The sequence below is a fragment of the Lissotriton helveticus genome, chromosome 4_1 (assembly GCF_964261635.1).
Source record: "Lissotriton helveticus chromosome 4_1, aLisHel1.1, whole genome shotgun sequence".
Classification (NCBI taxonomy): Eukaryota; Metazoa; Chordata; class Amphibia; order Caudata; family Salamandridae; genus Lissotriton; species Lissotriton helveticus.
The window spans coordinates 2,094,147,496-2,094,219,584 of NC_136063.1; positions in this window are offsets into that span (position 1 = coordinate 2,094,147,496).

Sequence of the window (72,089 nt, forward strand, 5' to 3'; positions counted from 1 at the left end):
CCCATGCATCCACCCATGGATTTTGCTCCAAACGCAGGTTTAAATACAGTAAAAGTGGGTTTGCACCAAAATGGTGCACCTACCAGAGTCTAGCATAACGAGAAAAATTCTCTTAATTTGTCCTTGTTATTTCCTCCTTCAACCTGTGCTGCATTTTGCAGAATGATGTGCCTCCAAGGATTGCTTTTGTGCAGGATGTAATCCCTTTGGGCACAAGAACAATCCTACTTATAACTCAAAAATAATGGCAGCCGAAAACAAATCTAGAGAAATATTCAGTATAGTGAATGATCTGGCCTACTCCGATAGAGCTTCACTCCAAATCCCTCCATCCCAGTCACTATGCGACCAACTCAACACTTACTTCTTAGAGAAAATCGCTACAATTAAGGCTAATATCCCCCTTCCCTCACCTGTCTTTGTGGATCCCTCCTTTCCCACTATCTGTGGTCATCTTACCTCTATCCCTCCCCTTACTGAGGCCAGATTCCGCGAGATACTCCCCAAAGTAAAGTCGGGTTCCCCGGCAGACATCTGTCCGGCTCGAATCCTGCAACATATCTACTCCTCCTGTCCTGAAGCCCCCATCACCTTCCTCAACAACTCCTTTGCGCAGGGAGTAGTGACCCCGGCGCTTAAAACAGCCACTATAGTGCCCATCCTAAAAAAGCCCGGCACTGACCCGTCCATCTCAGCCAACTACCGCCCAATTTCCCTGCTGCCCTACCTGGGCAAGGTGCTGGAACGCCATGCCACCACGGTCTTCAGCGCCCACGTAGAGGCTAATGGGGGATTGGCCTCCCGCCAGGCTGGCTTTCGCCCCAGGCACTCGACCGAATCAGTTGTGGTTTCGGTCCTGGATACCCTCAGGAAAGGTATGGACAATAACAATCATCAGGCGCTGGTACTTCTCGACCTCTCTGCCGCCTTTGACACGGTTGACCATACCATCTTATTGTCCCGTGTCAAGGCGGCTGGAATTGAGGGTTCAGCCCTGATTTGGCTGTCCTCCTTCCTGAGGGACCGCACTCAGGCGGTCCGGCTAGGAGACTTTACGACCACTCCACTTCCTGTCACTTGTGGTGTTCCCCAGGGATCCTCTCTTTCTCCTTTATTATTTAACCTCTATATCTCTCCCCTCATTTTCGCTCTTCAGCAGCTGGAGGTTACCGTGTACAATTATGCCGACGACCTCCAGCTCATCTTTGACCTGTCCTCCTCTCCTCTTTCTGTCTCTAACTTTCAGTCTACCATGACTTTCATCAGGGACTGGATGAACCACAACCATCTTAAATTGAACCCAGACAAAACCGAGTTGGTTCTCACCGGTGGTTCGTCCAGTCCCTGGAATTCCCGATTCTGGCCCTCCTCTCTTGGTCCCTCCCCCACCCCCTCAACCGCAGTTAAGACACTGGGGGTTAAAATCAACAACCAGCTCACCCTCCACTCACAAATTAGCACTGTTGTCTCCTCCTGTTTCCTCACCCTCCGAACTATCCGCACTGTTTCCCGCTTCTTCTCCCCGCAGGCACTTAAGTTGATCATGGCCGCACTGGTGATTTCGAGGCTAGACTATGCCAATGCCATCTACAACGGCATTCCAGCATATAGCCTGCGGAGACTCCAGATGGTTCAGAACCAGGCGGCCCGGCTGGTCTATGGTCTCCCACGGTATCACCACTCCACACCCCTCCTCAGAGAGCTTCACTGGCTCCCTGTTAGGGAACGTTCCCTGTTCAAGACCGGCTGTATGGTCTTCCAGGCCCGTCAAGGCACTGCCCCTGCTTTCATTTCCTCGTTAATAAACGAGTACCTCCCTACCAGAGAGCTTCGCTCCTCCTCCAAATCCTTTCTCCAAATCCCACGTTTCAAACGTAAAAAATGGGGTGGAACTAACTTCGCTACCCTTGCCCCCACGTTTTGGAACTCCCTTCCTGATCACCTCCGCTCTGCAACTCACTATCTTTCTTTTCGTAAAGATTTAAAAACGTTTCTTTTCAAACAAGCCTTCCCTGTGTAATTCCCCCTCTTGCCCACGACAGGTTTTATTTTTCCTCAGGTGTCGAACTATCCACTAGCGCCAAGAAACCGTACGGTGCACGCTGCGCTTTATAAATGTTTTAAATTAGAATTAGAAATTAGAACTCAAGCTTGCTGCATTGGCGCTAGGCTGCCAGAAGTGCACCGGTGCTATCAGAGATTAGAAGTGTGCCACATCTTAATATATGTGCATTTTTGCTTTCTCCCCCAGCTAGTTCCTTGCTGCTTTGCATTGCGTGAAAGGCTAACAAATATACTCCTAGATCCACAGCTGATACATCAAGATGCGTGCTTTTGCCATCCCACGTAGTAATCATTTTACCATTAAATCTGATAACCCTAAATTAATTTTGTCTTTGAGAGCGCTGTTTGCTTAAAACAATTTTTCCACAATTTTTGTAAAGATTTGATTAAATCTAAGAGAAATTCTAGGTAGCTGGGCGAGATGCAGCAAAGGTTCAACTGCGCCCTAGTGTATAAAAATATTTGAACAAGAAGCATGAGGAATTTGAATTTTGACTGTAAAGTTGTAGAAACATAAAGCATGCCAAGTTGTTGATTTTGCAAAACTTCACTTGTGGCTCTGTTGAAACGTTTTACCGGTAAAACATGTATTTTATGGAAAATTCTCCTACTAACATGAAGTTTTGTCAGGTTGGTTTTTAATCTGCAAAACCTACACTTCTGGATCTTTTTTCTTAAGCCGTAAGATTTTTTTTGTTTTACTTTTATGAACTTTACCAACTTTGCAAAGTTCTAAGAGAGGTGTGCAGTGAAAATCTTGTGCAACTTCACACGCTCCTAGAACACAGGGACGGTCTCATTTCATTATGTTCCTCAGTTCCTGAGAAAGAGAGTTCATATCTCTTGGATCCACCGTCTTACAGCGGCATGAAATATAGGTGAAAGTAGTCTGATGGGTTCATAGCTTTCTTCATGATAAAACAGCTAAGTACATAGGGGCAGATTTATGTTAACTGGCGCATCCCCAGGGATGCGCCAGTTAATGTGCGCCACAGTGCGCCACAGCTCTGCCACCCATGGTGCGCCGCATTTACAATGCGGCGCACCATAGGGCAAAAACGGCACAGATGCGTGACGCATCTGTGCCGTAAAGGCGGCGCATTGCTGGAGTTGCGTCGCAAGCGCGACGCAGCTCCAGCAAGGCTCGGGGGTGCCCTATCTGACCAATGCTGCATCAAGACCTACGCCTGCTTCAAGCAGGCGCAGGCTTTTGACGCAGCATTGGCCTGAAAGTGACTGAGTGAAATCTCATAGATTTCACTCAGCCACTTTTGCGAGGCGCACCTGCCCCGGAACGCCCACCCTGCGCCGGAACGCCCACAAGCGGCGCAGGGTTTTACAACGTGACGCATCTGCCTAGATGCGTCACGTTGTAAATCGTTCGTAGGGATGCGCCACGTTTACGCCGCCTTGCGTGACGCAACAGCGGCGTAAACGTGGCGCAAGGCCTTCATAAATCTGCCCCATAGTGACGAAGGATGCTTGCTACACCTCCACCAGAGGCCGTACCCGGAAGACATACAATGAATTAGGGCACAGCTGAGCTCTTGTTTTTTGTCTTTGAGGTTTCTAAAGTTCATATTGTAACTCTGAATTTCTGTGAGTTATATGAGTGAACCATAGACCTTTGGGGCCTTATCATGATGAACTGTCCTGTCTTGGCACCGATCTGAGTATCTACTTTCATGCGAGTACAATTTGTGATGTGACTAATTTAATCTGATATTTCCCGAGTTAGGGCTTGATTTTCAGACAGCATAGCTCAGAAACAGTCAGCAGGGTTTGCCTGTTTCTTTCTGGCATGCACTGGCTAAATCAATGCAATAACTCCGAGAACTATCGTGTTACATTAATTCACTTTCCAACACTGCAGGCGCGTAAAACACAGTGTTTTGTCAATTGGTGAGCCAGTGCAGCCAATCATGATACAGCCACTCACATTTGAAAAACTGGTACTCATACCTCTCTTGCTCCGTCTTTGTTTTACGCAGTACTAAACATGTCATATATATTTCAATAGGGTCTGGCAATTTGAAGGCTTGAATGAGCAGAAAATGAGTTATAATTCAGCATTGAAGGTGGAAGTAGTTGCTGGGACTACAGGTACGGCACTTTCAGAGCTAAGGCTGAGAGGGATGGCGAGCCCACTTGTGAACTGCTGCCTATTGAACTTAGGAAGCATAGATTGGAGGTATTTGATCAGCTCTCAGAGGGGCAGGTTGATTTAATGTTCCTCTCTGAGACGTAGCTGGGGGAGGATTCCACATCAGAGATCAAACACACCATCCAATGTGTCCTAGAGCCGGTCACAATCGCTGATAGTGAGGCGGGTTTCTTTACAATTAAGGTAGCTCCGAACTACATCCTGAAAGGGCTCCTGATTTATAGACCGCCTGGACCTCCCAATCGCTTTTTCTCCAGCCTGCTAGAATGTCTTGTGCAGCCAGCACTGCATTACGAAAAACTTTTAGTGCTTGGCGATTTGAACTTGCATTTTGATGCAACGAATGTGGCGGCCGGGGAGCTGTGTCAAGAATTGGTGACCCTGTAAATGCTGTTAAAATCTGATTCCCCAACACACCAACTGGGGCTTGTGCTTGACCCCATTTTTGCTAATTGGGAGGACAAAGTTGTGAACCCCCCTCTGCCTGTACCATGGTCAGACCATTTCCTGGTCACGTTTGGGCTGAGGCTGCCGGGGCTAGAGGCACAGGTGATCTCCAAGGGGGAGACAGCATGCCGGAAGTGGGCTGGTTTCTCTCAGGGGAAGTTTAACAACGCTCTTGCTCAGGGTGGGCTGCCTGGGGGCACAGATGTCGAAAGTGCATGCGGAAATCTGGATAGCCGCATTACGGAGGCACTGGATAGCACTGCTCCCTGGACACATCAAAGACCTGGGAGAGTACAAAAATCTGCTCCTTGATTTAACAACGCCTTGAGAACCACTGTAGCAGACTGTAACGCCTAGAAAGGCGGTGGAGGAAAGACTTCTAGGATCAGGTCAGGAGGGAATATAAAGTCACCCTGAAGGGTTATCATGGGCTCATTAGAAGGGCGAAGGCAGCGTACTACTAGGAAAAGATTGGGGCAGCGGAGAACTCGGCAAGGGAGCTGTCAAGGGTCTACAAAGTAATCTCATCCCTAGCAACAATGGCAGCGCCAGCAATTGAGTAGGAGGAATCATGTAATCGTGTGGTTGAGTTCTTTGCAGATAAGGTAGAGAAAATTTACTCCACCTTTTCGGACTCGGCACGTGTCAATCACGAGATCCCTGAGGAAGTAGGACACATTCTAGAGGGGGAAAGCATTGTCATATTTACCGTGTTACTGACAGAACTGTTAACGAAAATCTGTAGGAGTGTCTAGTCGGGTTTCCTAAGAGACCCTGCCTCCCCTAAAGTACTTGGAGGGAGCATTGGAACCCTTGAGCCATGCATTAGACACCTATTGGAATTATCTTTCAGGACAGGGACCGTGCCAGCGAGATGGAAGGAAGCAGTAGTCCTTCCGCTACCCAAGAAACCGCATATTAGCCCAGATCAACTTGATAATCTTCGCCCAATCTCTCTACTCCCCTACTTTGCAAAGGTTGTGGAGAAGGTAGTAAATACACAACTTATTGGGCATATTGGGAAACACAGTCTTTTGCATCCCATGCAGTCTGGGTTTCGGGCACACCACTCGACGGAATCAGCCCTGTTACTCGCCACGGAAACCATCAGGAAATACGTGGACAAGGGACAGACGGCGGCCTTAATCCTTTTGGATTTAAGCGCCGCCTTCGACACTGTGGCTCACCATACCCTGCTGCAGTGTCTGAGGAAAGGAGGAGTGGCAGGGAGGGCATTGAACTGGATGAAATCCTTCTTGTCCGAGCCCAGCTTTCAGGTAAGGCAGGCCTCTCACTACTCCAGGGTCATCAAGTTGAAACAGCGAATACCGCAAGGATCAACCCTGAGCCCGACCCTGTTTAATCTCTACGTCACACCGTTAGCAGGGATTGCAGTTGGTTTTGGGAACAGGGTTGTGTCCTATGCCGATGACACGCAGCTGGTGGTTTCCCTGACACAAGCACAGGAGACGGCAGCAGCCAACTTTGTGGCAAGATCTTGCATCATGATGGCGAATAACTGCCTGAAATTGAACTGCAGTAAGACTGAGGTGCTTGTGGTAGGAAGAGCCCCGTCGGTGTGGTCATCGGCATGGTGGCCCCAATCTCTGGGGTCCACCCCTATGCCCTGCGAGCGGACAAAGAACTTAGGGGTCTGGCTGGATACGAAGCTATCTTTCGAGTATCACACCAGGCGGGTAGCAGGGGCTTGTTTTGGAGTCCTGAGGGGCCTTCGGAAAACCCTGGACATGCTGCCCACCGCAGCCAGAAAGACCATGGTGCATGCCCTGGTAACCTTGCGCCCTGATTATAGCAACCTTCTGTATCTGGGGGTCACGGGTAAATGTTTGCAGAGGCTTCAAGTTATACCGAACGCGGCTGCTCAGCTAGTTCTTATGCTCCCTAGGAGGGCCTCCTCGAAGATGGCATTAGCTTCCTTCACTAATACACCTATTCACTTAAATATACTTAATAAGTCAGTTATACAATCAATTTTACATAAAAAAACATCCATTTAGAAACTTATTGCGGGCGCGTAAGTTATAGTTAGCTGAGCTAACTATAACGGAGGAATTTCAAAGGTTTTGTATGAGAGGAATGTTCAGCTAACTATAACGTGTGAAACCTATGGTTTTTTCAATGAATTTGCAAGGTTTTTTAAATGCTAATTCCTAACTATAACGTGTGTGAAACCTATGTTTTTTTCAGTGAATTTCAAAGGTTTTGTAAATGATAATTTATGAATGTATTAATTATTATGTCTTTCATTTTATACTAATTTCTTACATTTTTATTATACATATTTATATTTATTTCATTTTTTAGATTAGATTTCATATTCTTATTATAAAATAATAACAAAACTAAATTGCAAAGGAATTTTTGGATTAATAATTGCTTGACGTCGGTTGCAAGTATAACACAGCTCCACCAATGCACTTGGGGCCCTATGCTCAGAATGCTGTATCAATCCTTACACCTGCTTCAAGCATGTGCAAGGTTTTGACGCAGCATAAGCTCAAAAGTGACTGAATGAAATGTTATACATTTCACTCAGTCACTTTTAGGAGGCGATGCTGCACCCCCTTCTTCACAAGAAAGCCTCTTCTGGCGCAGCGCTTTACAATGTAATACACCCTCCAGATGCGTCACATTGTTAGTAGCACACACCATGGCACATCTTTTGCACCACCGCGAATTCCATAGAGCATATTATCAAACCCAATATAGCCACTTTAGCGACACTTTCCTGCCGATAAAGTGGCGATAATTTTGTCGCCCAGGCTTGATATTATGGCTCAGAGTTTTATTGTTTTCTCTCTCTCTCACTCTCTGTGAGGAGTGGAGGAGTGAGGCTCACTGATTAGAGCGGCAGACCCTGATGCAGAGGTCTGGCCCGGGACCAGGGTTCAATTCCCGACGCGGCAGGGTCCTAGCCCAAAAATGTCCACGGACTCGATAATTCTCGCCTCGGTGCCTATTCTAATCATGGGGTCCCACACTGCAACTCTGGGCAATAGTTGCTTAATCTCCACTACGGCGGCCCACCCGCTGCGGGATGCCTGGCTTTCACCCTGGAAATACCCAGTAGGGGTTATCTCACAGGGAAAAACCAGGACGGGTTCCCAAGGCAAGCGCCTTGATGCCTTCGGGTGATAAGTGCGCTATATAAGTCGCAATACATTTACATTTACATTTCTCTTTCTCTCTTAACCTTAGACACTGCTGTCTGCTTGGACGTGTAGAAGAATTGTTGAAATTAAGTTGTGAAGTCTACTTCCTTATGTGTTTGGCCGCAAGGTTTATACAACAGTAAGCACAGAGGCCTAGATCTACAAATCCTTCATAGGAATGCATTAGAAATAATTCGGCATAACGGGCGTTAGTAACGCAGTAGGCACTTCCATATAGACAGCACTTGAACGCGGCACTATAACAAGTAAAATGAACCAGGTACACTGCACTCGTAAAACTGTAGTGTTTGCTTTATTTGTGAAACGAGAGAGGGCCATATTATCAAGCCTTGGCGACAAAATTATCGCCACTTTATCTGCAGCAAAGTGTCGCAAAAGTTGCTATAATAGGTTTGATAATATACTCTAATGAATTCCAATCAAAGCTCATGTTAGATGTGAAGGACATCTAACATGAGCTTCGACTGGAATTCCATAGAGCATATTATCAAACCCATTATCGCCCCTTTAGCGACACTTTCCTGCCGATAAACTGGCAATAATTTTGTCGCCCAGGCTTGATATTATGGCCCAGAGTGCGTAGTGTACAGCAGCTTCTCTGTAAAATCTATAATTACCTCAGAGCAGTGACAACAGATACGTTACAACAGTCTGACAAACAGATCCACAACCTTATTACACCACTTTTGAGTCACTTTTAACATGAGTAAAGTGATGCAAGGAAAAAATCTCAACTCCAGACTCTGCGACACAGTTTTAATGTTGTTTTCTCTCTCTTTCTCTCTCTCACTCTCTGTGACATAATTTCTCTTTCTCTCTTAAACTTAGACACTGCTGTCTTGGACGTGTAGTTGTGTAGAAGAATTGTTCAGAATAAGTTGTGACACCAACTGCCTGAAATGTTTACCCGCAAGGTTATACAACGGTAAGCATAGAGGCCTAGATCTACAAAGCATTCATAGGAATGCATTAGAAATAAGTCGCCATAACGGGCGTCAGTAACGCAGTAGGCACTTCCATATAGACACCACTTGAACGCGGCACTATAACAGAACTGGAATGTACGAGTCACACTGCACACGTAAAACCGTAGAGTTACCAAAACTTGTAGGGTCATAGAATCAAGAACGGCTATAAAATTATCGCCGTTTCAGTGGCAGGAAAATGCCGCTAAAGCGGCGATAATGGGCTTGATAATATGCCCTTGTGAATTCCCATAGTAGCCCAGGTTAACACCAGAACCTGGACTGCTATGGGAATTCACATCAGCATATTATCAAGCCCATTATCGCCCCTTTAGCTGCAGTTTCCTGCCGCTGAAACGGTGATAATTTTATCGCCGTTCTTGATAATATACCCCGTAATGCTTCAGCTCATTTACTCACATCTACATAATTCTAAACTCTAATTTTCTTTTTTCTTTTGCAGATTACCAATCGGACACCTTTTGGAATCCATTTCACAATTTGTTTATAACATTGTTTAAGTTATTTTTCCAGTTCTAATATAGTTATAATTGAGTTTCGTTTATATTTATTGTTTAATAAAAGTTAATTAAAAAAAACTACATACTTCTTTTATTTTGTGGGGGAGGGATATGACGGCCCACAATACAAATAATGTTGAAATACTATAGTAAGATATTCAAGACTAGGATTGAAAACTACTGAGTTCTAACTAACAGATATAATAAAAACAACGGTGAGAAACTACTAAAATGGCGGTGGACGGAGTACGTAATCAACGTTTGGCGCCTCGGCACTACCTTTCAAATAAATATATAAAAAATATGACTATTAATACTGTACAAAAGTACAGCAGCGGATGACACACACGAACCGGGAAAAGAAAACGACAGATTTACTAACTGATATAAAGAAAGGTTTGCTTGTTGAACTTGAAGAAAAAGAAAATGTGGGCTTCGAAATGACGCTGAGCATGCGAAGAGAGTACAACTGCTACACCAAAAAAAAGGAAAGCTTTACATAATATCATAGAAATGAAGGAGCATATTATCAACAAAAGGCGATACATTATGGCCGCTTTTATTGACAGGAAACTTCCAATAAAGCGGCGATAATGCGCTTGATAATAGGCCCTTGTAACTTCCCATAGCAGCCCAGGTTCTGGTGTTAACCACGGCTCCTATGGCTATTCACAAGGGCATATTATCAAGCCCATTATCGCCGCTTTATCGCTAGTTTCCTGCCGATAAAAGCGACGATAATGTATCGCCTTTTGTTGATAATATCGCTCATTGCTCTTTTTTTGACCAGTAAACTTAGGTGCCTATTATCACGGATCGGTGTTACAATTATTGCTGTTTTATTGGCAAGAAACAGCCGATAAAACGGCGATAATGACCATAATAATACGGCCTTGTTATTTCCCATAGAAGCCCATGTTAACACCAGAAAATAGGTTTCTATGGCAATTAACAAGGACGTATTATCAAGCCAACACTCCCAAAATTAACAAAAAACTCCAAACAATGCAGGTACCCGGAGCTGGAAGGTCATTTTACATATCACTGCCCCAGAAATGTGGCATTCCCCGCGAGGTGTATGGAGAGAGAGAGAGAGAGACCTCAAAACATTTTTTTTTTTAAAAGACCCAAGGGGTGTCGCTCACCCAAACTGCGGGGAGTAGGACTGTAACCCCCCTGTACTTCAAAATAAAACCAGAGGAGTTCCATTCCACAGTGCTCGGGGCACCTTACAAGCCCCCATTATCCAGAATAATTGCCCCCGTAATTTGTCCCCCCGGAACTTAATGAATAAAACAGACTTCAATTTTTTTTGTTACCTTTTCCACCGCGTACAAGTACTGCACGAGTACCCCGCCATTTTTTATTTTTAGATAAATAAAAATTGAGCCTAAAGATCCATGTACCACCCCCTGACCAAGACTATAGGCTCAGAATGTTTCTACCCTGCCCCGTTTCCTTATTTCTCAACTTTGTTTTACTGTTTTCTTGTGACTCTGCTCTCCTGACAAACAACATGGCTGCCAACACTTCCTGGTTTTGGAGTATTAACATCCAATCAGCATGCAGCTCCTGCTCGTAATTGTACGTATTTCCATACGCGTACGCCACGATTTTCCTTTAAAAAAAATAAAATAAATAAATAGAGCCTAAACATCCATGTATGACCCACTGAGCAAGCCTAGAGGGTCAGAATTTCTCTACGCTACCCCCTTCCCTTATTTCTCAACTTTGCTTTACTGTTTTCTTGTGACTCGGTTCTAGCAAGGCACAAGATGGCCGCCAACACTTCCTGGTTTCGAGTGTTGACAGACAGTTCACAGCCAATCAGCAAGCAGCTCGCGCTCGTAATTGAAGAGATTTCCGTACGCGTGCTGAACTCCGTCTCTAGATATCGCTATGATTTTACTTGCAATTTTCTCAGAAACTACGGAACGGATTTACACCATTTAACAGAAAGCAGAACAGAACTCTACCTCTCTGCCACATTTCTTGTAATTCCGTTCAGTCGTTCGGGATATAGCCCTGGCTAAAGGTCCTTATGGAAAATTGCATGGAGAAAACACGTTTTGGGACCCCTCTTTTTTTCTCGGCCCCCACTTGACGAATTACCCCCAAACTTTCAGTGAAGGAGCAGAACCGAGCAGGCCATTTTCTTGGAGAAATTCACGAAGATTCGTCCACCAGCGCCAAAGTTATTCCAAATAGAATGCTGTGTATTTCCTATGGAAACTAGGTCGTAACTATAACTACCTACTAACGACCGCCAGTAGGGAATATATATATATATATAAAATAAAAAGGCTTTCACTACACGCAGCTGTATCTGTGTTTATTCAGCCACTGAAGAAGGGTGACAACCGCTTGAAACGCGTCTGGCTATTTTGTTATTGGTGGCAGGAAGGAGAAAAGCTGTGCCTGTTGCAGCCTGCAGCTGTGTGCGTTCACCCGTCCAGGTGTGACATCCTTATTTGGGGCATCCCTTGGCCTGTTTGTATAGCAGCTGGTCCAGCCGCGAGGAGGTCCCGCTGCCTTACAGGGTGGATCCAAAAGCTCGCAAACGCGGGATCAGTAAGGAGCGGAGGGGGCCTAGCTGTGAGGAAATATTGGCAGCAGCGCAGCGTTTCTTCTATGTGCCATCACCCACAGGGGGAGAGACATTGTTTTTAATACTCCACTTGGTGATAGTTATTCCACGAGAGGCAGCCGCACCCACTGGGGTTTGCTATGGAAGCTAAGGTCTGGGCAACCATTTTAGGACTACTATATCCAGGATGCCATGCGCCCAAAGGGGTGGGACTGTACATTGAAATAAAAAGGCTTCCACTACCCGCAGCTGCATCTGTGTTTATTCAGCCACTGAAGAAGGGCGACAACCGCTTGAAACACGTCTGGCTATTTTGTTATTGGTGGCAGGAAGGAGAGAAGCTGCGCCTGTTGCTGCCTGCAGCTGTGTGCATTCACCCCTCCGGGTGTGACATCCTCATTTGGGGCATCCCTTGGCTTGTTTGTATAGCGGCTGGTCCGGCCGCGAGGAGGTCCCTCTGCCTTACAGGGCGGATCCATAAGCTCGCAAACGCGGGCTCAGTAAGGAGCGGAGGGGGCCTAGCTGTGAGGAAATATTGGCAGCAGCACAGCGTTTCTTCTATGTACCATCACCCACAGGGGGAGAGACATTGTTTTTAATACTCCAATTGGTGATAGTTATTCCACGAGAGGCAGCCGCACCCACTGGGGTTTGCTATGGAAGCTAAGGTCTGGGCAACCATTTTTGGACTACTATATCCAGGATGCCATGCGCCCAAAGGGGCGGTACTGTACATTGAAATAAAAAGGCTTCCACTACACGCAGCTGTATCTGTGTTTATTCAGCCACTGAAGAAGGGGGACAACCGCTTGAAACGCGTCTGGCTATTTTGGTATTGGTGGCACGAAGGAGAGAAGCTGCCCCTGTTGCTGCCTGCAGCTGTGTGCGTTCACCCCTCCGGGTGTGACATCCTCATTTGGGGCATCCCTTGGCTTGTTTGTATAGCGGCTGGTCCGGCGTCGAGGAGGTCCCGCTGCCTTACAGGGCGGATCCATAAGCTCGCAAACGTGGGCTCAGTAAGGAGCCGAGGGGGCCTAGCTGTGAGGAAATATTGGCAGCAGCACAGCGTTTCTCCTGTGCCATCACCCACAGGGGGAGAGACATTGTTTTTAATACTCCACTTGGTGATAGTTATTCCACGAGAGGCAGCCGCACCCACTGGGGTTTGCTATGGAAGCTAAGGTCTGGGCAACCATTTTTGGACTACTATATCCAGGATGCCATGCACCCAAAGGGGCGGGACTGTACATTGAAATAAAAAGGCTTCCACTACACGCAGCTGTATCTGTGTTTATTCAACCACTGAAGAAGGGCGACAAGTGCTTGAAACGCATCTGGCTATTTTGTTATTGGTGGCAGGAAGGAGAGAAGCTGCGCCTGTTGCTGCCTGCAGCTGTGTGCGTTCACCCCTCCGGGTGTGACATCCTCATTTGGGGCATGCCTAGGCTTGTTTGTATAGCGGCTGGTCCGGCCGCGAGGAGGTCCTGCTGCCTTACAGGGCGGATCCATAAGCTCGCAAACTTAATGAATAAAACAGACTTCAATTTTTTTTTGTTACCTTTTCCACCGCGTACAAGTACTGCACGAGTACCCCGCCATTTTTTATTTTTAGATAAATAAAAATTGAGCCTAAAGATCCATGTACCACCCCCTGACCAAGACTATAGGCTCAGAATGTTTCTACCCTGCCCCGTTTCCTTATTTCTCAACTTTGTTTTACTGTTTTCTTGTGACTCTGCTCTCCTGACAAACAACATGGCTGCCAACACTTCCTGGTTTTGGAGTATTAACATCCAATCAGCATGCAGCTCCTGCTCGTAATTGTACGTATTTCCATACGCGTACGCCACGATTTTTCTTTAAAAAAAATAAATAAATAAATAGAGCCTAAACATCCATGTATGACCCACTGAGCAAGCCTAGAGGGTCAGAATGTCTCTACGCTACCCCCTTCCCTTATTTCTCAACTTTGCTTTACTGTTTTCTTGTGACTCGGTTCTAGCGAGGCACAAGATGGCCGCCAACACTTCCTGGTTTCGAGTGTTGACAGACAGTTCACAGCCAATCAGCATGCAGCTCGCGCTCGTAATTGAAGAGATTTCCGTACGCGTGCTGAACTCCGTCTCTAGATATCGCTATGATTTTACTTGCAATTTTCTCAGAAACTACGGAACGGATTTACACCATTTAACAGAAAGCAGAAGAGAACTCTACCTCTCTGCCACATTTCTTGTAATTCCGTTCAGTCGTTCGGGCTGTAGCCCTGGCTAAAGGTCCTTATGGAAAATTGCATGGAGAAAACACGTTTTGGACCCCTCTTTTTTTCTCGGCCCCCACTTGACGAATTACCCCCAAACTTTCAGTGAAGGAGCAGAACCAAGCAGGCCATTTTCTTGGAGAAATTCACGAAGATTCGTCCACCAGCGCCAAAGTTATTCCAAATAGAATGCTGTGTATTTCCTATGGAAACTAGGTCATAACTATAACTACCTACTGGCGACCGCCAGTAGGTAATATATATATATATATATGAAATAAAAAGGCTTCCACTACACGGAGCTGTATCTGTGTTTATTCAGCCACTGAAGAAGGGTGACAACCGCTTGAAACGCGTCTGGCTATTTTGTTATTGGTGGCAGGAAGGAGAAAAGCTGCGCCTGTTGCAGCCTGCAGCTGTGTGCGTTCACCCCTCCAGGTGTGACATCCTTATTTGGGGCATCCCTTGGCCTGTTTGTATAGCAGCTGGTCCAGCCGCGAGGAGGTCCCGCTGCCTTACAGGGTGGATCCAAAAGCTCGCAAACGCGGGATCAGTAAGGAGCGGAGGGGGCCTAGCTGTGAGGAAATATTGGCAGCAGCGCAGCGTTTCTTCTATGTGCCATCACCCACAGGGGGAGAGACATTGTTTTTAATACTCCACTTGGTGATAGTTATTCCACGAGAGGCAGCCGCACCCACTGGGGTTTGCTATGGAAGCTAAGGTCTGGGCAACCATTTTAGGACTACTATATCCAGGATGCCATGCGCCCAAAGGGGTGGGACTGTACATTGAAATAAAAAGGCTTCCACTACCCGCAGCTGCATCTGTGTTTATTCAGCCACTGAAGAAGGGCGACAACCGCTTGAAACACGTCTGGCTATTTTGTTATTGGTGGCAGGAAGGAGAGAAGCTGCGCCTGTTGCTGCCTGCAGCTGTGTGCATTCACCCCTCCGGGTGTGACATCCTCATTTGGGGCATCCCTTGGCTTGTTTGTATAGCGGCTGGTCCGGCCGCGAGGAGGTCCCTCTGCCTTACAGGGCGGATCCATAAGCTCGCAAACGCGGGCTCAGTAAGGAGCGGAGGGGGCCTAGCTGTGAGGAAATATTGGCAGCAGCACAGCGTTTCTTCTATGTACCATCACCCACAGGGGGAGAGACATTGTTTTTAATACTCCAATTGGTGATAGTTATTCCACGAGAGGCAGCCGCACCCACTGGGGTTTGCTATGGAAGCTAAGGTCTGGGCAACCATTTTTGGACTACTATATCCAGGATGCCATGCGCCCAAAGGGGCGGTACTGTACATTGAAATAAAAAGGCTTCCACTACACGCAGCTGTATCTGTGTTTATTCAGCCACTGAAGAAGGGGGACAACCGCTTGAAACGCGTCTGGCTATTTTGGTATTGGTGGCACGAAGGAGAGAAGCTGCCCCTGTTGCTGCCTGCAGCTGTGTGCGTTCACCCCTCCGGGTGTGACATCCTCATTTGGGGCATCCCTTGGCTTGTTTGTATAGCGGCTGGTCCGGCGTCGAGGAGGTCCTGCTGCCTTACAGGGCGGATCCATAAGCTCGCAAACGTGGGCTCAGTAAGGAGCCGAGGGGGCCTAGCTGTGAGGAAATATTGGCAGCAGCACAGCGTTTCTTCTGTGCCATCACCCACAGGGGGAGAGACATTGTTTTTAATACTCCACTTGGTGATAGTTATTCCACGAGAGGCAGCCGCACCCACTGGGGTTTGCTATGGAAGCTAAGGTCTGGGCAACCATTTTTGGACTACTATATCCAGGATGCCATGCACCCAAAGGGGCGGGACTGTACATTGAAATAAAAAGGCTTCCACTACACGCAGCTGTATCTGTGTTTATTCAACCACTGAAGAAGGGCGACAAGTGCTTGAAACGCATCTGGCTATTTTGTTATTGGTGGCAGGAAGGAGAGAAGCTGCGCCTGTTGCTGCCTGCAGCTGTGTGCGTTCACCCCTCCGGGTGTGACATCCTCATTTGGGGCATGCCTAGGCTTGTTTGTATAGCGGCTGGTCCGGCCGCGAGGAGGTCCTGCTGCCTTACAGGGCGGATCCATAAGCTCGCAAACGCGGGCTCAGTAAGGAGCGGAGGCGGCCTAGTTGTGAGGAAATATTGGCAGCAGTGCAGCGTTTCTTCTATGTGCCATCACCCACAGGGGGAGAGACATTGTTTTTAATACTCCACTTGGTGATAGTTATTCCACGAGAGACAGCCGCACCCACTAGGGTTTGCTATGGAAGCTAAGGTCTGGGCAACCATTTTTGGACTACTACATCCAGGATGCCATGAGCCCAAAGGGTCGGGCCTGTACATTGAAATAAAAAGGCTTCCACTACACGCAGCTGTATCTGTGTTTATTCATCCACTGAAGAAGGGCGACAACCGCTTGAAACGCATCTGGCTATTTTGTTATTGGTGGCAGGAAGGAGAGAAGCTGCGCCTGTTGCTGCCTGCAGCTGTGTGCGTTCACCCCTCCGGGTGTGACATCCTCATTTGGGGCATCCCTTGGCTTGTTTGTATAGCGGCTGGTCCGGCCGTGAGGAGGTCCCACTGCCTTACAGGGCAGATCCATAAGCTCGCAAACGCGGGCTCAGTAAGGAGCGAAGGGGGCCTAGCTGTGAGGAAATATTGGCAGCAGCACAGCGTTTCTTTTATGAGCCATCACCCACAGGGGGAGAGACATTGTTTTTAATACTCCACTTGGTGATAGTTATTCCACGAGAGGCAGCCGCACCCACTAGGGTTTGCTATGGAAGCTGAGGTCTGGGCAACCATTTTTGGACTACTATATCCAGGATGCCATGCGCCCAAAGGGTCGGGCCTGTACATTGAAATAAAAAGGCTTCCACTACACGCAGCTGTATATGTGTTTATTCAGACACTGAAGAAGGGCGACAACCGCTAGAAACGCGTCTGGCTATTTTGTTATTGGTGGCAGGAAGGAGAGAAGCTGCGCCTGTTGCTGCCTGCAGCTGTGTGCGTTCACCCCTCCGGGTGTGACATCCTCATTTGGGGCATCCCTTGGCTTGTATATATATATATGTAGTCTTTTGGTTTGTGACAAGTACTGGTTTATTGTATAGATAACATTTTTATATTTGGGAGAATAGAGCCTATTTATCAAAAATTAACAATTGCATTTCACGGCAAAATGACTGCATTTAAAAAAAAACTGGCAAGCTGAAGCTTTGCATATAATTAAAACATTTCTGAACTATTCTTCAGGCTGATATTTCAGTTGTAATCATTGCTCAGTGTTAGTCATTTATCTCAGGAGAGATTTGTTGCTGAATTGGTTCCATGGTACTGGAGGGCTTTTATTGCTATAACGGTTATGTTGTGACTTTCATGGAGGTATTTCCCCACCTATATTGATTGCGTTTTTTGAAAATAATATTACTTTTGCTGTCTGAGCACAGAGTATGCAAGGCTGATGTAGTCCACTTGCTGATTGATCATATGATAGTTGCTAACTGAACAGTCATATTTCTGTTCGAACCTGTAGGGGTTGTTTGTTATCTGTGAGTGTGAGATTGAATAGACTTTGTTGCAAAGTCATCCTGTGCCCTGGGCAGCCCCCAACCTTTTGCTGACTGGTAGGGTGGTGACTGACTCTGACTGACCCTGGGCTCTGTCTAACCAGGCCCAGGGCCAATGCTATGGTGAAAACACACACGCATATAAGGGTACACTGTGGGTTAGGGTACCCCTATAATTGGGATGACATACCCTATACGTCCCTAGTACATAATAGGGTGGGGGATACAAACTATCTTTACGTCCTAGTATATAATACGGAATGGCAGTTTAGAGGCCAGCAGCCCTTTCTGCACTTGCATGGGTGCACTGCTGCAAGCTTGAAGTCATCTTAAATGGATTCCTGTGCTGAAGGACTGCTTTTAAATTTAAATTGTGCCCAAACTCGACTTTGGTGGTAGGGGCACTTACAAATTGATAAACTACAACCCATGGGTGCGGGGTGAGGTACTTATAAGGAGGAACCTTATAAAGGAGGTTTTAAATGCCCTGGGCATAGAGAAATTGCGCATTTCACTTCCCCCATTGTAGTAAAGTGCTTCCCAAAATGGACTTTTGTGCTAGGAGCACTGCTGACTGAGAGTCTACATTATATTTGCATATTCAGGACCCCTAAAGTCTCCTCCGGGAATCCTAGGAGTGGGGGATCATGTAGCTATAATCAGTGTCCTAATAAGATATGTTTTATAGGCCCTGATGTTGGACAGATTGGTCTTTTTATTTTCCCCCATTGTAGATCCCCAGCCACGTAGGTTAATATTGCAATAGTTTATGAAAACATAACTATCAATAAGGATTACCAAAAAATATCATTCAAGGATTTGGGAGAGTAGTATTGATAAATCCAACAATATGTTATTGTTGAATTTACCTTACAATATACAGTAAATAAGTTATAAGACGTTCTTGTCTGTAAGCCAAAATTCAGCCTTCATGCCCTCTTCACTGATTGGTCAGAGTTAACAGGATTAGTCTGGCTGCTTTGATGAAGTGATATTGAGCACCCAAGGAAGAAGGGGGTACGAAGAAAAAGCCAGGTCCATCTACCCCATCCCCTCTGACCTCAGCCAGATGGCAGGTTTAAGGAAGGGATTTGCAGATGTCAGGAGGAGGAGAGTTATGGAAATGAACCATACTGGAGGTTGGTTTAACTCGTTTTTGGTCTCCTGCTGAGACTTCAGCCATATTGAATTTTGGAAGAATAGTGCTTTCTGGGATACCATTATGCCAAACTTTGGAGGAAGAGGTCATGCTCTGGGGTATTGCCCTGTACCTCATTGGACAGGAGTGCCCTCCTGCTTGACCCTAGAGAACACTGAATAAGTATCTGGGAGGGGCAAGGTATCTCAGATATGTTGCTCGAAACTAAGAGAAGAAGAATAGTCCATCCTGGAAGTTTGATTTGCAGCAACTAGGCCCTGCAATCCGAATGACTGTGACTGATGCATAGTTTGGAATTACAGCCCTGTGGACCTAACTTGCTTCAAATGAAATAAAGAGTGGACTAACTGCAAGCTATAGGTTGGCAGAGCTCACCTGGATCATCACCATCAAGAATCCCCAGCCTGTAAGGCGTCCAGTGGATTTGTAAGGGTTTTGTCCAAGAAAATGTTAGGAACGGAAGTCCCAAACTTTCAAGGACCATCTTGGAGATTCCAGACCCTTGGATTGTATTATGGACACTTTGGTCCCCCAGAGGGACTTCAGGATGAAGTTCAATGAGTTTGGAGAAACTTTGGAAAAATAGCTCCAGAGGGGGACTGACTCAACTGCAAGAACCAAGCCGGCGTCCTTCAACTGCGAGCTGACCTGCCCTGCTGGTTCGTCCTGCTGGAAAGCTCCAGCAGTCCGACTTCTAGAGTCTGACCTGAAGCTCTCTGGAAAGCAAGACAGCGAACTCTCACCGAACCCAGAGAGGTGCAGAGCATTGAGGGACCCTGGCCGAAAAGCTCCAGAAGTGTATACGTCCGAAGGTAAAACTATGACCAAGGCCTTCCTCGAGGGATAGCCGAGCAGGGCTCCCCCATGGTTGGCCTGACTCTTTGACTTTGTCCCGGTCTAGCATGACCATATGTCCTAATAGGTTTCTATGGGCTATATAGTGCTTAATCTTCACAAATCCATATCTCTGGATCCCTAAATTGTTTTGTTTTTGTTTTGATGTCCTTTTAAAGAAAAAACTATTTCCTATTTTAATAAGTTGGGGTTGGATTTGTATTGTGTGTTGTGTCATAATTATTTACTGAATCTGTGTTTTTGAATGCTTTACATACCTGTCTCTGATGTTAAGTTTGCCTGCTTGCAGCCAAGCTACCAAGGGTTGAGCAGGGAATGTTTATCTGAGACCTATTCTGAGTCCTAGACTGTGTTAGTAACCTTATTCCCTGTGGCAGCTGCATATTTACCACTATTAATAATCAACTTTCCATCAGACTTTAATTTATTCACTTGCTTCAAGCTGTCTCTTCCATGTAGAGCTAAAGTGATGAGATATGCCTAAGAATCTGGACTGAATAGAAAAGTGAAATAAAGATGTTACAAGTGCCGTATGACTTTGCATAACCAGATTTTCCTAACCATTTGAAATGAATGCAGAGTTTTAGGCAAAATTATATTGACAAAGTCACTGCTTTGCCATCATTTTTCCAAATTTTCATAAATGTGATGTTATGTTACTATCATTTGTAGGGCACACATACACCAGATAATTTCTTGGTGCTGAGGTAATCTAACACAGATGGCAGCTCAGAATGGTAATTATAGGCTTGTTTAAATAACTATTTTTTTTAAAGCTGTCTGAATTTGCCATAGTTGGGGTCATCTTAATTTAAAATGGTAAGGAGTTCCAGATATGGGGGGGGCAATGACTATAAATCTAGACCTGTCCGCCCTTATCCTATAACATTGAGGGAATTATAGTGTATATGGGTAGATCTAAGACTTCTATCGAGAATATACTTTTGGGTGTGACTTTTAATGAAGGCTGGAATTTTCATGTTGAGGGTTTAAATATAGTGCAGCAAGTTTTACAAGTGAATCTTTGAACAATTGGGAGCCAGCAGAGATGTTTCATCCGTGGGGAGTTGTGGCAGTGTCTGGGAAGTTGGTAAATCAGCAGTGCAGCCTGGTTTTGGACCATCTGGAGCCTGTGAGTGAGGCAAATAGGGAGGCCCAAGTAGAGGGAATTAGCACAGTCTATTCTTGACATAACCAGGGCAGAAATGACAAACTAATGCCTCTGCAGCAAGAACTGCCCCTGTTTTCTTAATACTGCAGAGTTGAAGGAAGCAGGATGATATCACAGTTCCAAGTTGAGTTTTCAGAGAGAGTTCCTCATCAATAAGGGCACCAAAGCTCTTTACTGCTTTCTTGGGTGGAGGGGGAGTACCATTATAATGGGCCAAAAGGAAGGACTTCAAAGGTCAAGCTTGTTTTTGGTGATACCTATCTCTGGTTTGTCGGTCTTTAGTTATCGCTGTTTATTCAATCACAAATGAAGATAGTGGTCAACCATGTCACAGGCTCCCAAGAGTTCAAGGAGAACAAGGGCCTGTGTAAGGCCTCTGTCCACCTCCACATGCATGTCGTCGATGACCGAGAGGATGACTGCTTCTGTGGAGTTGGCCAGACGGGAGTCTGCTTGGCAGGGTTAAAGAAAACTTGGATCCTTGAGGAAGGAGCAAAGATTACCAGACATTTGAGCTTCTAGTATTTTTTATAAGTTGAAAAGTAGTGGGAAAGGACAGTAGTTTTCTAAATTGAAGGGATCATAGTTTTAATGAATAATTAATTTGTAATCAATATTAAATAATTGATTGAAAAGTAATTAGGGACATTGTGTAATTAATTTTAGGTGTGTAGGGTTTATAGGGGTAAAGGGTGGATAGTAATTTATGTTTAATTAATTAATAATTAGTTGTTAGTTTTTATTAACAAATTGATAATTAATTATGGTAATTGTGTGATTTGTTTAGGTTTGGGTTGTGGGATATATGGGGTAATGGGTGAGAAGTAATTTATTTTGCATTAATTAATAATAAGTTCTTAATTACTGTTGATTAATTAATTGAAAATTAAATATGGAATTTGTCTAATTAATTTTAGGTGTTGGTTATGGAATTTATGGGACTAAAGTGTAGGAAGTTATTTATTTTTAATTAATTAATAATTAGTTGATCATTAATGTTAATTAGGTAATTGATATTTAATTTTTGTGTGGGTTTTAGTTTGTTATGGGTGAAGGGTGGGGAGTAAATTGTTTTTACTTACTTTATAATTAGTTTTTATATACTATTAGTTTTTTAATTGAAAATAAGTTTTAATTATTTAATCAATGTTGTAACAGTTTAATTTTACCAGTTGTTTGTGGGGATTATCAGGGTAAAACCTGGGGAGTTTGATTAATTTTTTTTACTTACTAATATTTACTAATTTCTTTAATTTTACTAATATTTCTTTAATGGGTAATTATTTATGTTAATTAGGTAAGTACATTTTTCTAATAAAATTTAGATATGGGTTGTGAATTGTGTGGCATTATAGGGTAGAACATAAAAAAATTAAATGTATGTAATAATTTATGTGTTTGATTCTAAAAAAATTCTAATAAAAAATATTTTTGTGTATGAAAAATATTTTTTATTTTATTTAATATATTTAACAGTATAACATGTTTTAAATTTTTTTTAATATTAAATGTATTTGTATTTTAATTTTTGATATATTTATATATGTTTTTATTCATTTTGTTTTATTAAATATTTTTGTTGTCAATATTTTGTTTGGTTTTACTTTTGAACTGACTGGATTGAGAATACTTATTGTTACCCCTTTGAAATCCAACATTTTCCGTACTGTTGCAGTGATTGGAGTGGGAATTGTAAATTTTATCTTACCACTATCCAACACGTTCTCTACTGTTGCACTCACTGGAGTGAGAAAAATAAGTTTTACCCCGCTTCGCTATCCAACACTTACCGTACTGTTGAACTGATTGCAGTGGGATTAGTACATTTTATCCTGCCACTTTCCAACACTTTCCCTACCGTTGCACTCACTGGAGTGAGAATAGTAAGTTTACACCTCGGCTATCCAACACTTTCCCTACTTTTGCAGTCATGGTAGTAATTTTGACCCCTATGCAATCTAACACTTGCCCTACTGTTGCAATGACTGGAGTGGAAAATTTAAGTTTGCAAATATATATTTTTATATATATATATATATATATTTGACAACTTGTCCTCAAAAAGGAAAAAATGGGTCGCACACCCAAGACAGTTCTTAATCTCAGCTTTATTTGTATTTAGTCAAACAGAGGCTGAGCGTGAGCAGGGTGGAGAGACACCGAAACGCGTAGATCAAATATGCGCTGTCAGCCTCTGTATGACTAAATACAAATAAAGCTGAGATTAAGAACTGTCTTGGGTGTGCGACCCGTTTTTTCCTTTACGAGGAGAAGTTGTGAAACATATAGCGGCGTGGTTCGGCCGCAGGGAAATCGCACCAACATTGAGCGCTGCAAATACCGGGATTGTGAACCGATTTGGAAGGATATATATATATATATATATATATATATAAATGAATGAATGAATGTAATCATGTAAAGCGCAGACTTAGCGCAAGGGCATCAAGGCGCTGGTGCGGGGCAACCAGACATAGGAAAAAATAGAGCTTAAGAAAAGGAATCAGGGAAAAAGCCACATTTTTAAGGCCTTGCGAATTAACAAAAGAGAGGCCTGGCCGGAGATATCTAGAAGGATAGAGTTCCACAGTTTGGGCGCGGCCGTGGAAAAGGCTCTGCCACCCATTTGGCCTAAATGGAACCTAGGGACAACAAGAAGGTTTTTATGAACAGATCGAAGGGGTCTACTACGGGCATAATGCTGGACAACGGACTTGATGTTTTCACAGCCAGCATCACAAAAGGCTTCTTGGGTCAGACACAGGATTTTGAAAGTGATCCTGCAGTCCATCGGAAGCCAGTGCAGGCTCCTAGGCGCGGCCTTGCCTGAACTGTGTCTCAGGAGATTCAGTACCAGCCTAGCTGCCGCGTTCTGTGCCATCTGGAGCTGATGGATTAGGCTCTTGTTAATGCCCAAGTAAATGGGAATTGCAATAGTCCAGTCTTGAAGACACTAATGCCACCGTGGCCTGCTTACGTGCATCAGAGGATAGATAGTGGGAGACCTTCCTGAGGGTCCTAATAATATGGAAACAGGTGGAGACAGTCCTGTTTACCTCAAAATCTAAAGAGAGGGCAGTGTCCACTATCACACCAAAGTTTTTCCCATGGGAGGTCGGGCAGGGGCACTCCGCGTGCACGGACGGCCACCACTCACTGGACCAGATTTCCTGATCTTTCCCAAAGAACAGTACCTTGGTCTTATCTCCATTCATCTTCAGGAAGTTCTCCACCATCCATTGGACAGATCCTTTAGTTGAGGGCACAGTCCTTTACTGTATGTGTAATGGAGACCATTATTTGGGTGTCGTCTGAATATGACAACACCTCCAGCCCAAATGATCTCACCACCCTAGCAAGGGGGGCCACATAAATGTTAAAAAGCGTGGGGCTTAAAGAGGAGGCCTGAGGGACCCCACAATGCAAGGGTTTGGGGGCAGAGAGGAACTGGCACATCTTCAACCTCTGTTCCCTTTCGCAGAGAAAGGAGGCAAGGAGACTCAGAGCCGGACCCTCAACCCTATCTCTCCCAGTTTAGAAACCATAATATGGGGAGACAGGGTGTCGAAGGCTGCAGTGAGATCCAGCAGAATCAAGAGAGTGGTATTTCCAGAGTCAACCTGGGTGCAGATGTTATTAAGGACTGCCGTAAGGGCAGTCACCGTACTATGATGTCTCCTGAAGCCATGTTGAGATCTGTCAAGAAGGCGGTGGTCCTTTAAATAGGTTCTGAGGTGGAGATTTAAATAAGCCTCCAGCATCTTAGTAGGGGCAGGCAATAAGGAAATTGACCGAACATTTTTCAAATCACCCGGATCCAGAAAGGGTTTCTTTAACAGAAGCTTCACAGTCGCCGTCTTCCACACGGAGGGATAAACTCCCTCAGAGATGGCGCGGTTCATGACCTCTATAAGATGGGGAATGTCAGCTTCCCGGCAGGCTTTAAGCACCTTAAGGGGACAGGGGTCCAAAGGAGAGCCTGAGCTGACACTGTCAAGAAGCCTGTTCACCATCTATGATGACAGCCGGGAAAAGTTAAGAAGTCTCGGGGTAGGCCCCCTAAGCAGACTCTCTCCTGTAGGGGTGGGGATTGGAACGCCCGAGCTGATAAAGGAGTTTGCTGTTTCAAGTGAAAAGTAAATCTCCGAGATTTTAGTATGGAAAAAGCCGGAGATTTTGTCACAAAGTTCTTGGGATCCTTCAGTGGAGTCTGCTGCCTGTGGAGAGGTTAGAGAATCAATGATCTTACAAAGATCCCTAGCAGAGTTTAAGGAGGCTGTAACCCCAGGAAAGTATGATCTTTTTTCTTCCAGGATAGCAGATTTATATACTTTCAAACAGTGCATATGATATCTCCAGGGGCTCTAAGTAGGCACCCCACTGTCTCTCCTGTTTACGACACGCTTGTCTCATCGTTCTGATTCTGTCTGAAAACAGGGAGCAGACGGGCGTTTCCTAGTTGAGTAATGCCTCCTAACAGGGGCATGGGCATCCATCGCTAGTGTAAGAGTACGAGAAAGCTCCAAGGTCACTGAATTGGCATCAGACTGTTTAGAGAGCTCCAACCTATTCAGGAAAGGCGAGAGAGTGTCATTGTTTATAAGGTTGAAATTCCTTCTTTCCTTATGCTTACTACCACTAGGAATAGGAAGTACCGCTGCCTGATAATACAGATCGAACGGAACAGCAAAATGATCAGACCAGGCTAGGGGGATAGTCTGCCCCACCTTCAGCCTCTGATCATTGGAAAAAACCCCGTCAAGTGTATGCCCTGCTGAGTGGGTAGGACCTTCCACCAGCTGTACCAGACCGCAGCAGCCCTGTGTTTCCAGGAGAGCTTGGGTGTCTCTACATGAAGTATTCTCCAGATGAAAATTAAAGTCCCCTAGAAGGGTGATATTGGCTCTCTCAAGGAAAGGTTCTATCACTTTACTGAGGTCCTGGCTAAAGGAAGACCTAGGCCCCGGTTGCCTATAACATAAAAGGCCAGAAAGGCTTTCGGAGGGGTGGAGATTGATTGAAAAATAGCAGGCCTGATACGGCTCAGAGGGAGAGGTGAGGGTCTAAGTATGACAGATAAGGGCGTCCTTATACTGAATACCCAACCCTCCCCCTCGCCGGCCTACTCTGTCCAGTCTGGTTATCGAGTAGCCAGTGGGAATAGCATCAACCAGATCCGTGCCTGACGAGTCCGTGGCCCAGGTTTCTGTGACAAAAACCCAAGTAGGCTGTCTAGCAGAGACAAAGTCTCTAAATGCAATCTTATTTCTTATCATAGATCTAGCATTTATAAGGAAAACCTGTGCAACCCTCTGATTAGAGTGGGGCCTAAAAACAGTGGGATCTATCGAGTTCATATTTTCCAGCCTTCCACTTACATCACAACTTATACATCCTAAAAGTGACTTGCCTGTGAGAACCTCAGGGTCCGAGGTGTGATGACAGGTCCTGACTGCTGGTCAGAGGTCTAGCAGGGCCTCTCTAGTGTAAAGGGTCCAGGCCTGCGGAGCAGTAATGAGAGAGGAAGCATGAGATGTCATCAGTGATGTCATCAGTGATGTCACTGACCATGTCATGAATGATGTAATATGTGACATCATCAGCAGTGGATTGCGGGTGTGCGAAATATAGTTAGTACAACTAACTATATAGGAGCAATTTCAATGGTTTTTTAAATGCTAATTCCTAACTATATAAGGCCTGAAACCTATGGTTTTTTAAGTGATATATATATATATATTTTTTTTTGAATATGTTATAATAGTGAATGTCCATTCAGGGCAGGATGAAAAATGCACATAAATACACATAGCAAATAGAAGATGGGGAGAAATATCAATATGATGCTGTTTGAAAAAACATTCAATCTGGAATGCGATTATTATTGAAACAACACCATGTTCCCAGATATGAAATGTATTTGCATGATCCTTGAAATACAATATATGTATGATCTGGATGTCAAGGGATGTACATGGGTTGCCTTTTTGAAACTAAAAGATAAGAAAATAACGATTTATTTCCCCAAAAGGAACTGTGTATCATGTGCAACACAAAGAAATGTGATTGGGATTTAGTATGGTTGGTACCATATTATTTTTAATAGCACAAGCACTTTACTGACACCAATCTCCGTGTATATATACTTTTAATGTTCTTTGATTGTTACAAACTATGTAGCACATTGCAAGATGGCCGCCGAATAGACTCTGGCGTAGTAGTCCTCTTTCTATGACTAGGGAGGGGTGGAGATAAATTGGTGTCCATTGCGATACACTGGTTGACACTGAGGAAGCCTTAACGGTGAAACGCGTCTGTCGAGGGGGCAGGAGGGTCGGCCAATAAATCACTTTTTTTAAAATCAAGCTCGGAGTGCCGTCTACTTTCGTTTGAAGAAACGAGTGTGTGTTACCAGTTTAGCGCGGCTCACCACCGCAAGACGGAAGCACCCAGGACGCTGTAGGAGCGACGGCGGTGGCGGTACTGTTCGTGAAGTTAATGTGGCCGTTTGCTCCGAGGTTTGGAAGAGGATCGAAACAGTCATCCAGATCGTGGAACCGGAATCAAATATCACATGGAGGAAACCTGCTTGCACCGTACCGGAGCTGTGAGGTCGTGGCATGCCGGCTGGTTGCTGCGGAATTCCAGTGAGGGTAAGTGCTGCTCGCACGAGTACCCTGAATGTAGAGTTTATCCTTATTAAACCTCTGTCCCGTAATTGAGCTGATCGTGGAAGACCCCCGGTAACTGCAGTTGTGCCCCATAGACTGTGAAACAAAGCAGCGTGAAGCGAGTGTGCATTTCCTCCCTCCAGTAACATGTCAGTAGCAGCGGAGAGAGAGAGAGAAGCGGATGATGTCTTCAGAAGCCTGAATGCAATCACAAAAAGATCGGAAGGTGTGAGAACCCCGCAGATACCAGCAAGTAACCTGCAGTTATTATTCCAACAACTTTAAAAAACACAAGAGCGAGAAATTCAAAAGTGGTGGGAGGCGACGTCGCTCCAACGCTATGTGGAGTGCAACCTTCTTACGAGAACCCAGACCCGGAACTCCTGAAGGACTGGGCAGCATACACCGCAGATTCAAGCAAAGGTATGCTGCTTATCCTGATAAAATACGCATGGAGCGATAGGGATAAAGCCCTCGCAGTGATTCAGAGACTGGAGGATAACATTGGCAAAGACAAGGATACCAAAACTATTGATGATCTGCGTGGCCAAATGCAAAAGAGACTAAAAGAATATGAGAGCGGGATAAAGAAAAGAAAACAAACAAAGTTCCAAAGGGACGAGCAGGACTATCTAACAGGACGGATACTCACCTTTGCCAAAAAATTCGATGCAACAAGGAAGAGGCTTGCCCAGGGGTCCAGACTCCTGCCGAGACAGTAACGTCAGAATCTGAAGCATCAGTCTCAGAAGACGAGTCAGTCAGGAGCAACAAAGGCAGGAAAAAGGGCACTGGGGATACAGCTGCGGTCCCTTTTTTAGACGAGTTCCAGGTTATGAAGGCGACACGACAACTACCCCAATCCCAAAAGCCACAGAAATCACTCCAAAAAAGAGGAGGAAAACCTGGCGGGGCAGGAGGGGACGCACAGGTGGCACAACCTATGGTAACTCGCAGCAAGGGCAAGAGAGGGAGATGGTAAAACATGAAAAAACCATAGTAAACCTCTCAGAGAGAAAACATGAGGAAACGGTCCTGAAGAGAGGTATGACCTACTGTCCCATGGCATAATTTGATCCAGTACAGACTAGAATAGACATCTTCAAGTTTGTGCGAAAGCTGAAATTGCAAAAAATATTTGCATTGAAACCACAATCAGGAACTGAACTGATCCCGGAAGAAATGGAGGAAACCGGGAATGCTCTCACGGATAATGATTTGTCTCTCCTTACAACAACACACAACCTGGCAGGCTTGGAGGAAGTTCCGAGCTCGATGGAAACATTGAGGAGAGAAGAGATCACGCAGAAAAGAGATCCAAGTAATTTGAAACGGAAATCTCGATTTCTACCGCATGTCACACATGACGCAATTGATGTCTTCAATGACGCTATCCTACAAGATCTGGAAAAAATGACAACAAAAAATACGTAACTGACAAGGAAGTACTCTAGTATAAAATCGCTAAAGGAGGATAGCTCGATCGAAATTAAACCCTCAGACAAAGGGGGGAATATCGTGATTTTCAGCAAAATCAAATACAAACAAGAGGCTTTAAGACAATTGCAGGACAAAGACTGTTATTCAATCATTAACAGGAAAGACTTTGACAAATGCACTATGGACTATCATGCACTATTAAGAGGGTGGAGTGATGAAGGGATGCTCAATAAAAATGAATTTGAATATTTATACTGTGAGCACCCAATAATTCCCACATTTTATCACCTCCCAAAGGTGCATAAGGATTTAAAAAATCCCCCGGGGAGACCTATCGTTTCCTCGATAGGAAGCCTCATGGAAAGCACATCTAGGTTTATTGACACCTACCTAGCCCCATTTGTGAAGAATCTGCCTTCCTTTGTCAGGGACACCCAAGATTTCTTAAGGTTAATTGACGGCATGAAGTGGGAGGCGGAAATGCTTCTGATTACCCTAGATGTCGCCAATGTATACACCTGTATTGGACACCAAGAAGGAATCTTAGCAGTGAAATGGTTTCTGGGCAAGAAAAACATACAATACCATCAGCACAATCGTATGCTTCTCAAAATGACGGAGTTCTGCCTCTATAACAATATTTTTCTGTTTGCAGGTGTTATGTACCGCCAGACCAGAGGGACCACCATGGGCTATGTGCTTCGCCTCCAGCTACGCGAACTTGTTCGTGGGCTGGTGGGAGAAGCACGTGGCCTGGGGGGGGACCAACGAAAAAGGCTGGACAACATAATGATCTGGACAAGATATATTGACGACTTGTTTGTCATCTGGCGGGGCGACAGATCCTCGGCTGAGTAATATGTTGCGACACTAAATGACAACAAGGAGAGAGGAGTTGACCTAACGGCTAAGGCGCTCGACCTCGGACCTGGGGATCTGGATTCGAGCCTCGTAACGGCGCCATAAACCTCCTGTGATTCTGGACAAATCACTTAATCTCCCTGTGCCTAAAATGAAAGTGTGTCCTCATGTAACGTAACTGGTGCTATGTAAAGCGCTCTGATACCTAATTCAGTTCGGGTCTAGTTCGCGCTATATAAAACTCTGCAAATAAATAAATAAATAAAAGAAAATCTCAACTTGAGATTCACGAGCACCATCAATGATAAATCCGTACACTATCTCGACATAGAGGTCTTTGCAGCAGGGATCTCTTTACAAACAAAATGTTATTGAACGCCTACAGCGGGCAATACCGTATTACATGCGGCAAGTCACCATCCCAAAAGTATGATAAGGAACATCCCTTTTGGTGAATTGCTTCGCTTGAAGAGGAACTGCTCAGATCCAAGAGGCTGCATTCACCAGCTAAAATCTCTGTGAATATAAACTGATCCTTGAAAACACCATGAATCAGATAATTCCAATGGGACCAGTTTTTGCAGTTAATGGCGGGTGCATAATCCTCTTTATGCCTGCATTTTCAATTTTACAGCAACCCACAGAACAACTCACCCAAACAAATGATGTAGCATCCATGTCTTGTGCCAGAATCTTAATCTGTAGCTTCACCATATGGTTAGTGAAAATGTGCCAATATGCTCCCAAGGCACCTTCTCTAATACTCAATGAACCCAGGAGCCTGGCTGCCATTTTCCCTCCAGGACCTTTTCTAAATACACCCCAGGAGCTTTATCAAAACTCATGTGTATGTTTTTTCAATCTAGTTCTGTTAAAACATGCAGACTGTGTTCATGATGAAGAAACTGTGCAAAGAAACTGTTGCATCAAGCTGCTTTATATACATTATGTTATTCAGTTACACGTCCAATTCATAGATCAATTCAGTCTTTCATCAACGTGTCCAAAATATGCCTGAAATAACAAAGTTGGAAAGTATCAGTGGTGTACGTCTGCTAAATGAGCATTAATAAATTATGAAATCCTAGTCTCCAAATTTCCTTTAAGTCCCCCTCCGTCGTGCTTAATCATTTCCACAATTAACTGCAAGTAAGACAATTCTACCACTCCTAATATTGGACTTATAAAGTTATTTAAGCACAGGTTTTAAGGGCATCGGGACTAACAATAAATGTGGTCCTCACCATGAATGCCAAAGACACCCATAATCAGAGACATACATTAAATAAAAAATGGCCCTTTTTTTACAGTACTTTATTAACAATCATATTTCACCCTTTAGTGATGTTCTGGTGCTTGTTATATTTGCGTGTGATTAAAGTTTCTTACATTTGACCCAACACCCGGAGACATACAGACTTCCTTTCCCTTCACAGTCTCATACAAAGGGAGCATGTAATTGCACTTTTACCTTGAAGTTACTCAGGCTGCAAGGCCCTTTGTACTTTACAAAGCATAATGGACTCTGTGGCTCTTGTCTACGCGTGATAAGTAATCATTTTGCAGTTTAATATCCTTTTCAGAGTTTTGTGAGACCTTTAGAACAGAATAGGTCACTTCCCTGGGGTCATAGCTCTTGTGAAACAGGTTGTTGTGACATGTTCACTGGGTCATTTTATTTACCCTCAAAGCAGGAAAAGGCTACATTTAACAGAAATGCTAGAAACATGTCCACAGAACAATAACAAGCAGATGTATTGTGTAACCTCTGCATGCACCAATAAAAGTTTGTAAAATGAGCAAATATATGCTTACGGCAAAAAGTAAAAACAAAGCTATGCATTTTTTGGGGAAAAATATAACTGAAAAGCATTATTGTAAAATATAGTCTACCTAAAAAGGCATAATTTCTGAAAATAAATTTGCCTATCTTTAACCACAGAAGGCTAACTCTGCCAGAGGCCTAGCACGTTTAAGTGATTGTATGGAATAAACTTAAGTCATGTTGATATCGGTGTTTGGACCATATATCCCGCCAGAATAAATTAAGCCAGAGGGTCTTCTCTTGTGTGACATCTTCAACGCCTTAGTTCTTTTTCCCCCACAACATTTTTAGGTCACTGGCTCAAAAGTTCTCTTTTGAGCTTGGATGTTCCATCATGCCAATTGGCCTTGGCTAAAACTACAGGCTACTTAGTCCTTTATTTCATTCAAATGTCTGTATGTCAGAAATGAAAGAAATTATGCAGTTATATGCAACAGCACCATTACTTAGACTCATGCATCATCATGACCTGTTGACAAAAATGAAATGATCAGTATTGCATTTCCAACTAACAGCTTGCTGTAAAATGTAAATTCCTTTTAATCCCCGTTATTTTCCTTTCCCCAAATTTCCGTTGTATTTTAGTTTATTTAGCGAATGAGCAATCAGCCAGGAGGATTCAACAACGCAGGAAAGTCGAACACTTTAGATGATGGAGCCCCACTATGGAACACCACCTGGGTGCATCTAATCCCTTCGCTTTGGTGGTGTGTGTGTGTGTGTGTGTGTGTGTGAGTGTGTGTGTGCGTGTGTGTGTGTGTGTGTGTGTGTGTTTGTGCGCGTCTCTGCCCCACTGGTGAATGTTATAATTCCTTTGGATCAGTAAGACTGGACGTACGTAGCCTGTGGGAGCTATAGAGAGACATACTTCGTAGTATGTGGGTGGATAGGAGGCTCTGATCATTCTCTGTTGCCAATTTATGTTTTTGTATCCACTTATCTGATGTATGATTTTTTGAGTGTCTCTGTGGTGAGTCTTAAGTGGGTGGGCCTTGAGATGCTTGTTGATGATTAGTATGACTCATGTTTATTCTGTATATGATCATGTACACCAATTCACCAAAAGGCCAGAATTGTGGACGTGGCATTACATGTCATATGACTTTCACATTCACTCACGCATAATCTTAAACATACACATACACACATTAACACACTCGCCAGCACCTAAATCACACTCTCAACTGCAGGCATGCACACAACATACATCTAAAAGCATTGTTTACTTACCTTTGTTGCCAGGGAGAGTCATATTCCAGCTAATTGTACTCTATTAATAGTGAAAAATATAATATAATTCACTATTAGTGTAGCAAAATAAATTGACGAAAAACTGAAGGTCCAATCAATGTCTATAAGGACAAGTTGTCCCTGTATTCCTGGCATTGATTTTGCCATCTCTGAGGCCAGGGGTCGTAAAGGCAGTGTCAGGGGTTTCAAGGTGCTAGCCAGTGGTTAGACCTGCAACCCTTGGGTGACCCCTCAATGACATACATGTATATCACACATGAGTACAGAGACATTTGCTGTTTGGTATTTCCCTTATGTTTGTGAGGTAAATATTGTATCATTGTTGAATGTATTGCCTTATTGAAAAATAGAGGTTGTCATATTTTATGTTTGGAGTCGTGCTTACACTGTGATTGTGTGTAGTCGAGAAAAAAATTGAGGTGTGTCATATTCTGGTGTAGCTGTCTCATGTAATATTAATGCAATGGACACTAATGTGTTGAATGCAGTGTTGTAAGAAATTGGGTTACTGGTTGAGGGGGTAAAACCCTACTCAAACAGAAATCACAGTCCTTGTCAGGGTGAAGTCACAAGCAAATCTAAAATTACCTGTGCTCATCTTTCGGGTACCTTGGCACAGACTAGTCAGGCTTAACTCAGAGGCAATGCTTAAAGTATTTGTGTAATACTTCAAACAGTTACACACACCATTAAAGGATCCTGCACCAGATCAGAAAAAGAGAGTAATTTTCAATAAATAAAACAAGACCTAACAACAAAAATCTAATCAGTAGAACCAGAGATTTGCTGGTTTGAAAGGTTTCAGTAAAAATAGTGCCAAAAAGCACAAAGTGCCAAATGTGGATATCTGGTAACACCAGACGGAAACACATGAGACTCACACCAACCACAGTAGAGCACAGACTGGCCTCAGGGACCAAGTTAGACCTGCTGAACAAAGTACCTTAGATTCCAGTTGCGGAGCTTTGCATGGTCCCGTGCTGAGGAGTCAAGGAGATGCGTCAGTTTCAAGGAGCTGCGTAGCTGTGATGAGAGGTTCTGTGTCTTCATCTAGGATCCCCTTGATGAGGGCTTATAATGCAAAGTCCAATATGCGGGATGTGTCACACAGCTGAGGCAATGTGTCGGTTCGGAGGAACAGGGAGACTGCAATGCAAGAACATGCATTGTCGTTGATGCTGTTGTGCCTGAGAGATGCGAGGGCCTGTGTCAGGAAAGCGGTGCACACGTGGTGGTTCTGATGGTGCTGCAGTGTCGATGAGGATTCCTTTGTGGAAGAGGTGTGGCGCAGTGGCCAGGGTGCCTGACTCTGGGTTCACGGTTCGATCACCGGCGACAGGCTAGCCCAGCACCATGTTATTAATTATTATTATTATTATTATTTGTAGGGCACACGAATCATACCCAAGGGGATCTCTCGAAGCCAGGGTAGCAGGCAACCTAGTGTGGGAAATGCTCATTAAAATAGCCAGGGTTTAAAACGTTTCTTAAAGAGAACCAGACTGGGACATGCCCGCAGGTCCTCTGGCAGACTGTTCCAGTACTTGGGGGCTAGGTAGGAAAAGGCACGGCCTGCCATTTTAACTTTCTTGAATCTCCGAGTGCGGAGGTGCTTATGCTCACTAGATCTTAACTGGCGCACCGGGATATACAATTCTAGTTTCTTAGTTAGATATATTGGCCCTAGCACATGGAGAGATTTAAACACCAGGCATTGGAGTTTGAAAACTGCTCTTTTCCTGATGAGGAGCCAATGCAACTCTCTCAACAGAGTTAGAGATGGAGTTTGTGCTGACTTATTCAGTGCCAAACGTGCAGCTGTATTTTGGACGACTTGCAGCCCTGAAAGCAGATCTTCCCTAATCCCTACCAGTAGATTCTTTCTGTAATCTAGTCTACTGACCAGGAGCACCTGTATCAGGACCCTTCTGGTAGAAAGAGGTATCCAAGGGAAGATCTTTCTTAGCATGCGCATCAAAGCACTTGCCTGGTAAGGCCTTAACATGCTCCTCCTTAGAGAGGTTGTTATCAATTGCAATGCCCAGGTTCTTCGCCCATTTTTTGGGAGTGGGATCTTCTCCTAATTCCGCTGGCCACCAGAAAATTGTGCATCCACTCTAGTGCCATCCCTCTGAAACCAATCTCTCTCAGCTTATCCAAAAGGATTCTGTGAGAGATGGTGTCAAAGGCTGCCGACAGATCTAAGAGGACTAACATTGTAGGCGTTCCCGTGTCTAACAGTAACCTAATTGAGTCTGTTACCTCTGTTAAGGCAGACTCGGTGCTATAACCAGGTGTCGGTTGATCAAGGTTTCCATTATTTTTGAGCAACAAGTGAGAAGAGAGATGGGTCTATAGTTTTGTAAATCAGCGGGGACCGCTGATGGTTTCTTGAGCAGTGGTTTAATATAGGCCATCTTCCATTTCGATGGAAAAGAGGAGGTCTCTAATGACAGATTGCAAATTTCCCTGATTGGATTTACCAACTCCGATGCCAGATCTGAGATGATGTGGGGGGGCGCCACATCTAAAGGGGATCCTGACTTAGTGTGTACCAGCAGTGGTAGAGCTTGCTCAGCAGCAATACCTGCAAAGGTCTCTTGTCTAGGTGAAGAAGATTGTCTGGGACATATGTTACTTCCCTAATCTCCACTTCCTTTCCAATAATGATGTACAGAAGGATTTCTTACTTTCACCCGGGGGGTGGTAGACTACAGATCCCATCACCTTAAAGCCTTGGGAGGGTTCCATTGAGAATATCATCAGTTCCATGCTGGAAAATTAGATGGTGTCCAAGATTTTTATGTACAGGGTTGTGACTCTGGGCAATAACTCGCTCAATCTTCCCGACGGCCCCCAGCGCTGGGACACCACTTCGGAGGTAGCTGTGCGCTTTACAAATACTGGTATTTCATTTCACTTTGTGTTGGGAGAACTCCTGCAGCAGAGTTGATGTATCAGTCTTGTCCAGGTTCGGGCAGCATAGGAGATTCGTCAGTCAGCTTGGATCCAAAGAGTCCCGGTTCTGGGTTTAAGGATGCTGGTGTCTTTTATCCTAGAGACTCTAAGCACGAGGTCAGCCAACTAGCACTTGAAGATACTTTAGCATTCTGGGTTCAACAGACAGTATGTCTACTACTTCTAACTCAGGTAAGAGGGCAGCAAGCAGCAAGTCAGCACAGCAAGGCAGCAGTCCAGAAAGGAATAGTACAGCAGGGCATCAGACTGGCAGAGTGGCAGTCCTTTCAGGAGCACAGCAGTCCTTCTTCCGTGCAGAGTTTTCACAGATCCAGAGGTGCACTGAAGAGTTGGTTTTGGAGGTCCAGTATTTATACCCAGTTCTGTCTTTGAAGTGGGAGAAGCTGCTAGAGGATTTCCTTTGAAGTTTCAAGGCCCCCTGCCTTTCCTGTTCTGGCTCCAGACTAGCTACAGGAGAGCTGCATCAATTTGTATGGAAGCAGGACACAGTCTATTCAAATGTACGCTGGGCTGTTCCTAGCTCTGCTCTCCCATACTGCCAGGTATGGCACATCCACGCACACCCACACCTCTTATGTGTGGTTGTGAAGGGTGAATATGCAAAACCCAACTGTCAGCTACACCCTGTTATGTGACCTAGAGACAGGCTACAAGCATCAAATGGCTAAGGCAGGAAAATGCTTGGGTGACCCCGGCATAGAGTGTGTAGCCGTAATCGAGTCTGCTGCTAATGAACGCATGGGTGACGGTCTTTCTGGATTTGGTGGCGATCCATCTGAAAGTTTTTCAAAGCAGGCGTAGCGTGTTGAAGCATGGTGAGGAGACAGTGTTGATCTGGCGGTTCATAGAGAGCGAGATGCCCAGCATAATCCTGAGGTTCTGTACATGGTCCATGGATGTGGAGGGGCTCCTAATGTGGCTGGCCACCAGTAGTAATCCCAAGCAGAGGAGATGGGCCCTAGGATGAGGACTTCAGTCTTGTTGAGTTGAGCCTAAAGCAACAGCCTCCATCCCATCCTGGAAGCTTTTTCTTGCAATAGTGGGTTCATTGGTGATGGAGAGGAGCAGCTGGGTGTTGTTGGCATAGGAGACAATGTTGAGTCCATGGTTCCTGACGATGATTTCGAGCAGGACCATGTAGACGTTGAAAGGGTGGGGCTTAGGAACGAGCCTTGGGGGACTCTGCAGCTGATCTCTGTGGGTTCTGAGAGGAACGGCAGTAGTCTGACTTTCTGTGTTTGACAGGTGAGGAAGGAGCAGATCCAGTCCAGGGTTTTGTCACAGATGCCGGTGTCGTGGAGTCTCATGCTTAGGATGAGGTGTGAGATGGTTTTGAATGCAGATGAGTGGTCCATAAGGATGAGGGCTGCTTTTTCACCCTGGTCAAGAAGGGTGCTGTCGTCATCAGTGGGGCAGAGGATGGTGGTCTCAGTGCTGTGGTTGCTAATAAGCCTGATTGGCAGATGTCTAGGAGGTGGTTAATTTTAATGAACTTAGAGAGTTGGGTGTTAATGGCCTTCTCGATGACCTTGGCTGGGTAGGGGAGCAGGCAGATGGGTCTGAAGTTCTTGAGGTCTGTTGGGTCAGTGAAAGGCTTCTTCAGTAGGGAGTTGATCACAGTGTGCTTCCAGTCATTAGGGAAGGTGGTGGTCTTGATAAAGCAGTTGATGGTGCGGCGTAGCTTGGGTGCAATGGAGGTGGTGGTTCTGTGGAAGATATGCTGTGGGCAGGAGTCCAAGGGGGCTCCGGAGTGAATGCTCTTCATCGTTTTGATAGTTCATCCATGGTGAGTGGGGTACAGTTGAGCAGGGTCTGTTGGGGGTGATGTAGTTGTGTGTGGTGGTGGCAGGATTGGTGGGAGGGTCTTGGGTGTCCAGGCTGTTGTAGATCTGCTTGATCTTGTGGTGGAAGAAGGTGCTGAGTTTGTTGCAGAGGCCTTGGGAGGGTGGGACTTTTGTGGTCTTGCTGTTGGCTTTGGGGAACTCCTTGATGATGGCAAACAGTTCTTTGTTGTTGTGTGCTTTGCTGTTGATTCTGACTTGGAGGGCCATTTTCTTTGTAGTTTTGAGGAGGAGTGTTAGATTTGAGGGTCTCTAGTTGGCAGAGGTAGGTACCTTTGACCAAATAGGGACCCTTGCGTCTAGTCAGGGTAAGGGGGTACACTCCTAAAATAACCCATGCTCACCCCCTTGGTATCTTGGCACAAGCAGATAGGCTTATCTCAGAGGCAGTGTGTAAAGCATTTGTGAACACATACAGTAACCCAGTGACAACACTACAGATGGACATCACACAAGTTGTAGTATAAAAATAAGTATTTTCATGTAGACTTAATACAAGACCACAAACAACAAAAATCCACAATACTGTACTTTAAAAATGGTAGAAATAGCTTAGTTCTCTTTAGATGTAAAATGCGACATTTTGAGTTCAATGTACCTTTGGATGCGTAACGCTATACAATGAAAGAGTTGCAGGGAAGGTGATGTGTTGGTTCCTTACACGCAAGAATGTTGAAGCGCCGCGTCCCTTCTGCTGCGTAAGGGGTGCATTGGTTCTTCTCTGCATGGGGGAGGCGATGCGTCGGTTTCTTACTGTGCTTCCGTGGCGATGAAACCAGCAGCGCCGTGATGCAATGAAGATCCGGTTCAAGGAAACAAAAAGGCGTCTTCTTCTTGATGCAACATCATGCGTGCACGTCCGAGGGCCGTGCAGTGACTCAATGATTTTTCTGAGCCGCGACAGGCCCTGCAATATACTTCTCCGGTGATGCGACTGCATCTGCTGCGTCGGTGACACTTTTCTCCTGTGATGTGAGGTGCTTTGGGTGATGTGATGCGACAGCAGCAGCGGCGGCACGCTTCTCTGGTGATGCAACGGCGACACTCTTCTCCAGTAATGCAACGACAACAGCCGCGGCGGTGACGCGCTTCTTTGTCTTGAGTTGTGCTTCCATCTACCAGCGACATGCAATCTCTCAGAAGACCCAGCTCAACAGCAGGGACTTCAATTCCCAGCAAGGGAATGCAGGGTAGCTGGTTAGTGAAGTCTGTTGACCCTGAAACTTCAGCAGGAGGCAAGCTCTATCTCAAGCTCTTGGAGATCCTTTACAAGTTGATTTGAAAGTAGCAAAAAGTCTGTTCTCCTTTCTTTGGCAGTCAGGCAACCACTGTAGGCCAATCCCCCAACTAGCACTCAGCTTAGGGATAGTCTCCTCCTCAGTTTCTCTGGTTCCTCTCCTCTGCAAAGGTTCTTCTTGTTTCCCAAAAGTGATCTAAAGTTCTGGGGTCTAGGTTCCCATATTTATACTAGCAAATCCTCTGTTTCTAGAGGCAGAGAGTGTCTGTGCCTAGTCCAAACCAGTTCTGTGCAGTCCTGGAGCACTTTGTTGACAAGACTCCTTCTTTCCTTTGACAGTGTGGGCCAGGGACATCAGATTCACCACAGGAGGTGGAACCAGCATTGTGGAAGGCAGGCCCTGCCCTATTCAGGTCCCAGGTGCAACTCCTCCCACCCATCTACGTGCAGATAGCTCTATTCAGCCCTGTGCTGACTCACCCTGTCTCCTGGAATCCCCCAGCCCCTGTCACTCAAACTCTGGACAAGGAATACACAACCTAGCAGAGGCAGGTTTTGGTAGTTAGGCAAGAATATTCCCACTTTCTAAAAGTGGTATTTTCAAAAACAGAATGTTGAAACCAACTTCACTCAAAAATATATTTTATCGTTCTGATTTCAGGCATACTAAATTCAAATTTCTACCTAGATCCATGAGTCAGTTAGGATTACAAGGTTTTAGATTAAACTGCCCATTCTATGGGGAACAGGTAGCCTTCCAATAGTGAAAAACGAAAATGGCTGTAATTCACTATTAGGACATGCCACACACACCAGGGTATGTCCCACCTTTTACCGACAATGCACCCTGCCCTTGGGCCTACCATATGGGTGACTAATATGCAGAAAAGGGAAGGTTTAGGGACTGGCAAGTGGGTGCACTTGCCAAGTCAACATGGCAGTACCAGACTGCACATAGGCTCTGCAATGGCAGACCTGAGACACACTTTTACAGGCTGCTTCTGTGGGTGGCACAGCCAGTGCTGCAAGTCCACCAGCAGCATTTCATTTACAAGCCCTGGGCACACTCAGTGCACTGTACTAGGGTCTAACAAGTTACCCAAACGACCCAATCATGGAGTCACTAATCCATACATCAATTTACCATAGGGAGCACTTGCACTGTGGCACTGAATAGCAGTGGCACAGTACCCAACGCATCTATAACCAGCAAAAACACATGAGGCAACAGCAAAAAATGGAAGGGAGACCCACGCCAACAGTACCATGTCTAACAAGGAGGTGGTGTGCGGTGAAAGTGGCTTTGAAGGCTGTGCAAGCTTTGGGGTTTTGTTGTTCCTCCCTCTCTTTTTGAGCCTTCTACAGATGTGTCTGGACTCTTGAAGGGTGGAAAGGAACCATCTGGCTTTCTTGGAGTGTTACTTGCCAGGAGCTTTACTGAGGGGCACTAGAGTGTCGGAGCAGTAGGAGATCTATTGGTGGAGGTTGTGTGCTGAGGTATTGGAATCTGTGGATGTCAGCGGTAGGGATGTGCTGAGGGAGGCAGTGAGATGTTCTTTGGTGACTTTCTTACTGTTTCTGCAGGGGTGGTGGAGGATGCAGTGGTGTACAGTGGGCTTGGTGAAATCAAAAAGGATGCAGTGGTGGTTAGTCCAGAGGAGATCGGAGGCGTGGCTGAAGGTGATGTTTTTGCTGGCAGAGAAGATGAGCTTGTGTTCTGCTGAGTGAATTGGCGAGAGTAGCTGCTTAAGACCTACGCTGGTGAGGTTCTCCTAGAAGGGATGTGGTGTTCTGTTCATTGAGGTTGTCCAGGTGAAAGTTGAGGTCGCTGAGTAGGATGTAGTCGGTGGATGCGAGAGCCTGGGGTGCAATGAAGTCGATGATGGTGTCAGAAAAAAGATTAAAAAAAGAAAACAAACAAGTAGAACAATAATGAGAAAAGGAAATAAATGAAACAGAAAAGCACTAGAACAAATGGCACAAAACAGAAAGGTGCAAAAGTGGCAGAAAGGCAGAAACAGATAAAAGAAAGGCCGAAAAGATGCACAGTAATGTATAAAGTAAATCAATGAAACAGAAAAGAGTAGCGGAATATGGCACAAGCAGAGAGACAGAGGGCAGAGCAGCAGTAGAGCAGAGATACTCCCCACTGGACCAGCAAGGATGAGGCACAGGTGGATGCCTGCGGGTAGAGCCGGGCCTCAGACTCAGGGCTTGGAAAGCGTCAGGGGACAACAGCTATCAAGTGGAGCAGTCCGGGAAGGCAAACAGTTCACTGACAAGGTCACTATAAGAGAGGATTTTCCATTACTGTTCTAAAGGCACCAAACATGAACTGGTTGATTGCTCTCTCGTCAAAATTACAGCTTCTTAAGTGTAATAAGGTAACTCCAATGGTATCCTATGGAAGTGAAAGGACTGGCAGTAGGGAAAAACTAAGTTAAGAGTTTTTCTCTAGCAGGTAATGTAAAACTTAAATTCCATGTCCTACTTTTTAAACATACTATATCCTGCACTCCGGGCTGTTCAGTGCCTCCCTAGGGATGACTTATATGTATTAGAAAGGAAGGTTAGGGCCTAGCAAAATGTTTATTTTGACATGTCAAAATGGCAGTTTAAAACTGCACACATAGGCTGTAATGCCAGTCCTGAGACATTTTTAAAGGGCTACGTAATGGGTGATACATTAGGTGCTGCAGGCCCACTAGTAGCAATTAATATACAGGCACATGTGTTACCACTTTACTAGGGACTTATAAATATTTAAATATGCCAATAAGGGGTAAGCAAATGATACCATGTTTTGAGGAATGATAACATGCACTTTATCACTAATTTGCAGTGGTAAAGTAAACAGTGTCGTAAAGCCAGTAAAAAGGACATCAGCAACAAATGGAGGAGGAAGACAAAAGGTTTTGGCGTATGACTACCCTAAGGCTGGCAGGTGTAACAAGTGTGCAAAAGTATTTGTGTGCCATTAGGTGGCTGGCAGCCGTGAGGAGAGGCTAGAGAGAATTGCTGCCAATAAAGTATAGCATATCAGCTTAGGGAGGAGCATATTGCATAATCTTTAACAGAAATATAGAAAGTTAATTACATCCACAGTTCCTTGTGACCACCCAGAGGTGTGTCTATGGTACTGGGCAAAACCTTCCCTTCTGGTCACTCAAAAACCGGCTCTAGGGTAGCTCTCCATCCCACTGAGTTTAAAGGCACGCTGGCTTTGAGGACATTAGGGAGGCAGGCTTAGGTGTGAGCTATCTCTGCCAATGGCAGAATATGCTTCCATTGAAACTCCGGAAGGGTCTCGCAAAGGAATGCCCCTTGTTCTAGGCATATCAAGGCCACAGGGCAGACAGATTCCTGGCCATTGGAATTCCTTGCCCTGCAAACCTTTCCAAGCAGATACTTCTCTGGGGAAACCAGTCTGTCCAGCACCATTGTCTGGCTGGCAACTGTTTCTCTCAGAGTAGAGACAGGGGCCCCATTCACTGTGATGCTGTGGAAGTTATTCCTATCATCTTCAGGGATCAACAACTTACCTTTGGGTCCTCTTCCCAACTAAAGAATATTATGGCTTCCTCTGGTTAATTCCCCCAAAACTACAGTAGTCATTCCTGTGGAGTGGCCACCAGTGTTAGCTTTTGGTCGGGGGCAAGATGCATCCCAACTTCAATGCCCTTGCTGCTGCCAGTCAAAGCATTTACCCTTCTGAAAGGATTTTGTTCCCTCTCGGTTTGCACATTTCTGCTTGCCAGGAGTGCAGACGTTTGGGGGCCCTAATCAGGTGTCCTTTTGAGGCTTGCTGCTTCCCTCTTTTCCCTTGGATGGGTTCACCTCCCATTTTCTAAGGTCACCCTCATGGCATCTTTTGGGCCCCCTACTGCATACCTACATATCAGCTGCCCTTTCAAGTTTTATGGGATCAGTCAGCTAGGAGTCCACCCACACCGCCGGCAAACACGCTTGACCCCATCTCCTCCACAGGCTCCCACGTCACCTTCGATCACACCATCGAACTTCAGTGGACTGACCACTGCTGCATCCACTTTACCTTCAAGAAACCAATCACGCACCATGGCACCCAAAAGCTGCCTCGCCACTGCTGGAGCAAAGTCACCGAAGACCAGCTGCTCACCTCCCTCGCCAAAAACCCACCCACTCACCCCACCAACTCTGACGCCACAGCCCACAACCTCAGACAGTGGATCGACGAGTGCGCCAACACCCTCGCCCCGCTTAAGAAACCCTCCAACAGCCACACCAACAAGAGAGCCACATTGTTCTCCAACGAGCTCCAGGCCTCCAAACGAGCATGCCAAAAACTGGAGAAGACAAGGCTACACGAACGCACACCGGACAGCCACTCAGCCCACGAGGACGCCACCCGCAGACACCACCACCTCATCAGACCTGCCAAGAGATCCTCCTTCAAAGCCTGCTTGGACAACAACGCGCACAACAGCAAAGTGCTCTTCTGCATCGTAAAGGAACTCTCCAACCCCAACGACATCCCGCCCTCACAAGAACTGTGCGACTCACTAGCTATCTTCTTCCACCACAAGATTGCTGATATCCAAGACAGCTTCAACACCACGACCATCCTGACTACGCCAGACTCTACCCCCCTGTGAACACCACCAGCGCCAACTGCCTGACCTCCTAGTCCAACGTCAACGATTACGAGACAGCAGGTCATGAACTCCATCCACTTAGGATCTCCGTCTGACATGTGCCCACACCACGTATCCAACAAAGCAGACGCAGCCATCGCACCCCAATTACGGAAGGTCATCAAAATCTCAGTTGAAACAGCGGCCTTCCCGGAATGCTGGAAGCACGCCGAAATCAACTCCCTCCTCAAGAAGCCCAAAGCAGACCCCAAGGAACTCAAGAACTTCCGGCCCATCTCCCTGCACCCGTTCCCGGCAAAGGTCATCGAGAAAATCATCAACGTGCAACTGACCCGCCACCTGGAAGACAACAACATCTTGGACCAGTCCCAGTCCGGATTCAGATGAAACCCCAGCACCGAGACAGCCCTAATCGCTGCCACTGACGACATCAGGCGCTAACTAGACAACGACGAAACATCAGCCCTCATCCTCCTGGACCTGTCAGCCACCTTCGACACTGTCTGCCATCGCACTCTAAAGACAAGTCTCCTAGAAGCCGGAATCCAAGAGAAGGCCCTCGACTGGATCACGTCCTTCCTCACTGGCAGAACCCAGAGCGTGCGCCTCCCACCCTTCTGATCCGAAGGCACCGACATCATCTGCGGCGTCCCCCAGGGCTCATCTCTCAGCCCGACGCTGTTCAACATCTACATGGCCCCCCTCGCACTAGTAGCCCGCCATGACGACCTCAACATCATCTCATACGCCGATGACACCCAGCTCATCCTCACCAAGGACCCACACACTGCCAAAACCAACCTCCACGAGGGAATGAAGGCCATCGCCGACTGGATGAGGAGCAGCCGTCTGAAGCTGGATTCGGACAAGACGGAGGTCCTCATCCTTGGATCCACCCCCGCAGCCTGGGATGACTCCTGGTGGCCGACCACACTGGGAACAGCACCCCCACCCACCAACCATGCACGCAATCTAGGATTCATCCTCGACTCCTCCCTCTCCATGTCTAAGCAGGTCAACGCCGTCTCCTCCTCCTACTACAACACCCTCCGCATTCTCCGCAGGATATACAAGTGGATCCCGATCGAAACAAGAAGAACGGTGACACAGGCCCTCGTCAGCAGCAGACTGGACTACGGAAACGCACTCTACGCGGGAATCCCAGTCAAACACCTACGATGACTACAACGCATCCAACACGCCTCTGCCCGCCTGATTCTCAACATCCCTCGTCGCAGCCACATCACCGCCCACCTAAGAAACCTGCACTGGCTCTCCATCAACAAGAGGATCACCTTCAAGCTCCTCACCTACGCACACAAAGCACTCCACAACGCTGGACCAGCCTACCTGAAAAGCAGACTCAGCTTCCACACCTCCACCCGCCAGCTCCGCTCTGCCATCCTCGCCCTCGCTGCTGTCCCCACATCCAACGAACGACCTCGGGCAGCAGATCCTTCTCCTACCTCACCGCCAAGACCTGGAACACCCTCCCTACCCACATACGGCATACCCAAGATCTACTCACCTTCAGAAGAATCCTCAAGACCTGGCTCTTCGAGCGGTAGCAGCACCCCCCCTCTCCTCAGCGCCTTGGGACCCTCACGAGTAAGTAGCACGCTCTACAAGTACATTGATTGATTGATTGATTGATTGATGTAACTCTGAAGAACACTTACTCAAGGTGTGCTCTGACCTACAAACATCATAACTGCAAACTGCATTGTCCTTCACCCAGCCCACCTGTGCTTACAATGAGATGCCCAAAAACTCTGCCAAAAGTTTGTTGTGATTCTATGTGTGTGTTCTGGAATTTCTTTCTCTGCTCTCCAGGTGTGAGACAAAACTTCAGTACCATGGCCCCCTTTATGTGGGTGTATGAGTCAGCTTCCCCTTCCTTTTAGAGCCACGAGTGAGCCCCAAACCAGTGTGGATATATGCTCCGACAATAGTGCTGCCCAGGGCTTCTGGTCCACCCTGCACATTCAAAATGCTCTTACAAACAAGTTAATCCATTTATAAATGTTATTCTCCACCACAAAGCTATGCATTACTTGTCCTCTAGAGATACCTCACCATTTCTACCACCATCTTAACTGGATATCAGACCCAGTCTTGCATTATTTTATTTTAAGGCCAGTCTCTTCTCCAATTGTGCAATCGTATTTTCCTCTAGGGATAGAGTAGACAGCTTTGCTTGAAACTCCTTCTCTGCCTGCTTGTCTGGAAACTCTGGGGTCGATTACGATGGCGGACAGAAGGACGACCGCCGGCCTGGAGTAGGCGGAAAATGCCGCGGACAGTCCGTCCGCCATATTAGGAACCACTGTCAATTTTTCATACGGCGCGGAAGAACGTGATCCGCCGCGTAAATACACCTGACCCCGCGGCCGACGTAACCAATCCAGAGACACCGCCGTACGGAATGACGTCTCGACTGTCCTCAAAATCACGATGGCGGACACCACACAGCAAATCGCTGTGGAAAAACCACCAGCACGAACATGGTGGAACCACTACAGCTGAGAGGTAAAACAATGCAGAGAGACCCACCACAGTCAGACCACCGTCATGGACCCAGCTCTACACGCATTCCCGCTACTCTTCGTGCTCCACCACCAGCAAGTCATGGACCGTCGCAGGTACGTAAACACACAACACACACACCACGCACGTGTCAAAGCCCCTGCACACAACACAACCCCAGGTCTGGACAGGAACACACATACATGCATCACCAGCAAAACCACCTGGGCACAACTAACTCCACTCACCCAGAACACACACGCACCGCTAACAAACAGCCACACCACGTTCAACGCAACGCAGCAGAGCAGACGACGGAAACCATGCCCACAATCAACTAGGCAGGCAGGCAGGCAGGAATGGCTAGGCCACACAGCTCACAGACCCACATACACACACCAAGATACAAGGCATACCACACATAAGGAGACATGCTGGCCCACCCTCAGGCCAACCCCACACCTACCCCACTAACAGACAGGGGCCCATACACCACACACCCAAAAAACAACCCTGCTGCACACACATCAACAACCAACACACACACGATGAGCCCGGACATGTTGACTGACAAAGCCGAGACTGAATAACCTACTGGCTAGCCACAAATCATGAGTGTGACACATGCACCATATGAAAAACATCCACATAACCTGCAGTGCATGGGAAGCCACTGTTGTCCCAAAATAAGCCTCAGAGTGCCTCCCCCCCCTTACACAGTCCACAGCCATATTGTAATGACTGTCACCCCTGCCAAACGAAAGGAAACAGTGCTGGGCAATGGTAATGTGAAGGTGGCAGACACAGCATGTACGACAGCAGCAATATATCAACAATGGAAGGAGACAACCAGGAATGACACAGATAAACCACAACACAGGAGTAACTTGCTTGATTGCACATCACAGAGGTTGACTTTGTGAGTAGCCAGGAGCATGCACACTGGATAGAACAGAACAGGTACACCTGAGGCAGCACATGAGAGGGCACAATGCAGCATCATAACAGCAACAGGGCAGGGTTCACAACAGAGCAGGTCCATCTGAGGCAGCACATGAGAGGGCCAAAGAGCATCAACAGTTCATGGTACAGAACAGAGCAGGTACATCTTAGGCAGCACATGAGAGGGCACAATGCAGCATCATTACAGCAATAGGGCAGTGTTTAAAACAGAGCAGGTCCATCTGAGGCAGCACATGAGAGGGGCAAAGAGCATCAACAGTCCATGGTACAGGACAGAGCAGATACATCTGAGGCAGCACATGAGAGGCCACAATGCAGCATCATAACAGCAACAGGGCAGTGTTCACAACACAGCAGGAACATCCGAGGCAGCACATGCGAGGGGCAAAGAGCATCAACAGTCCATGGTACAGAACAGAGCTGGTCCATTTGAGGCAGCACATGAGAGGGGCAAAGAGCATCAACAGTCCATGGTACAGAGTAGGTCCATCTGAGGCAGCACATGACAGGGGCAAAGAGCATCAACAGTCCATGGTACAGAACAGAGCAGGTACATCTGAGGCAGCACATGAGAGGGGCAAAGAGCATCAACTGTCCATGGTACAGAGCAGGTCCATCTGAGGCAGCACATGAGAGGGGCAAAGAGCATCAACAGTTCATGGTACAGAACAGAGCAGGTACATCTGAGGCAGCACATGAGAGGGCAAAATGCACCATCATAACAGCAACAGGTCAGTGTTCACAACAGAGCAGGTCCATCTGAGGCAGCACATGAGAGGGGCAAAGAGCATCAACAGCCCATGGTACAGAGCAAGTACATCTGGGGCAGCACAAGGACGTGTGTCATACGGACAGTCCCATGGAGAATAATATTGCAAGGGTGGTTACAAAGGACAGTCCAGACATTAAGCACAATGAGATTTGAGTGATGGGAACTGCACCTCACAGCACAGAATCAGGTGGACTGTGGGACCCTGTAGCTTCTGACACACTGGCAGGACCTCATACAGGAGTGTGAGAAACAGCCACAGCTCTAGTGACTAACACATGAGCGATAGACCTAGACACACTGGCATGACCTGATACAGGAGTGTGAGAAACAGCCACAGCTCTAGTGACTGACACATGAGCGATAGACCCCAACACACTGGCAGGACCTGATACAGGAGTATGAGAAACAGCCACAGCTCTAGTGACTGACACATGAGCGATAGACCCAGACACACTGGCAGGACTTGTCCCTGGATAGTGACCAACAAATAACATGCTAGCATCTGAGACATGAGAGTGGAGGACACACAGTGGCAGTAACTGAAACAGGAGAGGGCACAACTGACACAGTGCTACTACATGAGGCATGACAGCGAACAGCAGACACAGTGCCACTATTTGACACATGAGAGTGAACTGCAGCTGACCCACTAGGACCACTGAAATGATGAGTCACAGGGTTGTATGCGCCAGGAGGCAGGTTGGCTCTGGGAGCTGGGAACAGCTGTACTGGAGCGACATTGGGGTGGTCAGGTGTCACCGGTGTGTGTTTCCGTTTCTTTGGGATTTGCAAGGGCACCCTGGACATGACTGGACTGGTAAGTGGTGTAGGCTCATCTGAAACATCACCCATCAAAGGCGGATCATGTGCTGGTGGGGGTCTGCTCTCTGGGGACATGCTGGACCCTGCTTGGCACTTGCTCTTGCCCTGCCTTCTGCCCTCTGCATCATGTGTAATGGGGGTTGTAATAATAGTGTACTCCTTCCTTTGCATATCCGGGGTGTGGATGGGAGTAGAGGTATGGTGGGACTCCACCTCTGACACATATGGTTTACGTTCCTTAACCAACACCAGCTTCAGGGGAGGCATGGGTGATGGATGTCTGTCCTTGGTGGATGTCCGGTCCATGGGAGACGCCTTGGCCCTGGGAGGTGCCTGCTCCCTGGAAGGTGCCTTGGCCGTGGGAGACACCTTGGCCTTAGGAGGTGTCCTGTCTTTGGAATGTGCCTTATCCGTGGGCGGTGCTCTGTCCCTGGGAGGTGCCCTGTCCATTGAAGGTGCCCTGTCCCTTGTAAGGGCCCGGTCCTTGTGAGTGTCCCTGTCCTTGGGAGGTGCCCTGTCCTTGGGAGGTGCCCTGTCCTTGGGAGTGTCCCTGTCCTTGGGAGGTGCCCTGCCCTTGGGTGGTGCCCTGTCCTTGGGAGGTGCCCTGTCCTTGGGAGGTGCCCTGTCCTTGGGAGGTGCCCTGTCCTTGGGAGTGTCCCTGTCCTTGGGAGGTGCCCTGTCCTTGGGCAGTGCCTGCTCCTTGGGAGGAGCCGTGTCCGTGGGTGGTGTCCTGTCCTTTGCGGATTCCCTGTCCTTGGTCTGTGCCTTGTCCATGAGATGTGCCTTGCCCTCGGGAGTACCTTTTGAGGGGGATGCCTGTGTGCCCTGCGAATCCGTGTCCCCTATCACCCCTTGAGGGTCCTGTGTGTCATCTCCAGGGTAGGTGATGTCGTGTTCTGTGAAAGATTTCCCTTTCCTAGGGAATGGTGTCTGTGGCCTCCGTTGCCTACCTTGCTGTCTGTACCTGCTTCTAGTGCAATACCCTGAAAATGAGACAGGTTCAGAAATGTCACTCTCCCCTGAGACAGTAAGTGGTGTGGATGGGGGAACTGAAGTAGAACCTTGTACATGTGACTGTTGAATGGCTGCAGACACTGCGTTGGATAAGTACTGTACTGTTCTGTGGAGAGCAACAACATCACCATGCATCTCCTCCATGAATGCTACCACCTGCCCCAACTTCCTATTGTGGTCCAGGAATGCATTTATCATGTTTGTCTGCCCTATACACAGCTGTCGCAGCAGATCAACCGCCTCAGCACTAAGGGCTATTTGTGTCACAGGGACAGGGGCAGCGGTGCCTGCACCAAAGGCCACTCTGCTCCCCCTACTCTGGCGAGTGTGGAAAAGTAAATTCTGCCATGTTCTGTGTCCCTACGCGTCCTCCATCATATGTTATGTGTGCATGATTAATATGCATATGTATTCCCCATGTTCGATTAAAGACGCAATTACAGTTGTGTCCATCTCTAGTATGCCAGTTTCCAGTTCTCGTAAATACTACGAATATCAGGCCTATGTAAAGCTACGTTGCCACGTTTCTCAGTGTGCACGTTATTTCATTGTAAAGTCCCCGTTTCTAGGCCTCAAAAGGGCCCGGACACCAGATTCAGCTCCTGTCTCCTGAAGCCCTCGCTGAGGAGCGACACGGCCCCCACCTGTGTTCCTGACCCTTCACTTACTTCCTGCCTCGCAGTGCCTGGTTCAGCCTGGCTCTGCCTCTGAGTCTGCCAAGAGTATGTTATGATTCTAGTTATCAGTCCAGCCCTCCTTCTCTGCATTCCTAAAGCTACTGAACCGCATCAATAGTTACCGTCATAGTCTAGCCTTTACGTCTCCATGTTAGAGAAATACTGTATTAATGGTCATTTAATATTCTTCATCACGCACTACATGTAGAATAATGCATGCTCCAGTCTTAGAGTCTGTTAGCCTTTCCCCTCCTGACTTCTAGTTTATATCAACATGTTCTCTAAACATCAGATACTAGATACTGTTTAGGTACATGTCGCCCTGACTCTCCAGACTTCAGTCTCTGCTCCTAGCACAGAGTTCGTAGCCCCCAGCTTCTCCTAGTAATACGTCATTGCCAGTTTGCGCGCACCATTAGGTTAGAGGTCCCGGCTCCTTAGGTAGCCCCCTCCATGTTTCCGCCCCATTTATGACATATTCTGTTACGTTTGCATCACATGTCTATGTATACGCCCTGTTACACCTACTTTCACCCTTATCTTTCGCGACTGCTACGCGTCACACCCTTTGCTCCACCCACTGCTCCTCCTATCATATGTACTGTAATGCAACTGTTTTACTATATATATGCCTGTGTATTGTTATTAAATGTTACGCCAGTCCTTTCCCCAGAGCGCGCTCATCCCAGATCCAGCCCCGGCAGCTGCCGGGCCCTGCCATCCTATTCCTGTGCAGGTTGTCCTGTTCCTGTCCTTATGCTGTAATAAACCTGCAAACTCCTACTACCTCGAATCTTGACTCTTATTTATTGAGCTATCTGTTATTGCTATGCCTAGACAAAAATAGATCCGGTATTATTTATTTATATACCACATAATGGCGCCCGAATAGGGACTTGCCCTTTCCCCACGCGCCGGTGAAGCCACGCCGGCCCCCTGACCCTCTGCAGCCGTGACGGAACCATACCGTGCACCGGCAGATATTTCTGCTTCAAGTATCCCTCAGGCCCACGGAGGAGACGGAGGTGGCGGTCCAGCATCCAGACGAGGCGGTGGAGGAACGCGGCGAGTCCCGACCAGAGCCCAAGCCGAGAGTCCAAGGTCCGAGGTATCCGGAGGCCCACCCGTAACAGAAGTCCGAAGTTCGTCCGTCCGGCGTCGAAGCAGTCCCGTCCAGTCTGAGGCCTTCCGTTCTTGCTGCCCGGTGAGTACCATTACTGGGGTAGTATCTAGACAGGGTCAATCTAATTGACTCTGGTCCGTGGGTTGGTGGTACACAGACCCACAAAACGAAGTGTCCACTTCGGTGGATGCGGGTCCTGACGTGTCTCTTTATGAGACCGGTAAGTTTAGTACTGTTTTAGCAGTGCATCTAGTTCCTGTTCTAGTCTGTTCTGTTCTCGAGAAAATTCATGTATTCTGTTTTCCGTATTCCAGGTAGTATTCTGTTCGAACTATTATTCAAAATGTTCTTCATGTATTTTAATGTCGTGGTATGTGTGTGAAGTAATTATCGTGTTTATTGTGTATTGTATTGTGTCCAGATTATAGTTCAGTCATGCCGCTATTTTCAAAACTGCGTCAGTTAAAAACCAGAAAAGGTCTGCTAGAAGCAGCAGTTCCTGTCCCGCCTAGGGACAGTCCAGGTCATTTTATGTATCAGAAGCATGGCATAAGCGCCATATTGTATCTAGATTTATGGGTAGAGTATACCAAACAGTTAGAGGAAAAGTATAGATGGTCCGTATCAGGTACGTGGGATGCCGAGTGCATCATGAGAGTAGAAGAAGCATTATGGAAAAAGAAAGCCAGACAGTCACAGAAAGACGCCATCGAGTTATGGCGCAAAGAATCTCATAAAAGAACCGAAAAAGAAATCAGAAAGTCAGAATTAAGTAGAGAATCCTTAGAACGAGCCCAAGAAAAAGAATTAATCGAGATAGGTGAACGAGTTAAAACCGAACAGTCAGACAGACAGAGGCATGCCCTTATTAAGGGTATGTATCCTCTTCTTGCCGAGGGCTTGCCAAAAGCGACCCCGGAGGCATCCAGTAACTTTCCGCCACCCTTAGTTCCGACCAAGCTACGTCACAAACCGACCGCAGCTGATATTTTCATTTCGTCCTATTTGGACGACACAGTCCCGGAATATGCAAATCCCGCTCCGCCAGTCCCTGTAAATCAGGCACTTCCTGCTCCTCCAGATACCGCAGTACCTGCTACGGCACCCCCGGTCCAGCCCGTCCTACAAGTTCAGCCCGCATTTCAATTTCCCGCCGCGCTAGTACGAAGAGCATCAGTCGATGATTCTAGTTTAGGGGCCGCAGGAGGAGGTCCTCCTGGTACCCCGCCACCACACCAACGTTTAACGTTAGTCGAATTACATGCACAAGCGTCACAGCGTACGCCCAGATATCAGTCTGTTGCAGACATAAGAAAAGCCCTTACCGAATGTGGCTATGATCCAGTCCCAGGCGAGGATAGTATGGTTTTATATTCATTACGCGTAAGAAAGGTGACCGAGTATCTAGTCACCCTACCGGATATGAAGGAAGATCTAGACAGAATATATCGTTTCATCCGTACAGGGAATGATCCAGAAAGTATTAGTGACGTCATGTCTCAAAGGAAAGTTGAGATCCAGCTCATGCTATTAAAGTTTCTGATTAATTGTCTAATAAGAGAACAAGATTATCCGACCAAAAATCAAGCCGAAATGAAAGTCCTGACAAAGTGGAGTGATAATATAGCCGAGGGTAAGCATAAGACCATCAGCAGTATAGAGAGTATGTACAAGAAAATTCGTAAGGAAATAATAAGGTTACATGATCAACGTAAAGCAGCACAAGTAAGCGAGAAAGAAAATGACTCTGCGGAAGAGGTAGAGGACGAGAATCCCGCCAGAATAGCGTATGTAGGAAAATCTAGATTTCCAGATCGCCATTTACGTCTAGAACACAAGCCAGTTTTTCACCATCCAGCACCAGAACAAGGTTCTCTAGAACAAGTATTTCAAGCTACCGACCATATTCTGAAATCACGAATCGGTTATAGCGAGTTAAGTACTATGCATGAGCAACAACTAGTCCGATCAGCAGTCCGATGGATTACTGATTCTACCACTTTTCCAGACGAAATAGTGGCACAAATGTTTCTGAAATTGCCCCCAGCCGAGCAACGACTGGTGGGTATGTATATGATCCAGCACCTCATTACATTGTATGAGGGTCAACATTCTGATCCAGGTCCGTTACATGATGTCCTGAACGAGTTACTCCAGTATAAATGGAAAGGTTTAGGTACTGATTTAATTAGTGTCATTCTAGAACAGCGCCACAAATATAGTATGTTTCTGAACCCGCATTTTGTTCATGTCTCACCTCCAGAAAGTAAACCCTTTTACATAGACAGACAGAATCCGTTACGAGAAGTCCACCCAGTTAGAGGAACGGGTGGCGAAATGCAACGAGTGTTTGTTTACACTCCGATTACAAAGATGGAACTCTTAGAGATGAAAAAGTTAATTCCCTGTCATGATAAAGATCCAGCAGGGTTCCACCGAGAATTAAAGGACATGCTCCGTATGGGAGAATACACGTATCCAGACATTATTAAAATGTTAAAAGTCCTGTTGCCCGCAGGGGTATATGAAAAACTCAAGGAAAAAGATTGGGAGGTGGGAGAGAAAAAGATCGATTGGGCAGTTCTAGAAGCTGAAGACAAGATACGAGTACCAGGTACCGGTCTTGGAGACAAATGTAAAGAATTACCAGAATTATTAATACAAGTTTTGCTCAGATTATTAACCACTAAAAAGGAAGACTGGGATGCAATCTCAGCCTGTAAACAGAAACAAGACGAAGACATTAGCGATTTTTATTCTAGATTTGAGAAATGTTTTAGCATCAACAGTGGCCTCAAGACAAGTAGCGAGTCATACCCTCATCTTTTTGTTACTAAATTAGTCGAGAATTCAAGTCCACCAATTAAAAATCGAGTTTTGAAAGTCGAAAGTACCTGGCAAGCTAATACCCCGTCCCAGATGTTACAGATGCTTCAATATCACCAGAATAGAATCAGAGAAGAGCAAGAACATGAGAGAAAACGTATGAAAGACACGAAAATGAAAGTACTAGTTGCACAATCTGTTCCTCAAGACAGTCAGAAGAGGGGTCCGAATCAAGCCAGTCATCCTACAGCTCCCGTTAAAGGGAACTGCAATTATTGTAAACAGCCAGGTCATTTTATAAACGAGTGTGCAGTTCTGAAACACAACATAGCTACCGGTAAGACTAAAGAAAGACCACGTCCGCCTAGACAAGAGCAAGTTTCACAGACTCCTCAGCCACAGAATGCACCACAGACAGTTCCAGTACCACAGCCTATTGCTGCAACACAGCATGTTACACAGCAGATGTATCAGTATGCACAGTCCGAGTATCCAGAGTATCAGCCATATTCATGAAACAGCCTAGAGAGGGAGGTAGGCTTGCCTCTCATCGAGATACCTGTAGATCAAGAAGGTCCCTATGTTCACAGTCAAGTATTAGGGAAAGACAGAAAGTTTTTGATTGATACAGGGGCAAGTAGGACCACCATCAGTCACGCCGAAGTTCCAGGGGCTCCGCTCTCAGGCTCTAGAAATGTTTCCCTTGGATTTTCAGGAAAACCTATTGTAAATGAGATATCTCAGCCAGTTACTCTAGAAGTAGGTCCACTGTCCCGCACTACTGATCTGTTACTTACGAAGTCATGTCCAGAAAATTTATTAGGCATTAAGACACTGAAAGAGTTAGGTGCAGTTATATGCTGTTCCCCAGAGGGAATACGATTGTTCCTACGTGACTTCAAGGGTCACTATGTATTACGAGATTTTGATCCGAGATTGTCTAATGTTCCGCAGCATCTATGGGCGCGAGGTCCAACTGATGTTGGCTTTATGCAAATCACACCCCATCGTGTGACTCTCAAGCCAGGTGTAGTGTTACCACGAATCAGACAGTACAGATTGCCACCTGAGGCTGTAGCAGCCTTATCCAAAATTATTGACGAGCTCATGGCTCAAGGAGTAGTGGTAGAAACTGACTCCAATATATGTAATTCTCCGATCATTCCAGTCATGAAACGTACTGATCCAAATGCACCTCCAGTATATCGATTAGTGATTGACCTTCGAGAACTTAATAAATGCATTATTCCCCAGTACCCAGTTGTCCCAGATATCTCTTCCCTATTGACAGCCATTGATTCCGAAGCCTCATTTTTTACGGTCATAGACCTCAAGAACGCGTTTTTCAGTGTCCCCATTCATCCAGACAGCCAGTTTCTTTTCGGATTTTGTTTAAATGGAAGGAGCTATATGTTCACACGCGCTCCTCAAGGTTTCACAGAAAGTCCTAGTATTTACAGTCAAGCACTCAAGAGACAACTAGACAACATTCACATGCCAACTGACACTGCCCTGCTCCAGTATGTCGATGATCTACTGATCACAGCCCGTTCTGAACGTGCTTGCGAGCGAGCATCACTTACAGTCTTGTATTTCCTAGCCGAGATGGGGCACAAGGTGTCCCCTTCGAAGCTTCAATTCTGTGTCCAGCAAGTAATCTACTTAGGCCACTTACTGTCCAAGAGGGGTAGGCAGTTGACACCAGACCGTATCCAGTTAATAGCGAGTCTTCCTCAGCCCAAGACCCAGAAGGAGGTACGTGCTTTTATTGGCCTTACTTCTTATTGCAGACAATGGATTCCTCAGTATGCATTTCTAGCTAAGCCACTGATACAGTTAACGACACAGGAGGCAGCCGTATCGACTGTCCTCCCTTGGACATCTGAACATACACTTAGTTTCAATGAGTTAAAGAAAGCTTTATGCCAAGCTCCAGTTCTAGCTACACCGAACTACAGTAAGCCTTTTACACTTTTCGTCACAGAACGTGAAGGTACAGCATTACCTGTTCTCACACAAGATCAAGCAGGACAATACAAGCCTTGTGCTTATTTTTCGAGCACATTAGATCCTGTAGCCCAGGCTCTGCCTGCGTGCCTCAAGTCAGTTGCAGCCACAGCACTAGCTATCAGACAAAGTGATTCCATAGTCTTAGGACACTCCCTGACAGTACAAGTTCCACACTCTGTGGAAGTTCTTTTAAACCGAACACAAACTCAGCACTTGACAATTGCACGTTTAACAGGTTATGAATTGACACTGTTCCAGCCACACATAGAAATCAGACGCTGCAACGTCCTAAATCCTGCTACACTGTTACCATCAGTTAATCCAAATCCTGCCACACACGACTGTGTGGAAGTAGTTAACATTACGACCAAGCCAAGACAAGATCTGACAGATATTCCATTACCAAATCCCGACCTGACACTTTATGTGGATGGTTCATGCATGAGAACAAGTACAGGAGAACTAGTAGCTGCGTATGCAGTGACTACTGACACTGAAGTTATTGAAACACACCGTATTGACACCCTGTCTGCTCAAGCAGCAGAGCTAGTTGCTCTGACTCAAGCCTGCATACACGCCAAGAACCTGAAAGTTAATGTTTACACCGATTCACGTTACGCATTTGGAGTTGTACACGACTTCGGAGTGCTCTGGCAGGAGAGAGGTTTCATGACTTCTCATGGAACCAAGATTCAGCATGGTCTCCTTATTCAAGCTCTGTTAGATGCCATACACTTACCGACATCCATTGCTATCATGAAATGCAAAGCACATACGAAAGTTACTGACACTATTTCCCAAGGTAATGATCTAGCAGATCGCACAGCCAAGCTTACAGCACAGGCTCCAGACATTCCAGTTAACCCGACACAGACACTTACTCCAGATCCGACTACATGTATGACAGTTAAGGACCCTACTCAAGATGTCATAGATATCCAGTTACATGCTACTCCCGATGAAATCAAGAAATGGTCCGAACAAGGAGGGGTCCAGACAGATCAAGGATGGTTAACGAAGGGTAAAGCCACATGGTTTCTCCCCGACTCCATGGTTCAAGTCATTGTTAATACCGCACATAGTCCAGCACATTTAGGAGAAAAAGCAATGTTAGACAGTATCCAGAACATTTGGTTCAACAAGCATTTACGAGCTGCAGCCAAGCAGAAAGTCCGTACCTGTATGATATGTTGTCAGTTCAATCCAGGTAAAAGTGTCCCGGTGGAACAAGGTGGATTCCAGCCCCCTGACCACCCTTTTGAAGTCCTCCAGATGGATTACATTCAGATGGAGCGATGTCGAGGTTTCACGTATGTCCTTGTAGTAGTATGCGCTTTGTCCAGGTGGACAGAGGCATATCCAGTCCCTGATTACACAGCCACGACCACTGCCAAGCAGTTGGTTCGTGAATTCTTCCCCCGTTATGGACTCCCTAGAGTCGTATATTCTGACAACGGCCAGCCATTCTCATCCGAGTTGATGAAACATGTTTCCCTTTTGTTAGGGTACCAGTGGAAGTTCCATTGTGTACGCCATCCTGAAGCAGCCGGTCTCGTAGAGAGACATAATCAGACCCTGAAAATTCGCATCGCCAAAGTATGTCAAGAGAAAGGCGTGGACTGGCTAATAGCTCTGCCAGTTGCTTTGTTTTACATGCACATGGTCGCACATTCCAGATCAGGTCTGTCCCCGTACGAGGTCGTTTTCGGCCGCCCCCCTAACATGTGGGGTACACCTAGACCCCGAAGTATTACCGATGTTTCAAGTAATATGCTGACAGATTACCTAGCTTCCTTGATGTCTGCCCTCAACTCTTGTCGTTCACAGGTTGCCGCCGCATTTCCAGACAATACCGAGGTGGCACCGCATGAAATCATTCCCGGATCCATGGTCCTAGTGCGAAATTTCGATCGTTCAAGTCCGCTGGAGCCTCGCTGGAAGGAGCCCCGACAGGTCCTCCTGGCCACCCGTACAGCCGTGAAGTTGGAGGGACGCAAAGGCTGGGTGCATCTATCGCACATCAAGAAGTTTTATGGATTGAAACCAGTTTCAAAGAACATTTCCGAGCATTTCAAGGACTGCCAAAGTACTATTCTTAAGGACTGTCCCGCAAAAGACAATGATACCGAACCCTCCCTGTTAGAGACAACTCCGCAACAGGAGTATAAGAAAAAGTTAAGGTCTAGTAAAATAAGTCAGCCAGTTTGATTGTCTAAGTCCTCCCCTAGGTGAAACGGTTAGACCGGTTTCTGACATGTATAAAATAGACCCCCATAGTGAGAGAGTTAGTCAAAACTCAATCCGATGTATCGTTTTTCTAAGTTTCATATTATTTCTCAGCATTATGATTTCCTGCACCAGTTATGCATTTTACTTGTATTTTCCAGTTTCTCATGTAAATAAGTCTTCTAATGTTACAGTAGAGCACACGTTTAGTGATCTGCCTCCTCATGAACTCTCTTACCACCTCGCTATGCGTAACAATTCTTTTATCCGCATGTTACATTATTCACACCAGACCAGCAATGCCACTAATTGTTGGGTGTGTGGTCGACTCCCCCCTTTCCAGACACTGAAGGGAGTTCTGCCACTCTTTCCTTATCCATTTTCACATAATGGTTCGTGTGGAGCATGGTCCACGTTAACGTCATCCTCAACAGATATGTCTTTTCTTAACAGTACATGTTTTCCAGACAAGCAAGGTCTTCCCCACAGAACAGGGTTAGATCTAGAAAATGAAGTTTACAATTTAGGTAATTATTCTTCAAATTTCATGGTCCTGAATGTTCAGTCTGATACTACTCCAGACTTACCTGCTATATCAGTACTACCAGTCAAAGGCGAATTATGTGTCCGAAATAATGGTTCCGTACATGTAGGGCATAGTGATTGTACTACTATTGTCAAGTATAGTGACAGTAGGAAATCTATTTTCAAAGCCTCACGTCATTCATATTTTATTTGTGGTCAAACCGCATATGTTCGTCTGCCCCTCGATTGGGATGGAACCTGTTACATTGCCTTCCTACTGCCACCTGTTTTCCTAGCCCCATCCGATTATCATAGAAATACACATCTAGTACACATTAGACATAGAAGGGAGATCGAGTCCCCAATTGTCGATTATACTGAAACTGCTCTAGAACAGTATACAGATTTCAATAGAGGTTTCTTCTTCTTTATAGGACCTGTCCAGAATAGTAAGCTAATCCGTAGGTTAACCAGAACCCTTGAAGCTGTAGTAAATGAGACTGCCTCTGCTCTAGGTAACTTAACCGAAGAGCAATCTGCTATGAGATTTGTCGTGCTCCAGAATCGTCTCGTCCTTGACGTCATACTGGCCGATAGGGGCGGGGCATGTAGAGTCATCGGATCTAGTTGCTGCATTTTCATTCCAAATAACGCGCCGTCTGTTTATTCAGCTATAACCAGACTCCATAAAATTGCCCATCTGATACACCAAGATCCAGGCACCTGGACATGGTCCGGTTGGTTCTGGAATATAATTTCCGCTTGGGGGTGGAAAGTATTGTCCTTTCTAGGTATTGCAGTAGCGATCATATTCAGTTGCTGCCTCTGTATACAATGTGGCCCTGCGATTTGCGGCATTTGTGCTACCTCTTGTATTCCTAGTCCCAAGTCCCGTTCTAAATCCCGTTCCAAGAAAATTCGAGACGAGCAAGTGATACTGTATGAAATGATAGATGGTATCATGAATATTGATGTTTCCTGATGGAAACGTAGTGACAAGGAGGGAATGTGGAAAAGTAAATTCTGCCATGTTCTGTGTCCCTACGCGTCCTCCATCATATGTTATGTGTGCATGATTAATATGCATATGTATTCCCCATGTTCGATTAAAGACGCAATTACAGTTGTGTCCATCTCTAGTATGCCAGTTTCCAGTTCTCGTAAATACTACGAATATCAGGCCTATGTAAAGCTACGTTGCCACGTTTCTCAGTGTGCACGTTATTTCATTGTAAAGTCCCCGTTTCTAGGCCTCAAAAGGGCCCGGACACCAGATTCAGCTCCTGTCTCCTGAAGCCCTCGCTGAGGAGCGACACGGCCCCCACCTGTGTTCCTGACCCTTCACTTACTTCCTGCCTCGCAGTGCCTGGTTCAGCCTGGCTCTGCCTCTGAGTCTGCCAAGAGTATGTTATGATTCTAGTTATCAGTCCAGCCCTCCTTCTCTGCATTCCTAAAGCTACTGAACCGCATCAATAGTTACCGTCATAGTCTAGCCTTTACGTCTCCATGTTAGAGAAATACTGTATTAATGGTCATTTAATATTCTTCATCACGCACTACATGTAGAATAATGCATGCTCCAGTCTTAGAGTCTGTTAGCCTTTCCCCTCCTGACTTCTAGTTTATATCAACATGTTCTCTAAACATCAGATACTAGATACTGTTTAGGTACATGTCGCCCTGACTCTCCAGACTTCAGTCTCTGCTCCTAGCACAGAGTTCGTAGCCCCCAGCTTCTCCTAGTAATACGTCATTGCCAGTTTGCGCGCACCATTAGGTTAGAGGTCCCGGCTCCTTAGGTAGCCCCCTCCATGTTTCCGCCCCATTTATGACATATTCTGTTACGTTTGCATCACATGTCTATGTATACGCCCTGTTACACCTACTTTCACCCTTATCTTTCGCGACTGCTACGCGTCACACCCTTTGCTCCACCCACTGCTCCGCCTATCATATGTACTGTAATGCAACTGTTTTACTATATATATGCCTGTGTATTGTTATTAAATGTTACGCCAGTCCTTTCCCCAGAGCGCGCTCATCCCAGATCCAGCCCCGGCAGCTGCCGGGCCCTGCCATCCTATTCCTGTGCAGGTTGTCCTGTTCCTGTCCTTATGCTGTAATAAACCTGCAAACTCCTACTACCTCGAATCTTGACTCTTATTTATTGAGCTATCTGTTATTGCTATGCCTAGACAAAAATAGATCCGGTATTATTTATTTATATACCACACGAGCACGAGCAGTACTTGTTGCAGTTGGTGGCAGTGTGGGCCCAGTGTGCTGTGTACCGATTGAAGGTGTAGATTGTCCACTCCCTGTGTCTACCAACAGTGATGACTCACCACCGCTGTCTGAAGATGAGGACGATGGTGTCTCCACATGTGAGTCCTCAGGGATAGTTCTGTCCCCCTCTCCGGGGCTGCTCTCTTCAGTCTCAGTCTGCGTTTGTGTGATCTCTTATCCGGATGCATCATTACCACCACTTAGCTCCGTCGTTTGTCTGTCAGTGCCCTCGTCCAAAGCTGTAAGTGAGAGATAAGAGGTATACGTAAGTGCCACACTCACGTCTTGCAAATTACAAAATCCAAACTCCCTTGACTGCTGAACAACATGTCGCACCCATCCTGCACATGAACCACCCCTACCAGACATCCTCATGTCAAAGAATCAGTGGGCCTTGTGACACACGTACATGAAGTGAACAGGGCAAGTGCATGCAGACCACCACACATGTGATGCCATGGGACCACAGACCTGAATGAGATGTCCGGGGCCCCTGCACTACAATGCAACTGGTATGTCCAGCTGGCTGACATGGAAGCTAACTCTCACTCCGCTAATGCCACCAACATGCAATATCAGCACAACATATACACCACTGATGTCACTACTGTGTCTGACCAGAAATACATGCATGCACTCCCAAGGCACAAACCCATTCAGTGTGCTTACCGCTAGTTTGTTGCTGCTCCCCTCTCATACTTGCGGACAGGTCAGGATGTGTCACAGCTATGATACGTAGCATTAGAGGGGTCATGGTACGTTGTGCAAGCCAGCCTGATCTGGGAATCAGCCCCAGTTTCATCTCCGCCACATTCTTGCTGAGCCTGGAGATGTCGTCCCACCGCTTGTGGCAGTGTGTGTGTCGCCTGTTGCACACCCCCACTGCCCGTACATCAGGTGCTATGGCCCTCCACACGGCTTTGCGATGGTGCAGCTTGACCTACCATAATGGGAGACAAAAGGAGGCAAGTTAGTGAACAGTTGGCCGTTCACACAGATAGAAGGTACAGGTACAACATATGTGACTGACAGGTCAATATGATACAAAAGGGGATGATGGACGGAGCGCTTGAGCAAATCAAACACTCACCCCCAGTCAACTGATCTGGGTTTATTCCATCACCATTCTTTAGCCCACTCAGCCACCCCATTTCAGACATCGCTATATGCAAATCAGTCTGACCCTGTGCCTCATGGGAACAGTCCAGCCCGAACTGCCAAGCCATGTCTTCCATGGACCGGAAACAAGCATCCTGGGACCGGTTTCGGATTCATAATCCTCATCAGCCAGGCTATTTTGAATCCAGTGGCCAAGTGAGCAAGGGACTCACGTCTGAGCATACCCTGCCACACTTAGGGTGAACAAAGCGATACAAAAGGGGATGATGGACGGAGCGCTTGAGCAAATCAAACACTCACCCCCAGTCAACTGATCTGGGTTTAATCCATCACCATTCTTTAGCCCACTCAGCCACCCCATTTCAGACATGGCTATATGCAAATCAGTCTGACCCTGTGCCTCATGGGAACAGTCCAGCCCGAACTGCCAAGCCATGTCTTCCAAGGACCGGAAACAAGCATCCTGGGACCGGTTTCGGATTCATAATCCTCATCAGCCAGGCTATCTTGAATCCAGTGGCCAAGTGAGCAAGAGACTCACGTCTGAGCATACCCTGCCACACTTAGGGCGAACAAAGCGATACAAAAGGGGATGATGGACGGAGCGCTTGAGCGAATCAAACACTCACCCCCAGTCAACTGATCTGGGTTTAATCCATCACCATTCTTTAGCCCACTCAGCCACCCCATTTCAGACATGGCTATATGCAAATCAGTCTGACCCTGTGCCTCATGGGAACAGTCCAGCCCGAACTGCCAAGCCATGTCTTCCATGGACCGGAAACAAGCATCCTGGGACCGGTTTCGGATTCATAATCCTCATCAGCCAGGCTATCTTGAATCCAGTGGCCAAGTGAGCAAGGGACTCACGTCTGAGCATACCCTGCCACACTTAGGGCGAACAAAGCGATACAAAAGGGGATGATGGACGGAGCGCTTGAGCAAATCAAACACTCACCCCCAGTCAACTGATCTGGGTATAATCCATCACCATTCTTTAGCCCACTCAGCCACCCCATTTCAGACATGGCTATATGCAAATCAGTCTGACCCTGTGCCTCATGGGAACAGTCCAGCCCGAACTGCCAAGCCATGTCTTCCATGGACCGGAAACAAGCATCCTGGGACCGGTTTCGGATTCATAATCCTCATCAGCCAGGCTATCTTGAATCCAGTGGCCAAGTGAGCAAGGGACTCACGTCTTAGCATACCCTGCCACACTTAGGGCGAACAAAGCGATACAAAAGGGGATGATGGACGGAGCGCTTGAGCAAATCAAACACTCACCCCCAGTCAACTAATCTGGGTTTAATCCATCACCATTCTTTAGCCCACTCAGGCACCCCATTTCAGACATGGCTATATGCAAATCAGTCTGACCCTGTGCCACATGGGAACAGTTCAGCTCGAACTGCCAAGCCATGTCTTCCATGGACCGGAACCAAGCATCCTGGGACCAGTTTCGGATTCATAATCCTCATCAGCCAGGCTATCTTGAATCCAGTGGCCAAGTGAGCAAGGGACTCACGTCTGAGCATACCCTGCCACACTTAGGGCGAACAAAGCGATACAAAAGGGGATGATGGACGGAGCGCTTGAGCAAATCAAACACTCACCCCCAGTCAACTGATCTGGGTATAATCCATCACCATTCTTTAGCCCACTCCTCCACCCCATTTCAGACATGGCTATATGCAAATCAGTCTGACCCTGTGCCTCATGGGAACAGTCCAGCCCGAACTGCCGTTGGTTGCCGCTATGTGACTGAATGGGGGGATACCAACTGCCATTTCCACTAGCACATTCAAATGTATCTGTTAGCATGCCCCGCCCCCGCGGAATGCGTGCTCCGCCATTGCGAGGCGAGTGAGTGATGATTTTCAAATGATGCACCATCGTGGTAGCGCGCACATGCGGTTGGCGGTGTGTGACCGTGATGGACCTTGCCCATGCAGCCAATGGTACGCACAATTGCAGTAGCAAGGATCATTTCCTGTGATGGCGGACGGCGTGCCCTGACGTGGTGTGTAGACACACTGCATGTCTCAGTACACATCTATTGATAACAGGTGTACACGTGTGTCAGGGCATGTCCGGAATGCCTCAAAACTCATCATGTTCTGTCAATGGCCCGTCTCCACGTGTCAACAATGTCCATTTGTTGCATTTGTAAGCATACTATTCACATTACCAGTGGTTGTCAAAGGACAGTGATGTGAACTCAAGTTGCGTAAGATGTGCCTGGCAATGTGTTGACATCTTTGTTTTGAGGTTACACGTTTCAAAGTGTACACATCTACACAGTCTATTAAGGCTGTGTACCCACAGTTTGATCCAGTCGTGAGTGTGCGTTTTATGTGTGCAAGAAGCAATGATGGGGGATAGAGGCATTCTGTGTATGCATCTGTGTGTTGTATGTTGTATGTCAATGCCTGTCATGTGAGCATGCACAGCATTGTTTGTGGTGGCATGGGTGCATGAAGACAAGGAGGGTGTGTTCCAGGTTCGTGTTGTGAGTGCACATCCATGTGTGTCTGTGGGGATGCTTGTCCACACATGGGCGCTCCGTCATGTGATGTTGGATGTTCTTGCAACATGTGTGCACGTACCATTGTACATAGTTGCACACAGGATGTTGTTTGTGGGTGAAAATTGTGAGTGTAATTGGCTGTAGTGCCTTGTATTTCTGTCACACATACAATCAGTGTCTGCAACATGGATTATTTGTGTTGTGTTGGTCAAGATGTGATAGTGTGGTTCAGCTGTGCCATGTTGTCCTATTGTCATCTGCTCCCATCTACTCCCACACAGGAGGGCTCCAAATGTGCATCGACCATACACTGTGCTGGAGGACATGGTTAGAGAGGAGGTGATCCGCAAATTACGGCTTGACCTAACGACATTGCAGGACCTTGTAGCACAATTGGCACCACACCTGCAGCCATGCAGGCCATATCCTGGAGCAATTACACCCACACCAAATGTGATGGCGGCACTACACTTCTTCGCTACAGGCAAGTTTCAGTACACAGTTGGTCATGCCGGGGGGGATGTCCCAATCCATGTTTAGCATGGTACTGCGGGAATTGCTGGAAGCCATGATGCGTTACAAGGATGATTACATCCATTTCCCATGTCCTGCAGAGTTGGCAGCAGTGAAAGATGACTTCTTATGCCCTGGCCCAGATTCCGCACATAGTGGGTGCCATTGATGGCACACGTATTGGTCTAGTTCCACCCCAGGCATGTGAACCCATCTATCACAATTGGAAGCACTACCATTCAATCAATGTGCAAGTGGTGTGCCTGGCTGACAACATCATCTCCCATGTGTGCGCCAGATTTCCTGGATCCGCACATGACTCCCACATCCTGCGGAGCAGCATTGTTCCCCAACTGATGACTAATCTGCGTCAAGATCGTGCGTGGCTTGTAGGTGAGTGTGCTGTGATGACTACTGTGTTGTATGTGTGCCATGCTGTTCCCACCAGTACTGGTACTGATGTATGTGTCTGTCATCCCCCCACCTAGGTGACTCTGTGTACCCAAACTGCCCGTGGCTGCTGAGCCCCCTACGGAATCCAACTACCCCAGGTGAAATGCGCTATAATGAGGCCCATGGGAAGAAACATCGGGTGGTGAAACGTACATTCGGACTGCTGAAGTCTAGGTTTCGCTGCCTGGATAAAACCGGAGGGACCCTGCCATACTCACCCGGCAAAGTATGCAAAATCGTGGTTGTCAGCGGCATGCTCCACAAACTGGCCTTGCGCAAGAATATTGAACTGATCATGGACCCTGCAGACCAACAGGTTGCTCCGCCTCCCATCCCACCCATGTCCAGTGATGAGGATAGTGGGGAGGAAGAAGGTGTGGCCCAGAGGCGTCAGCTCATTGACCGCTACTTTCCTTGAATGTGAGTAACTACGTCTTGTGCTGCTGTTCAATGCGTGATGTATGTTTGCTGGGGATGGGTGGATCTGGTGTGTGAATGCTGCCTGTTCTGGTATGTTCTGTTTGCACATGGGTTTCAGACATGGGGTACATGCAATGCTCCCTGATGTGTGTCCTGTGATCCGCTTAATTTGTGATGAGTGTGGTTTGTGGGATGTTGCAGTACGGTGTGGTGTGATGGGTGTGATTCAGTTTCCTGACCTGTGCTTGTTGTTCTCTCATTATCCCTAGGTCACTCACACAGAGCAATGATTCCGAACAACATTGATCCCTGCACCTGGTAATGACAACAACTGAGACAAACCTGTGTTTAAACATGGAGGTCACACAGCCTTGAGTGTTTCTGTGGTGTTTATTTACAGGTTGTGGATTTGTGTTAGTACATATTTACAAAATGGTGGTGGAGGGGAAGAGTGAGTTGAAGGTCATGTCAGATGATCCCACCATGTAGACACCACATTGTGTGGTGTAAACCTAGTCCCAATATAAAAAAAACAAAAGAGGGACCCTGAACCTAAGAAGGATAAGGGAGGGGGGAACCACCCACCAGGGCAAAAATTATATATAACAACATGATAAGGCAGTTCCCAATGATATACAGGACCAAAAGGTTCCGATGGTCACAATTGCCCACAGAGCTGCTCAGAGGCCCCCCAGAACAATTGGATGAATTCATTCTGTAGATAAATCTTTGTGATCCACATCTCAAGTTCAGTGTGAACATCAGTTCGTGCAAGATTGAGTTCTTGGATGTCTGGATTATAGTTAACAACAACCACATTGAAGTGTCTCTCTATACCAAACCTTCTGCCCGGAACTCATTACTCCTTTTCGACAGTTACCATCCACGGAGCCAGAGGAATAGCATTCCATTCAGCCAATTCCTCAGGCTTCGACGCAACTGTACGGACATGAGCAATTTTGAACAACACGCTGGAGTGATGAAAACCAAGTTTCTGGAAAGAGGATACCCGAAGAGGCTGATTAGAGACTCATATAAAAGAGCTAAATATTTCCACAGGGAACGCTTTTGGAACCTAAAGAGCAAAAGGGCGATAACAAACTTGTCATGGTCTCCACTCACTCTAACTTCAATGAAAAACTGAGATTCGTCATCAACTCCTACTGGCATCTTCTCAACATAGATAAGTCTACAGATAAACTAGACAAACCCATTTTTGCGTTTTGGCGCAATAAAAATTTGAGAAATTTCTTAGTGAGAGCATCCCCTGTCGATCCTCCAGGCCCTACCCAAAGTAGCATCACTGGAGCAAACCCCATTACAGGTAGCCATAAATGTGGCGTCTGCCACGCCTGTGATCAGGTTATGGGTACCCCTGAACTCAAATGGGATAAAAGGAACATCAAGTTTAGTGAAATGACCAACTGTAGAACGAGCAACGTGGTGTATCTCCTTATGTGTCCCTGTTCTAAGGGCTACGTGGGAGAAACAGAGAGAATTCCGTGTTCGTTTTTCTGAACACAAATCTTGTATTAGAAACTCACATTTGGGAGCACCATTAGTTGCACATTGGAAGGAGCTAAGACATTCGATTGATGATCTTAGATGGCTGATTCTTGAACGTATTCATTGCCCATAGGATGGTATTTCTGATGCCGTTAGAAGCAAAAGGGAAGTTTCCTGGATGTTTCTCCTTGAGACGGCTGTCTCAGGTTTGAATGAATATATCCCATGGGAAAACGCGATCCATTGAATTTTGGATCTTTTATATCTGTGACAATGTCCTGCTCTGCGGTCATTATGACATACGGGCTGTTTTGAAGGGGATGTAATTCTGCTGATAATCATCTTTGGCCGCATGGTTCATGTTACCACTCTGTGTTATTATAGCTGCATATTATGTCATTATTATTTTTTGCATTCGTTGCTTTTGTTTTCCTTTTTTTGTGGAGGTCTCACCTCGATGCTTTAATATGCCCCGCCTTTCTATATAAAAGAGATAACCATTCTCCCTGCTGTTAAGTTTGTTTACCGTGAGATTCGGCCAGTGTGTGTTCCCTTGACCCTCTGGCTTTAAACGGACATTTACGGCCGTTTTTATGGGTGCTCATTACATGATCTGGTCCCTGTGTGCCTCTTCGCTTAATTGAATTACAACAGTTTAATCGATGGTACTTAGGACAGCATGGCTTTCAACATTCCTGTCGCATTTATCCTTTTTAATGGAGAACCTGACATGAACTGATTGTTGCACTCTTTGTCATATATATCTTGGTACGGGTTATTTACAGGTGAATGTCTACTCTCTGTTTGTTTTATACAGAGTACATCATTCGAATACTTAACTTCACGTTTTATGAACATAGAACGTTGTGAATCTATACATCCTTCGAACTCTTGTCCTCTGTACATACAGGTGAGCTTATCTATTATCCTTTTGATGTTCTGAATTAAGACGTATAACAGAGATGCCCGCGTAAGGAGACAATGTATGATACCTATTAGACGGTCTTCTTTTCTCTCTTTTTCTTTACACGTTCTGCAGCACAGATTCTCTTTGCATTTGAAAGTATTCTAATTCAGACTGTGAAGCTGCCCATCGACCATTCCTCTGGCTGAGGCTTCGCGAAAAAGCCCCTGCCTGGTGTGTATATACTTTAACATTTTTTCTTTCCTCCAGGAGCCAAGCGTTTATCTGTCTTTAGGACCTTTTTTTATTTTTTTTTGTCTTTTATTTTAATGCTCATATATAACTCCATATATGAAACTTTGTAATCTATCTTTTGTTTATTGCATGTATGTGGACTGGGTGGATTTAGGGTGGATTTAGATTGTTTTACTCCATGTATTGACCAACACTTTTAGTGTATTTCTGCACTTCTATTCTGTATTTATTTACCCATTTTTGTTTTGCCCACAGACATGCTGTTGGTTGCCCAGAACTTGTTACCCAGACATTTGGAAGATTGTGTGGCCCTTATTTATCTGAATTACTGGCGCCCTGATGAAGGAATTCCCCATTTTGGCACTGTTCCGTAATGCGCGTCGGCGTTTTTTCTGTCTGGCTGTTGAGAGTTTTTGTGGTGTTTGAATTTTTATGGTTGTATCGGTGTGTAAGTGAGCTTATGATTGGTAGAATGAGTGATTGGTGTATGTATCTGTTTTATTGTCCTCTATGTTTCTGGGTTGACGCTATATGAAGTATATTTACTGTCTTACTCATTGAAGTATGAATTTTGCTCTGTGAATTTTTTATATAAATTACAATAAAATGATTTGAATACAGACAGCAGCTCTGTGGGCAATTGTGACTATTGGAACCTTTTGGTCCTGTATATCATTGGGAACTGCCTTTTCATGTTGTTATATATATGTGTAAACCTAGTCCAACAGACGTGTGCCAATGCTTGGCAATGTGGGGCAAGATAGTTCACAGAGTGAATGCCAGGCTCAAGGAAGGGTGAAGTCAGTGCCTGTCCCTCTTCTGGCGGGTGGCTGGTGCATTGCCACTGCTCTGTCCTGGATCCTGCCTTGGACGGCCCCTCTGTCTTCGAGCCGGAGTGGACCCAGCTGTGGGGGCAGCTTGTTCGGGGGGTGCCTCCCTGTCAGTGGCCTCAGGTGATGGTGGTGGTGTCCTGTCCCGCTGCCACTTGGGGGAGGGGGAGGTGGTGTGTTGCGGGATAACCACTCCCTCAAAACATGTTTGCTGCCCCATGAGGTCCACCATTTGTCCCATACGGTTGTCCATGGACCTCAACAGCTGGCGGGTCTCAAGTGAGTCTTGGTGCGCCCGATCTGCCTGTGCCTGCGACCGCTCGTACGATGCATGCGCTCTTGAAATGACATCCAGGGTCTCAGTCCCATGATTGGGTGGGTCTTGTCCCCCACCTCACCTTGCACCTGCCCTCCTGTCCAGAAGCTGTGGCCTCACCTGTGTCCTCACCCGTCCACTCTCCCTACTAGCCTGTGATGTTGATGGTCTGCCATCGTCCAATAGGTCAGGGAGGGTGGCAGAGGCAGGACTGGTGGTGGTGGTGGTGGTTGTGGTGGTGGTGGTAACTGCCCAGGTCACAATGGCAGAAGTTGCTGAGGTTCCACTGGCCAAGGTGGTGGGGGCAGCGATGTCCAGGGAGCCTGATGGCCCTGGGAGTATAGGCAGACCGGTATCGCCCTCCGCACCCGAGGTGTCCAGGGAATCATCACCGGATAGTCCATGCTGTGAGGTGGGCGACTGGTGCTGGCGGTTGCTGGTTTCTCCTGCCAGTTCTTGGTCACCTGAGGGACAAGAATTTAAGAATCAATGCTGTGGACATAACATGTTTTTTGTTGTTACATTTCAATTTTCTAGGGATTCAGGACATGGTTTTTGATGTCATTACATTGGTGTGGTACACAGTACTGGGCATTATGGTGGTGTGGAGGTGGGGAGACAATACTTGGATATGTGTTGTGCTGTTCTGCTATTGGATGGTACCCCTGGACTCTGTGTAGTTTTGTAGTAATTTTGACATTGTTGCTGTGGCTCAGCAATGTGGACAAGGGCATGTTCACCAGGGTTGTGGACAACCTACCTTGCTACTGTACCTGGTCTAGTCATTGTCAAAAGAGGCATATGTTGGTCTTTCATGTGGATGGTCTACCTTTTGTTAGGGACAGGGTTTGGACATTGCATCCATCTGCCTTGTGTCAGGAAGCACATTGTACTTGCTGTTGTGGGTATGTCAAGTCTCACATCATGCACAGACTGCCTACTACATGGATTGTGTGGACTGCCACCATGTCCAGGTTTCCCTTTGCTGGTTCTTTGATGTGTGCAGATGTGACACTTCTCTTACATGTGTCCAAGGGTCTGTTATTTGTGGGTCCTTTTGTGGACATATGGTACTTGTTTGTTGTTCGATGAATGCAGTATGTAGGCACTGCGTACTCACCTGTCCCATGCTTAATTTCACATTGTAACCATGGAGTTACTACGAAGCCATGTGTTGTGTTGCTCCTCGCTGCAATCCTGAGGGTGCACATTGGAATTTGGAGTACAGACTTCCCCCTCACACCCACCCCTCCTGTTAAGATGGCTACCTACCTGTAAGTTTCAAGAGGGAGATGCACTGGTCAGCACATGGTGGGGGGACTCCATCTTGCTCTGAGATGGGAGAAGGGGGCATGTTGGGAGTTGTAGTGCTGGCCTCTCACCTACCCCCACCCTCCCTGTAGACATGGGGGCCTGTTGGAAGTTGTAGTGCTGGCCTCTCACCCACCTCCATCCTCCCTGTAGACATGGGGGCCTGTTGGGAGTTGTAGTGCTGGCCTCTCACCCACCCCCGCCCTCCCAGTAGACATGGGGGCCTGTTGGGAGTTGTAGTGCTGGCCTCTCAACCACCCCCACCCTCCCTGTAGACATGGGGGCCTGTTGGGAGTTGTACTGCTGGCCTCTCAACCACCCCCACCCTCCCTGTAGACATGGGGGCCTGTTGGGATTTGTAGTGTTGGCCTCTCACCCACCCCCACCCTCCTGTAGATATGGGGGCCTGTTGGGAGTTGAAGTGCTGGCCTCTCACCCACCCCCACCCTCTCTGTAGACATGGGGGCCTATTGGGACT